At 30.8% G+C, this 66,657-nt stretch overlaps 3 protein-coding genes and 2 long non-coding RNA genes across 12 annotated transcripts in view; 3 read left to right on the top strand and 2 right to left on the bottom strand.

Annotated features, from left to right (window-relative positions):
- Positions 1-29,425: 29,425 nt before the first annotated feature.
- On the top strand, positions 29,426-33,243 carry LOC114170467 (uncharacterized). Of its 6 annotated transcripts, none has more exons than XR_014996665.1 (7): positions 29,426-30,133; positions 30,258-30,480; positions 30,633-30,778; positions 30,871-30,953; positions 31,133-31,235; positions 31,968-32,091; positions 32,840-33,243. It is a non-coding gene; the product is annotated as an uncharacterized LOC114170467 (long non-coding RNA). The 6 variants fall into 6 exon arrangements; XR_014996664.1 differs by having other exon boundaries at positions 30,871-30,958; XR_003601075.2 differs by lacking the exon at positions 30,633-30,778 and having other exon boundaries at positions 29,427-29,874; positions 30,049-30,133; positions 30,871-30,958.
- Positions 33,244-33,458: 215 nt separating this feature from the next.
- On the top strand, positions 33,459-36,889 carry LOC146884927 (uncharacterized). Its single transcript, XR_014996838.1, has 3 exons — positions 33,459-36,195; positions 36,308-36,374; positions 36,457-36,889. It is a non-coding gene; the product is annotated as an uncharacterized LOC146884927 (long non-coding RNA).
- Positions 36,890-37,332: 443 nt separating this feature from the next.
- Positions 37,333-41,222, bottom strand: RAD52-2 (cobalt ion-binding protein). Its single transcript, XM_028081342.2, has 4 exons — positions 40,657-41,222; positions 40,421-40,458; positions 40,194-40,285; positions 37,333-37,645 (listed from the first exon to the last, which is right to left on the bottom strand). Exons 1-4 carry the CDS (start codon positions 41,007-41,009, stop codon positions 37,508-37,510), a joined length of 621 nt encoding a protein of 206 aa, XP_027937143.2. The 5' UTR covers positions 41,010-41,222; the 3' UTR covers positions 37,333-37,507.
- Positions 41,223-54,825: 13,603 nt separating this feature from the next.
- LOC114192816 (integral membrane family protein) lies at positions 54,826-58,577 on the bottom strand. Of its 2 annotated transcripts, none has more exons than XM_028082636.2 (5): positions 58,282-58,577; positions 57,678-58,041; positions 57,510-57,580; positions 55,342-55,440; positions 54,826-55,239 (listed from the first exon to the last, which is right to left on the bottom strand). In XM_028082636.2, the coding sequence occupies exons 1-5, from the start codon at positions 58,522-58,524 to the stop codon at positions 55,138-55,140; spliced, it is 879 nt and encodes a 292-aa protein (XP_027938437.2). In that variant the 5' UTR covers positions 58,525-58,577; the 3' UTR covers positions 54,826-55,137. The 2 variants fall into 2 exon arrangements, with proteins under 2 accessions (XP_027938437.2, XP_085531584.1); XM_085675458.1 differs by having other exon boundaries at positions 58,248-58,505.
- A 4,074-nt stretch (positions 58,578-62,651) lies between these two features.
- Positions 62,652-66,657, top strand: part of LOC114191751 (trihelix transcription factor ASR3-like) — a 4,777-nt gene continuing 771 nt past the window's right edge. Inside the window, exons 1-2 of one of the 2 annotated variants that reach the window (XM_085665096.1) lie at positions 62,652-63,711; positions 63,945-63,986. In XM_085665096.1, the coding sequence (XP_085521222.1) occupies positions 62,946-63,711; positions 63,945-63,986 (808 nt within the window). In that variant the 5' untranslated portion in view covers positions 62,652-62,945. The remainder of the gene's footprint in view (positions 63,712-63,944; positions 63,987-66,657) is intronic. The other variant, XM_028081126.2, reaches the window with a different exon arrangement.

Here is a 66,657-nt window from a genome sequence, read left to right as displayed (position 1 = left end):
AACCCTACACCCTACACCCTACACCCTAAACCCAAACCCCAAACCCCAAATCCCAAAACTCGAAACCCTACACCCTACACCCGAAAACCCAAACCCTACACCCGAAACCCCAATCAGGAAACCCTAAACCTGAAACCCTAAAGCCAAAACCTTAAATCTGATACATGAAACCCTAAACTCGAAACCCTACACATGATACCCCAAACACGAAACCCTAAACCCGAAACCCGATACCTGAAACCCTAAACCCGAAACCCGAAACATAAAACCCTACACCTGAAACCTGAAACCCCAAACCTTAATTCCTAACCTAAACCCCACATCCCAAATCCCAAAACCTGAAACCCTACACCCTACACCTTACACCCGAAACCCTACACATGAAACCCCAAACACGAAACCTTAAACCTGAAACCATAAAGCCGAAACCCTAAACCCGATACAATGAAACCCTAAACCTGAAACCCTACACCATACACCCGAAACCCTAAACCCAAACCCCAAACCCCAAATCCCAAAACCTGAAACCCCAAACCCTACACACGAAACCAAAAACCCTACACCATACACCCGAAACCCGAAACCTTAAACCCAAACCCCAAACCCCAAATCCCAAAACCCGAAACCCTACACCATACACCCTACACATGAAACCCCAAACACGAAACCCAAAACCTGAAACCCTAAACCCGATACCTGAAACCCTAAACCCGATACCTGAAACCCTACACCCTACACCCGAAACCCTCAACCCGAACCCCGAACCCCAAATCCCAAAACCCTAAACCCGAAACCCGAAACCCTAAACCCGAAACCCCAAACACCAAACCTTAAACCCAAACCCCAAACCCCAAACCCCAAATACCAAAACCTGAAACCCTACACCCGAAACCCTACACCAGAAACCCCAAACACGAAACCCTAAACCCGAAACCCTAAAGCTGAAACCTTAAACCTGATACCTACAACCCTAAATGTGAAACCCTACACCTGAAAACCCAAACACGAAACCCTAAACATGAAATCCTAAACCCGATACATGAAACCCTAAACCCGAAACCATACACTCTACACCCAAAACCCTAAACCCAAACCCCAAACCCCAAACCCCAAACCCCAAAACCTGAAACCCCAAACCCTACACACGAAACCCAAAACGCTACACCCGAAACCCGAAACCCTAAACCTGAAACCCGAAACCCTAAAACTTAAACCCAAACTCCAAACCCCAAATCCCGAAACCTGAAACCCTACACCCGAAACCCGAAACCCTACACCCGAAACACCAAACACGAAACCCCAAACCCAAAACACTAAAGCTGAAACCTTAAACCTGATACCTGCAACCCTAAACCCGAAACCCTACACATGAAACCCCAAACATGAAACCCTAAACCAAAAACCCTAAACCTGATACCCGAAACCTTAAACCCGAAACCTGAAACCCGACACCCTACACCCGAAACCCTAAACCCAAACCCCAAACCCCAAATCCCAAAACATGAAACCCCAAACCCTACATACGAAACCCGAAACACTACGCACGAAACCCGAAACCCTAAACCCGAAACCTGAAATCCTAAAACTTAAATCTAAACCCCAAATCCCAAAACCCGAAACCCCAAACCCTACACCCGAAACTCCAAACATGAAACCCTAAACCTGAAACCCTAAAGCCGAAACCTTAAATCTGATACCCACACCCTACATACGAAACCCGAAACCCTACACACGAAACCCGAAACCCTAAACCTGAAACCCGAAACCCTAAAACTTAAACCCAAACCCCAAATCCCAAAACCCGAAACCCCAAACCCTACACCCGAAACCCCCAACATGAAACCCTAAACACGAAACCCTCAAGCCGAAACCTTAAATCTGATACATGAAACCCTAAACTCGAAACCCTACACATGATACCCCAAACACGAAACCCTAAACCCGAAACCCTAAACCCGATACCTAAAACCCTAAACCTGAAACCTGAAACCTGAAACCCTACACCATACACCCGAAACCCTAAACACAAACCCCAAACCCCAAACCCTACACACGAAACCCAAAACCCTACACCCTAAACCCAAAACCCTAAACCCGAGACCCCAAACCCCAAACCTTAAACCCAAACCCAAACCCCAAATCCCAAAACTTGAAACCCTACACCCAAAACCCCAAACACAAAACCATAAACCCAAAACCCAAAACCCGAAACCATAAACCCGATACCTGAAACCTGAAAGCCTACACCCTACAACTTACACCCTAAACCCAAACCCCAAACCCCAAATCCCAAAACCTGAAACCCCCAACCCTACACACCAAACTCGAACCCTGAAACCCTAAACTTGAAACCTGAAACCCTAAACCTTAAACCCAAAGCCCAAACCCCAAATCCCAAAACCTGGAACCCTACACCCTCAACCCTACACCCAAAACCCTACACCCGAAACCCCAAACACGAAACCCTACCTGATACATGAAACCCTAAACTCGAAACCCTACCATGAAACCCTAAACCTGAAACCCTAAACCTGATACCTGAAAACCTAAACCCGAAACCCTAAACCCCAAACCACAAACCTTAAACCTAAACCCCAAACCACAAATCCCAAAACCCGAAACCCTACACCATACACCCTACACATGAAACCCCAAACACGAAACCCTAAACCCGAAACCCTAAACCTGATACCTGAAACCCTGCACCCTACACCCGAAACCCTCAACCCGAACCCCGAACCCCAAATCCCAAAACCTAAAACCCCAAACCCTCCACATGAAACCCAAAACCCAAAACCCGAAACCCTAAACCCCAAACCCCAAACCCTAAACCCGAAACCCCAAACCCCAAACCTTAAACCCAAACCCCAAAACCCAAACCCCAAAACCTGAAACCCTAAACATGAAACCCTAAACATGAAACCCTACACCCGAAACCCCAAACACGAAACCCTAAACCCGAAACCCTAAAGCTGAAACCTTAAACCTGATACCTGCAACCCTACACCCAAAACCCTACAACTGAAAGCCCAAACACGAAACCCTAAACATGAAATCCTAAACCTGATACATGAAACCCTAAAACTGAAACCCTACACTCTACACCCGAAACCCTAACCCCAAATCCTAAAACCCCAAACCCTACACACGAAACCCAAAACCATACACCCGAAACCCAAAACCCTAAACCTGAAACCCGAAACCCTAAAACTTAAACCCAAACTCCAAACCCCAAATCCCGAAACCCGAAACCCTACACCCTACACCCGAAACTTGAAACCCTACACCCGAAACACCAAACACGAAACCCCAAACCCAAAACACTAAAGCTGAAACCTTAAACCTAATACCTGCAACCCTAAACCCGAAACCCTACAAATGAAACCCCAAACACGAAACCATAAACCAGAAACCCTAAACCTGATACCCGAAACCTTAAACCCGAAACCTGAAACCCTACACCCTACACCAGAAACCCTAAACCCAAACCCCAAATCCCAAAACATGAAACCCCAAACCCTACATACGAAACCTGAAACCCTACACACGAAACCCAAAACCCAAAACCTGAAACACTAAACCCTAAACCCTAAACCCTAAACCCAAATCCCAAAACATGAAACCCCAAACCCTAAACACAAAACCCAAAACCCTACACCCGAAACCCAAACCCTACACCCGAAACCCGAAACCCTAAACCTGAAACCCGAAACCTTAAAACCAAACCCCAAACCCCAAATCCCAAAACCCTACACCAGAAACCCCAAACACGAAACCTTAAACCTGAAACCCTAAAATCAAAACCTTAAACCTGATACCTGAAACACTAAACCCGTAACCCTACACCTGAAACCCCAAACCCGAAACCCTAAACCTGATACCTGAACACCTAAACCCGAAACCCGAAACCCTACACCATACACCCGAAACCCTAAACCCAAACCCCAAACCCCAAACCCCAAACCCCAAAACCTGAAACCCCAAACCCTACACACGAAACCCAAAACCCTACATCCGAACGCCGAAACCCTACACTCAAAACACCAAACACGAAACCCCAAACCCAAAACACTAAAGCTGAAACCTTAAACCTGATACCTGCAACCCTAAACCCGAAACCCTACACATGAAACCCCAAACACGAAACCCTAAACCAGAAACCATAAACCTAATACCCGAACCCTTAAACCCTACACCCTACACCCGAAACCCTAAACCCAAACCCCAAACCCCAAATCCCAAAACATGAAACCTCAAAACCTACATACGAAACCCGAAACCCTACACACGAAACCCAAAACCCTAGATCCGAAACCTTAAACCCTAAACCCGAAACCCTAAAACTTAATCCCAAACCCCAAATCCCAAAACCCGAAACCCTACACCCTACACCCCAAACCCCAAACCCTACACCCTACACCCCAAACATGAAACCCTAAACCTGAAACCCTAAAGCCGAAACCTTAAATCTGATACATGAAACCCTAAACTCGAAACCCTACACATGATACCCCAAACACGAAACCCTAAACCCGAAACCTGATACCTGAAACCCTAAACCTGAAACCCGATACCTGAAACCCTACACCTGAAACCCGAAACCCCAAACCTTAATCCCAAATCTAAACCCCACATCCCAAATCCAAAAACCTGAAACCCTACAGCCTAAACCTTACACCCGAAACCCTACACCCGAAACCCCAAACAAGAAACCTTAAACCTGAAACCATAAAGCCGAAACCCTAAACCCGATACATGAAACCCTAAACCCGAAACCCTACACCCTACACCCGAAACCCTAAACCCAAACCCCAAACCCCAAATCCCAAAACCTGAAACCCCAAACCCTACACACGAAACCAAAAACCCTACACCCTACACCCGACACCCGAAACCTTAAACCCAAACCCCAAATCCCAAAACCTGAAACCCTACACCATACACCCTACACATGAAACCCCAAACACGAAACCCTAAACCTGAAACCCTAAACCTGATACCTGAAACCCTAAACCCAAAACCTGAAACCCTACACCCGAAACCCTCAACTCGAACCCCGAACCCCAAATCCCAAAACCCTAAACCCCAAACCCCAAACCCCAAACCCCAAACCTCAAATACCAAAACCTGAAACCCTAAACCCGAAAACCTACACCCGAAACCCCAAACCCGAAACCCTAAACCCGAAACCCTAAAGCTGAAACCATAAACCCGATACCTACAACCCTAAACCCGAAACCCTAAACCCTAAACCCTAAACCCTAAACACACGAAACCCTACACCAGAAACCCCAAACACGAAACCCTAAACCCGAAACCCTAAAGCTGAAACCTTAAACCTGATACCTACAACCCTAAACCTGAAACCCTACACCTGAAAACCCAAACACGAAACCCTAAACATGAAATCCTAAACCCGATACATGAAACCCTAAACCCGAAACCCTACACTCTACACCCTAAACCCTAAACCCAAACCCCAAACCCCAAACCCAAAACCCCAAAACCTGAAACCCCAAACCCTACACACGAAACCCGAAACCCTAAACCTGAAACCCGAAACCCTAAACCTAAAACCCGAAACCCTAAAACTTAAAACCAAACTCCAAACCCCAAATCCCAAAACCTGAAACCCTACACCCTACACCCGAAACACAAAACACGAAACCCCAAACCCAAAACACTAAAGCTGAAACCTTAAACCTGATACCTGCAACCCTAAACCCAAAACCCTACACATGAAACCCCAAACACGAAACCCTAAACCAGAAACCCTAAACTTGATACCCGAAACCTTAAACCCGAAACATGAAACCCTACACCCTACACCCAAAACCCTAAACCCAAACCCCAAACCCCAAATCCAAAACATGAAACCCCAAACCCTACATATGAAACCTGAAACCCTACACACGAAACCCGAAACACTAAACCTGAAACCCGAAACACTAAACCTGAAACCCGAAACCCTAAACCCGAAACCTGAAACCCTAAAACTTAAACCTAAACCCCAAATCCTAAAACCCCAAACCCCAAACCCTACACCAGAAACCCCAAACATGAAACCCTAAACCTGAAACCCTAAAGCCGAAACCTTAAATCTGATACCCAAACCCTACATACGAAACCCGAAACCCTACACACGAAACCCGAAACCCTAAACCTGAAACCCGAAACCCTAAAACTTAAACCCAAACCCCAAATCCCAAAACCCGAAACCCCAAACCCTACAACCGAAACCTCAAACATGAAACCCTAAACATGAAACCCTAAAGCCGAAACCTTAAATCTAATACATGAAACCCTAAACTCGAAACCCTACACATGATACCCCAAACACGAAACCCTAAACCTGATACCTAAAAGCCTAAACCTAAAACCCGAAACCCTACACCATACACCCAAAACCCTAAACACAAACCCCAAACCCCAAACCCCAAACCCTACACCCGAAACCCAAAACCCTACACCCGAAACCCAAAACCCTACACCCTAAACCCGAGACCCCAAACCCCAAACCTTAAACCCAAACCCAAACCCCAAACCCCAAAACTTGAAACCCTACACCCAAAACCCCAAACACAAAACCATAAACCCAAAACCCTAAACCCGAAACCATAAACCCGATACCTGAAACCCGAAACCTTACACCCTACACCCTACACCCTAAACCCAAACCCCAAACCCCAAACCCCAAAACCTAAAACCCCCAACCCTACACACGAAACTCGAACCCTGAAACCCTAAACCTGAAACCTGAAACCCTAAACCTTAAACCCAAAGCACAAACCCCAAATCCCAAAACCTGAAACCCTACACCCTAAACCCTACACCCTAAACCCTACACACGAAACCCCAAACACGAAACCCTAAACCCGAAACCCGATACATGAAACCCTAAAACCTAAACCCCAAACCCCAAACCCCAAACCTTAAACCCAAACCCCAAACCCCAAACCCCAAATACCAAAACCTAAAACCCTAAACATGAAACCCTACACCCGAAACCCCAAACACGAAACCCTAAACATGAAACCCTAAAGCTGAAACCTTAAACCTGATACCTACAACCCTACACCTGAAACCCTACAACTGAAAACCCAAACACGAAACCCTAAACATGAAATCCTAAACCTGATACATGAAACCCTAAACCCGAAACCCTACACTCTACACCCGAAACCCTAACCCCAAATCCTGAAACCCCAAACCCTACACACGAAACCCAAAACCATACACCCGAAACCCAAAACCCTAAACCTGAAACCCGAAACCCTAAAACTTAAACCCAAACTCCAAACTCCAAATCCTACACCCTACACCCGAAACCTGAAACCCTACACCCGAAACACCAAACACGAAACCCCAAACCCAAAACACTAAAGCTGAAACCTTAAACCTGATACCTGAGACCCTAAACCTGAAACCCTACAAATGAAACCCCAAACACGAAACCCTAAACCAGAAACCCTAAACCTGATACCCGGAACCTTAAACCCGAAACCTGAAACCCTAATCCTACACCAGAAACCCTAAACCCAAACCCCAAACCCCAAATCCCAAAACATGAAACCCCAAACCCTACATACGAAACCCGAAACCCTACACACGAAACACAAAACCCTAAACCTGAAACCTGAAACCCTACACCCGAAACCCGAAACCCTAAAACTTAAACCCAAACCCCAACTCCCAAAACCCGAAACCCTACACCCTACACCCGAAACCCCAAATCCTACACCCGAAACCCCAAAGTTGAAACCTTAAAGCTGAAACCCTAAAGTTGAAACCTTAAATCTGATACATGAAACCCTAAACTCGAAACCCTACACATGATACCCCAAACACGAAACCCTAAACCCGAAACCCTAAACCCGATACCTGAAACCCTAAACCCGAAACCCAAAACCTGAAACCCTACACCCAAAACCAGAAACCCCAAACCTTAATCCCAAACCTAAACCCCACATCCCAAATCCCAAAACCTGAAACCCTACACCCTACACCTTACACCCGAAACCCTACACCCGAACCCCCAAACACGAAACCCTAAACTTGAAACCCTAAAGCCAAAACCATAAACCCGATACATGAAACCCTAAACCTGAAACCCTACACCATACACCCGAAACCCTAAACCCAAACCCCAAACCCCAAATTCCAAAACCTGAAACCCAAAACCCTACACACGAAACCCAAAACCCTACACCCTACACCCGAAACCCAAAACCTTAAACCCAAACCCCAAACCCCAAATCCCAAAACCCGAAACCCTACACCATACACCCTACACGTGAAACCCCAAACACGAAACCGTAAACCTAAAACCCTAAACTCGATACCTGAAACCCTAAACCTAAAACCTAAAACCCTACACCCTACACCCGAAACCCTCAACTCGAACCCCGAACCCCAAATCCCAAAACCTGAAACCCCAAAACCCTAAACCCGAAATCCTAAACCCGAAACCTGAAACCCCAAACCTTAAACCCAAACCCCAAACCCCAAACCCCAAAACTTGAAACCCTACACCCGAAACCCAAAACACGAAACCCAAAACCCGAAACCCTAAAGCCGAAACCTTAACCCCGATACATGCAACCCTAAACCCGAAACCCTACACCTGAAAACCCAAACATGAAACCCTAAACATGAAATCCTAAACCCGATACATGAAACCCTAAATCGAAACCCTACACTCTACACGGGTTTTCGGCTTCGGGTTTAGGGTTTGGAATTTCGAATATCGGGTTTTGGGTTTAGGGTTTGGGGGTTTCGAATTTGTGGTTTCGGGTTTCAGGTTTCGGGTTTGATGTTTGGGGTTTCAGGTTTCGGGTTACGGGTTTCAGGTTACGGCTTTGCGGTTTAGGGTTTCGGGTTAAATGTTTCCGGTTTCAGGTTTCAGGATTTGTGTTTCGGGTTTCGGGTTTCGAGTTACGAGTGTCCGATTTCGGGTTTCAGGTTTCGAGTTTCGGGTTACGGGTTTTGGGTTTGGGGTTTGGTGTTTTGAGTTTGGGGTTTCGGGTTATGGGTTTTGGGTTTCGGGTTTTGGGTTTGGAATTTCGGGTATCGGGTTTAGGGTTTGGGGTTTCGAATTTGGGGTTTCGGGTTTCGGATTTTGGGTTTTGGGTTTCGAGTTTTATGTTTGGGGTTTCAAGTTTCGGGTTTCGGGTTATGGGTGTCCAATTTCGGGTTTAGGGTTTTGAGTTTTGGGTTTCGGGTTTCGGATTTCAGGTTTCAAGTTACAGGTTTTGGGTTTGGAATTTCGGGTATCGGGTTTGGGGTTGGGGGTTTGGGGTTTTGAGTTTCGGATTTCGAGTTTTGGGTTACGGGTTTAGGGTTTGGGGTTTCTGATTTCGGGTTACGGGTTACGGGTTTCGAGTTTTGGCTTTGGGGTTACGGGTTACGAGTTTCGGGTTACAGGTTTCCGGTTTAGGGTTTAGGGTTTCGAATTACAAGTTTCCGGTTTCAGGATTTGTGTTTCGGGTTTGGGGTTTGGAGTTTCGGATTTCGGGGTACGAGTTTTGGGTTTCAGGTTTGGGGTTTCGAGTTTGGGGTTTCGAGTTTAGGGTTTTGGGTTTCGGGTTTCGGGTTTCAGGTTTTGGGTTTCCGGTTACGGGTTTCCGGTTACAGGTTTCGAGTTTGTGGTTTGGGGTTTCGTGTTTCGGGTTTTGAGTTTCGGGTTTCGGATTTCGCGTTTCAAGTTTCAGATTTCAGGTTTCAGGTTTCAGGTTTCGGGTTTGGGGCTTCGGGTTATGGGTTTCGGATTACAGTTTTCCAGTTTTGGGTTTCGAGTTTCGAGTTTCGGGTTTCGGGTTTTGGGTTTCGGGTTTCAGTTACAGGTTTTCGGCTTCGGGTTTAGGGTTTGGAATTTCGGGTTTGGGGTTTGGGGTTTGGGGTTTGGGGTTTCAAATTTGGGGTTTCAGGTTTCGGGTTTGATGTTTGATGTTTGGGGTTTCAGGTTTCGGGTTACGGGTTTCGGGTTTTGGCTTTGGGGTTACGGGTTACGGGTTTCGGGTTACAGGTTTCCGGTTTAGGGTTTCGAGTTACAAGTTTCCGGTTTCAGGATTCGTGTTTCGGGTTTGGGGTTTGGAGTTTCGGATTTCGGGGTACGGGTTTTGGGTTTCAGGTTTGGGGTTTCGAGTTTGGGGTTTCGAGTTTAGGGTTTCGGGTTTCGGGTTTCAGATTTTGGATTATGGGTTACGGGTTTCAAATTTCAGCTTTCGGGTTACGGGTTTCGGGTTTCGGATTACATGAGTTTCCAATTATATATGCAGTTAAAACTATAATAGTTTTTTTTATGATTAATCTTTGTAAAAAAATTTAATGTATAAATATTTGTTAAACATGAACATTATATTGTTAAAGTTTATGAATAGAAAAAAAATTTAACAGTATTTATAATATTACTTTTGATTATTCAAATTATTTATAAAATTGAACTTCAATTAAATCTAAATGTATTCAAGATAAATCAAAATACGTAAATAAATAAGAAAAATATTTAGAGAGGGTCTTTAAAGATGTTTAAAAATGTTTTTTTATTATTATTATTGTAACTAACAAGATGTTATTCAACTTAAATATTTTTATATTTTTCTGTGTATACACCATGTTCCCTTAAAATAATGTTACATTTAGATTTTTTTTTCGATGTATGTAAATTATTTACTTTACAGACTTAAATAATTACGGCACATATCATATTTTAGTTTACAAAAATTATATACAATTTAATAGAAAAAAAATTGATGCATGTGTTTGAACTTTTTTTTCATACTTTTAAACTAACATCAATTTGAATCGTAAAAATATGTGAAATAAAAAAAATGTTATAAAAAAACATATTAACGTAATATATTTTATAAAAGTCTTTTTTTTTTACATTTTATTACATTTTTATTGAGTCTATGTCAAGAGTTTACACAAAAATAACTTAACTATTTCTAATTCACTTAAAAAATTTGTCAGTCAAAATTAATACAACGTTCTGAATTTTTGAATTTTAATTGTGATATTATGGGTGTGAGAAAAATATGATTTGCATTCTTTCCTCTAATATTTCCACCACTAAACACAGTAAGGTAGGTTTCGAACCCGAAAAAAAATTATTTAGATTATTTTTCAGTAACTCAAAAACAAAAACTTAGCCCGTCAAAATTGACACAAAGTTCTAAATTTTTTAATTTTAATTGTGATAATATGCGTGTGAGAAAAATATGATTTGTACTCTTTCCTCTAGTATTTAAACCGCTAAACACAATGGGATAGGTTTCGAACTTGAAAAAAATTAGTTAGATTATTTTTAAGTGACTCAAAAAAAACTTAGTCGGTCAAAATTTACACAACGTTCTAATTTTTTGAATTTTAATTGTGATATTATGGGTGTGAGAAAAATATGATTTTCATTTTTTCCTCTAGTATTTCCACCGCTAAACACAGTAAGATAGGTCTCGAACCCGAAAAAATTATTTAGATTATTTTTAAGTAACTAAAAAACAAAAACTTAGCTTGTCAAAATTGACACAACGTTCTACCTTTTTGAATATTAATTGTGATATTATAGGTGTGAGAAAAATATGATTTGTATTCTTTTCTTTAGTATTTAAACCGCTAAACACAATGGGATAGGTTTCGAACTTGAAAAAAATTAGTTAGATTATTTAAGTGACTCAAAAAAAAAACTTAGTCTGTCAAAATTGACACAACGTTCTAACTTTTTGAATTTTAATTGTGATATTATGGGTGTGAGAAAAATATGATTTGCATTCTTTCCACTAGTATTTCCACCGCTAAACACAGCAAGATAGGTTTTAAACCCGAAAAAAATTATTTAGAATATTTTTCAGTAACTCAAAAACAAAAACTTATGAATATATAGACTTAATAACACATACTAGCGAGCTGACCCGCTATTTTATTAAAAAATTTTAATATTTTTATTTTTTTTAGATTACTTTCAAATTTTTATATAAATTTTGTTTATATAATATATATATATATATATATATATATTTATACATATACTAATAAAGATATATTTAGAGCATATTTAATTGTCTAAGTATTTTTTAAGCTTCTAATTTATCAATTAATATCTTTAATTGGATAAATTAAAATAGTTATTAGATTTACATGTTAAATTACTCTATTATTAAATTAATGTTATGCATCTTGCATGTTATCATGTTAATGACATGATTGCATGTTATAAATAAGCCATGCTTAATTGCAAAGCTACTACAATTTTTACTTAGCAATTTTATTTGCACAGCATACACCATAATTGGCAACTCTAAGCGGGCGGCACCATGAAACCACATGTAGCAGAACTTATTGCAAAAATTGAGAAAGTTTGCAATGAAGGGCATCAAACTGAAAGTGTCTCGGTGTGCTCTTGTGCGCATGGTTGAATTACATGGAGTTGAGAGGTATGATATTATCAATAATATCAGTATCAGTTTACCTGTATGTGGAGAACTGACTTTCTAATAACATTGATACCATCATGAAGGTGGCGTGAGGTTAAGCTACGACCTTTCTCGGATGCAGTGCAGACCACAGGACTCATAGAGATCTAAAGGTATGATAGATCTTTGTTTTGTTTTTTCTTACTACAATTTTTATTAATTCTAATTTAATGTAATTCTAATTTGACATGCACAGGATAAATGGAAAACATTAGTGCACACGGAAAGAATCCCCCTGAACGAAGGAGGGGTGAGCCCATACCTCAGGAGCTCTTGGATGGAGTCTTAATTGCTTAGACTCTTGGATAAAGTATATATCGATAGAATCTAGAATACTGCATGGTATGTAGGTATTTTTGTTAAAAACAAAATTATCTTATTCTAACTTTTGAATAATGATAGTGAAGTATATGTCTTAAAAATTGCTTTGCATTTCTAATTAATTATGCAAATTAATTTATAATTAACCATTCCAAATAATATTGAATATTAACCGTAATTACGATCATGACTTAAAATAATATTTAACTTTCTCGAGGATTAAATGAAATCTTAAATTGATCTTCATATTCATACCTTTATATATAGAGTTACTTGAATGTTATAAAATGTAGTTCTTATCAATTATGGAGAACTTTGGACGATTACTTGATTGACCGTCAGCCTGTTCTATCATTATGAATATATAGACTTAATAACACATACTCTTTTATAAATGTTCATTGATGCTAAGGGACTACTGGTGACAAGCAGTTTTTGTATTTCTGTTCTAACCTTTATCTAAATATGATGTATTTTATGAATATGTTTTTGCAGGTATTTAGATGGAGGTGTTATTATGTTTTATATAAGCATTAACTGAGTGATTTAAACTTATGAATATTGTGATGTGTAATCAAAACTTTTGTTATTAATAGAACCTCTAGTTATCAGGGCTATTCTTGCTCTAGGTATCAATCTTATATTTCATAGACAAAATTTGTAAGAATCACATCAATATCTACTGGTGTGCACAGCAAAACTGTAAAGGGTTATGTAATTATGAATTGTAGTATTTAAATTTTTTAACTAATTATGTTTTGATTTTTAAAATTATCTTAGAAATAGAAATAAATAAAAAATGAAAGTTGGAGATGATTGAGATAGATTATTTTAAATCATATATGAAATGTAATTCTAAAAGAGAGAGATTGAGGGAGAAAAATAGCCATAATATTTAATTGAAAATAAAGGGATAGTAAGTAATTTTGTGTAATTTTACTGATGAATTTTATTTCACGATATAATAATACATGAAAAAGATTGAAATTTTCTTAGGGTATGATATTTTCACCAATAAAATTTTAACAATTTTGACAAACTACTTTATTTTTAAAAGGATAAAAAAATTACTATTTTATTATTTTATTTTGATTAAAAAATAAAAAAATTAATCAATTAAATTTTACATATAAAAACTTTGTCAAGTTTGTAAAAAAAATTATCAAAAAATTATTTTTCATTTTATTAAAAGGTGTAAAACAAAATTGAAAGACAATAAAACTTTATTTCATAAGTATATTTATTTTGAATAATGGATATGAAAAAGAAATTATTTTTGTCTCATTGTTACCAAAATCAGATAAGTCATTGGTTTTAGAGACTTAGGAAGAACTAGTGGAATTATGAATAATACAAAGAGAAAAAAATTATGGGTGCCAAAACAGGTTTGTCTATTCTGTTTTGACTGTCCAACCCAATTTAACTCGTTCTATTCTTCAGTTGCCAAAAATTGATTGAACGAAGCTAGTTTGCCAATGGAAAACGTGTTAGAATCGGCTGCTTGCCGCGCCATAGGACGGGTTAGGGCGCTGACCCTCCATTTTATTAAAATTTTTTAATATTTTTATTTTTTTTAGATTACTTTCAATTTTTTATATAAATTTTGTTTATATAATATATATATATATATATATATATATATATATATATATATGCATATACTAATAAATAAATATTTATAGCATATTTAATTGTCTAAGTATTTTTTAAGCTTCTAATTTATCAATTAATATCTTTAATTGGAAAAATTAAAATAATTATTAGATTTACATGTTAAATTACTCTATTATTAAATTAATGCCATGCATCTTGCATGTTATCATGTTAATGACATGATTGCATGTTATAAATAAGTCCTGCTTAAATGCAAAGCTACTACAATTTTTACTTAGCAATTTTATTTCTACAACATACACCATAATTGGCAACTCTAAGCGGGCAGCACCATGAAACCACATGTAGCAGAACTCATTGACAAAATTGAGAAACTCTACAATGAATGGCATTAAACTGAAAGTGTCTCGGTGCGCTCTTGTGCGCAGGGTTGAATTACTTGGAGTTGAGAGGTATGATGCTATCAATAATATCAGTATCATTTTACCTGTATGTGGAGAACTGACTTTCTAATAACATTGATACCATCATGAAGGTGGTGTGAGGTTAAGTTACGACCTTTCTCGGATGCAGTGCAGACCACAAGACTCATAGAGATCTAAAGGTATGATAGATCTTTGTTTTGTTTTTTCTTACTACAATTTTTATTAATTCTAATTTAATGTAATTCTAATTTGACATGCACAGGATAAATGGAACACATTAGTGCACACGGAAAGAATCCCCCTGAACGAAGGAGGGGTGAGCCCATACCTCAGGAGCTCTTGGATGGAGTCTTAATTGCTTAGACTCTTGGATAAAGTGTATATCGATAGAATCTAGAATACTGCATGGTATGTAGGTATTTTTGTTAAAAACAAAATTATCTTATTCTAACTTTTGAATAATGATAGTGAAGTATATGTCTTAAAAATTGCTTTGCATTTCTAATTAATTATGCAAATTAATTTATAATTAACCATTCCAAATAATATTGAATATTAACCGTAATTACGATCATGACTTAAAATAATATTTAACTTTCTCGAGGATTAAATGAAATCTTAAATTGATCTTCATATGCATACCTTTATATATAGAGTTACTTGAATGTTATAAAATGTAGTTCTTATCAATTATGGAGAACTTTGGACGATTACTTGATTGGTCGTTAGCCTGTTCTATCATTACGAATATATAGACTTAATAACACGTACTCTTTTAAAAATGTTCATTGATGTTAAGGGACTAACGGTGACAATCAGTTTTTGTATTTTTGTTTTGACCTTTATCTAAATATGATGTATTTTATGAATATGTTTTTGCAGGTATTTAGATGGAGGTGTTATTATATTTGATATAAGCATTAGCTGAGTGCTTTAAACTTATGAATATTGTGATGTGTAATCAAAACTTTTGTTATTAATAGAACTTTTAGTTATCAGGGCTATTGTGTCTCTAGGTATCAATCTTATATTTCATAAACAAAATTTGTAAGAATCAAATCAATATCTACTGGTGTGCATAGCAAAACTGTCAAGGGTTATGTAATTATGAATTGTAGTATTTAAATTTTTTAACTAATTATGTTTTGATTTTTAAAATTATCTTATAAATAGAAACATAAAAAATGGAAGTTGGAGATGATTGAGATAGATTATTTTAAATCATATATGAAATGATTTCATAATGTAATTCTAAAAGAGAGATGGAGGGAGAGAAATAGTCATAATATTTAATTGAAAATAAAGGGATAGTAAATAATTTTGTGTAATTTTACTCATGAATTTTATTTCATGATAGAATAATACATGAAAAAGATTGAAATTTTCTTAGTGTATGATATTTTCACGAATAAAATTTTAACAATTTTGACAAACTACTTTATTTTTAAAAGGATAAAAAAAAGTACTATTTTATTATTTTATTTTGATTAAAAATAAAAAACTTAATCAACTAAATTTTACATATAAAAACTTTGTCAAGTTTGTAAAAAAAATTGTCAAAAAATTATTTTTCATTTTCTTAAAAGGTGTAAAACTAGATTGAAAGACAATAAAACTTTATTTCATACACATATTTATTTTGAATAATGGATATGAAAAAGAAATTACTTTTGTCTCATTGTTACCAAAATCTGATAAGTCATGGCTTTTAGAGACTTAGGAAGAACTAGTGGAGTTATGAATAATACAAAGAGGAAAAAATTATGGGTGACAAAACGGGTTTGTCTATCCTGTTTTGACCTAAGTATTTTTTAAGCTTCTAATTTATCAATTAATATCTTGAATTGGATAAATTAAAATAATTATTAGATTTACATGTGAAGTTACTCTATTATTAAATTAATGTCATGCATCTTGCATGTTATCATGTTAATGACATGATTGCATGTTATAAATAAGACATGCTTAATTGGAATGCTACTACAATTTTTACTTAGCAATTTTATTTGCACAGCATACACCATAATTGGCAACTCTAAGCGGGCGGCACCATGAAACAACTGTTGGAAATATTTTATTATAATTTAAAAAATAAATAATTAAAATAAAAAAAATTTACTGTTACTCATGTTTTTGTAGACCTTTAATTTATGGATTAATGTGTTTTATGGCTAACGGCTATATTCTTATTACTATTTACTTCTTTGTCTCCCTTTTCTACCTATAAATACCACCTAGGTGCACGTGGAAAGATAGAATAACAAAGAATAACAAATACTAGAGTTTTCTTAAGAGTGTTCTTTTTTTTCTATATTATCTTTAAGACAGTGTTCATAAGGTTCGGAGATCCTTCGCTGCACTCGATCGATCTGACGGGTTGTTGTATCTTGGGAGAGAAACGCATATGATAAGAAACACATATGATTGCGTATTGATATATTTATTTAGCCCTGTGCAGTAGGGATCTTTTCTCTCTAAGGATAGCGCTATGCGTGCCTCAACCCAGGATATTTCTACTTCTTACCTTTTATCTTTTATTTATTATTATTATTATAATTGTTGATCTATGATTAATATTCATTGTTTTATATATTGTCTCAGTATTATTATTGATCTAATAATTATTATTATATCATTTTATATTTTTATTATTATTAATATTATCTGAGTAATCATTTTCTAACATTCTTAGAGAGAAAAATTATCTTGTTATTTCTATTTTTTGATTACTCGTTTGTATTCAATTCTAAAATTAAAAACAATATAAAGTCGAAGACCGCAAAACACATTTTATGAACTAATGTGTTTGTTATGGTTATAATTAAATCTGTATCAACTAAGCCTAAAAATTTATGTGTATAATTGTTTTTATTTCTATTGGTAACAATAAATGAAATTATGGATAAATGAAATTCCTGCTCATTGAATATTTTTTGTGTGATGTCTATAGCTAATATTTTTGTTGTTTTATGCTTTAATATTGTCTATTCTTACCATTGATAAAGATGTTCTATATCATGTATATATTTTAAGTGTTTGTATGAAAATAATTATAAAATAATTTGTCATACTAAAACTACTATTGTGTTATAAAAAATAATTGAACTAAACTTTGCATTCGCAAAGGTAGAAAAAATAGTTTGATATTTATATGAAAAAAAAATGATTGATAATAAATATAACCTTATCAAATTTATGAATTCAAAATTTTTGTTTATGACATAAAATTAAAATGAATTATTTTAATTGATATCATGTTTAAGATCATGTAAATGTTGATATAAAAAATTAAAGGGATGGTCAAGTAAAAATTAAACTTGTCTTCTAGATTTTTTTTAAAATGTTTGTCCTGTTTCTAAATTTAGAAACTTTCTTGTGCTCAACAAAGTTATGAAGTGATTTTCAAGTACAATAAGATTATTATTTCTAGACATTTGTTTGGTTGGTAAATGATATATTTATGATGATTTGTTTGAGTTAAGTACCTTTATCTTGTAATAAAATATTTATAATTTTTCTTTGATTATTACAATATGTTAAGTTGTGATTTATGACATGTTATATATTGAGAAATTTTGGTTAGAGACCATTCAAATTATAAAATTTTGAGGTACAAAATTAATTAAATAGAGAAGTGATGATACATATCTTTATAAATGAGTGTTTTTGTGTGAAACTCATTGTATTATTCATTATGTAACATCTTCATATAGTGTTAATCTAATGGTGCAGCGAAAAAAAATGATTTTGTTTGATATGGTAAATGTTATGCTTCAAGTTCTAGCTTGTTTTTGCCTATAAAATCATATAGGGTGAAACTTTATATTCAGCTTACCATATTTTGAACACAAAAGGTTGTGATAAACATTTTATGAGTTATGAAAGAAAAAAGAACCACATTAAAAATATTTCAAAGTGTGGGGGTGTCTTGTAAAGGTTAATATACCTCTTAATGAGAATAAAAAAAATCTTTGATTATTTATTCTGATAAATGTCTAAAGATGTTTCCTTCCAATGACAAATTATCTAAATTTGTTTGTGATACCTCGGGAACTATTTTTCCATCTAGTGTAATATTATTTGTTTTTCTTCTAGTTATGCCAATATATCAAATTTCTTGAGATTATTGAATGATATATATTAATGTAATTGGATATTGTTTCTGGTGGGACAATATCAACTATTGGTTATGGTTATGTTCTAACCTTCGATGAAGGTGTCCTATAATGGAAATATGTTAAAAAAATGTTGTCATGATGTACTATGAGAGCATAAATTATTCCTTTTTCCAATGCATCCTGACAATTGAATTGTTATATTTAAAGTGTTTAAGTAAAAATGTCAATGAAATTGACATATGAGAATGAGAGACAAATATATATTAGAAACTTAATTACTCATGGTGTTGTCTCTTTTGACTTTGTCAGGTCGGAAAGAAATATTGCAGATCTGCTTATCAAAAGGTTGATGCATCAACAACAAGTATTTGAGTCGTCGAGGGGAATGAGACTAGAGCCCATAAATTAGTTGCAACAATGGACACCCATCTCCACATGAGTGACGATCCCATGGAATGGAGTTCAATGGGTAACAACGAAGTTGTTGTTGACTAAAGTACACCAAATAATTTGATTAAATTTTATGTCTCATTCTTATGATGAGGTGTACTATAAATTGTGACAATAATAAGGTTGAGGTATGTGCATTATTATGCTTATTTTATAAAATACCTCTTAATAAACCCAATGACAATTATTGTAGGGGTGTGAGTCACAAACCACCCCTTGAGGGTTTACCTAGTGAGTGTGATGGTGGGGCCTCCATTGTTAGATATGGGCAAGTCTCTAAATGACACTCATGAAACAAGATACATGCGCAAGGCCGTAACGTGCACCCACTGATTAGAACCTATAATGAACACTGATATTGTATGTGTTATTTACTAAAACCTGGTCACAGAGGATGTAGTTCAAGACAATCAAGTCTCTGCATTTTCTCGGGTGGAAGTTTATGAGCACTAGGTGTAAGGGTCAGACCCGGAAGGTTCCTTACACTGAACTACAATATTTTATTTTAAAAGATAATATATTTTTGCTTTTTTGTTTTTAAATTATGTGGGGGATTGTTGGAAATATTTTATTATAATTTAAAAAATAAATAATTAAAATTAAAAAAAAACTTATTATTACTCATGTTTTTATAGACCTTTAATTTATGGATTAATGTGTTTTATGGCTAACAGCTATATTCTTATTACTATTTACTTCTTTGTCTCCTTTTTCTACCTATAAATACCACCTAGGTGCATGGGGAAAGATAGAATAACAAATACTAGATTTTTCTCAAGAGTGTTCTTTTCTTCTCTATATTATCTTTAAGACAGTGGTGTTCATAAAGTTCGGAGATCCTTCGTTGCACTCGATCGATCTGACGGATTGTTGTATCTTGGGAGAGAAACGCATATGATAAGAAACACATATGATTGTGTATTGATATATTTATTTAGCCCTGTGCAGTAGGGACATTTTCTCTCTAAGGATAGCGCTATGCGTGCCTCAACCCAGGATATTTCTACTCCTTACCTTTTATCTTTTATTTATTATTGTTATTATAATTGTTGATCTGTGATTAATATTCATTATTTTATATATTGTCTCAGTATTATTATTGATCTAATAATTATTATTATATCATTTTATATTTTTATTATTATTAATATTATCTGAGTAATCATTTTCTAACAACAACATGTAGCAGAACTCATTGACTAAATTGAGAAACTCTGCAATGAAGGGCATCAAACTGAAAGTGTCTTGGTGCCTACTCCTTCAATCCAAGAACAATAGGGTCCTACCAGGAGACCATTCTCCGTGGATAAGGTAGAAGCTCTTGTGCGCACGGATGGATTACTTGGAGTTCGGAGGTATGATGTTATCAATAATATCAGTATCAGTTTACCTGTATGTGGATAACTGACTTTCTAATAACATTTATACCATCATGAAGGTCGCGCGAGGTTATGCTACGAGCTTTCTCAGATGCAGACCACAAGACTCCTGAAGATCTAAAGGTATGATAGATCTTTCTTTTGTTTTTTCTTACTATAATTTTTATTAATTCTAATTTAATATAATTATAATTTGCTATCCACAGGATAAATGGAACACATTAGTGCACACGGCAAGAATTCTCCTGGAACGAAGGAGGGGTGAGTTCATACCTCAGGAGCTCTTGGATAGAGTCTTAATTGCTCATTTATATTTGTTAAAATAAAAACAATTGATCTTATTCTAACTTTTGAATAATGATAATGAAGTATCTGCCTTAAAAATTGTTTTGCATTTATAATTAATTATGCAAAATAATTTATAATTAACCATGCAAAATAATATTGAATACTAACTGTAATTATGATCACACTTAAAATAATATTTTACTTTCTCGAGGATTAAATGAAATATTAAATTGATCTTCATATCCATACCTTTATATATAGAGTAAATTGAATGTGATAAAATGTAGTTCTTATCAATTATGGAGAACTTTGGATGATTACTTGATTGGTTGTCCGTTCTATCATTGTCGATATATAGACTTAATAATACATACTATTTTATAATTTTTTGGGCTGACCCGCAATTTTTTAAAAAAATTTTAAAATTTTTATTTTTTTAGATTACTTTCAAATTTTTTTATAAATTATATATATATATATATATGTTAAATATATTATTTATTTTAATTTTTATATATGTTAAATATATTTTTTAAAATTATATTTATATATTATTATTTTATTTATATGAAATTTAGTAAAAATGTTATTGTATTATCTATTTTATTTATATATTAAAATTTATATGTATTTATTATTTAAAAAATAAAATAAAAATTAACTTGATAGACATTGGTTAATAAAAGATAGTAGGGTTCTATCACTAATTATAAGATTATTTTATCATAAATGATTAAAAAAGAATGAGAGTAAAAAAAAGGTAAAGAAAAAATTAGGAAACAAAATATTTTAAAACACACAATATGTGGTTAGTATCTTATTGTGATTTATGATTATTCTATTATAATATTTTTCTCAAATTAAACTTTTCCCGAATTAGTATGTCTAATTATGAAGGGATTCTTTTATAAATTTGACACGAACCCTAATTATGTATTTCCCGAAATTGGTATAACCTAAATTGTGAAATTTAAAAATTTAGTGTTTTTCACTGTCTATGGTCAAATTTGTAAAATTTTATAGATATATCTTGGACTGCATTACGAATTCTTCTCCACATAATGGTTTTACACCCATTTTACACCTCAATTTTTTTTAAACCCATTTGACATCTAAAATATTTTTACATCCATTTGACAACTAAATTTTTTTTACACTCATTTGACACCTAAAATATTTTTAGGCCCATTTGACATCTATAATATTTTTACACCCATTTGACACCTAAATTTGTTTTTACACCCATTTGACACCTAAAATATTTTTAGCCCCATTTGACATCTATAATATTTTTACATTCATTTGACACCATAAATTTTTTTACAACTATTTGACACCTAAAATATTTTTCGACCCATTTAACATCTTACACCGATTTGACACCTAAAATATTTTTATACCCATTTGACAACTATAATATTTTTACACCCATTTGACACTTAATTTTATTTTACACCCATTTGACACCTAAAATATTTTTACATCCATTTGACACCCATAAATTTTTTTCACCCATTTGACACCTAAAATATTTTTACATCCATTTGACACCTATAATTTTTTTAAACCCACTTGACACCTAAAATATTTTTACACCCATGTGACCCTTAAAATACTTTTACATCCATTTGCGCCTAAAATATTTTTACACCCCTTTGACACCTAATATACTTATACATCCATTTGACCCCTAAAATTTTTTAGACCCATTTGACACCTAAAATATTTTTACACCCAATTGACAACTAAAATATTTTTACACCCATTTGACACCTAAAATATTTTTACACCCATTTAACACCTAAATAATTTTGACACCCATTTGACAATTAAAATATTTTTACACTCATTTGACACCTAATTTTTTTTTACCCCCATTTGACACCATAAATATTTTTACAACCATTTGACACCTAAATTTTTTTGCACTCATTTGACACCTAAAATATTTTTACATCCATTTGACACCCAAAATTCTTTTACACTCATTTGACATAATAAATATTTTTACACACATTTGACATCTATAATATTTTTACACCCAATTGACACCTAAAATATTTTTACAACCATTTGACACCTAAATTTTTTTTACACCTAGTTGACACCTGAAATATTTTTACACCCATTTGAAACCAAAAATATTTTTACACCTATTTCACACCATAAATATTTTTACTCCCATTTGACACCTAAAATTTGTTTACATCCATTTAACCCCTCAAATATTTTTACATCCATTTGACATCGAAAAGCTTTTTACACCCATTTGACACCTAAAATATTTGTACACCCATTTGACATCGTAAATATCTTTACACCCATTTGACACCTAAATTTTTTTTACACCCATCTGACACCTGGAATATTTTTACATCCATTTGACACCTAAAATTTTTCTACACCTAGTTGATAACTAAAATATTTTTACACTCGTTTTAAGGATGACTCTAGTGTTTGTTGTCTCTGTTGTTGTGTGTTTCCCCATGCACCTAGGTGGTATTTATAGGTAGAAAATGGAGACAGAGAAGTAAATAGTAATAAGAATATAGTCGTTAACCATTAAAAGCATTAACTCATAAATTAAAGGTCTATAAAAACATGAGTAACAGTAATTTCTATTTTAATTGTTTTATTTTTTAAATTATATTAAAATATTTCTAACACATTGATGTTAAGGGACTAACGGTGACAATCAATTTTTGTATTTTTATTCTGACTTTATCTGAATATTATGTATTTTATGAATATGTTTTTGCATTAGTTAAATGGAGACGTTATTATATTTTATATAAGCATTAGCTGAGTGCTTTAAACTTATGAATATTGTGATGCGTAATCAAAACTTTTTGTCATTAATAGAACCTTTAGTTATCATGGCTATTGTGGGTTTGGGTATCAATCTTATATTTCATAAACAAAATTTGTAAGAATCAGATCAATATCTACTGGTGTGCATAGAAAACCTGTCAAGGGTTATGTAATTATGAATTATAGTATTTAAATTTTTTAACTAATTATGTTTTGATTTTTAAAATTATCTTATAAATAGAAATAAAAATAATGGAAGTTGGAGATGATTGAGATAGATTATTTTAAATCATATATGAAATGATTTCATAATGTAATTCTAAAAGAGAGAGATGGAGGGGGAGAAATAGCCAAAATATTTAATTGAATATAAAGGGATAGTAAGTAATTTTGTGTAATTTTACTCATGAATTTTATTTCACGATATAATAATACATGAAAAAGATTGAAATTTTCTTAGGGTATGATATTTTGACCAATAAAATTTTAACAATTTTGACAAACTACTTTATTTTTAAAAGGATAAAAAAAGTACTATTTTATTATTTTATTTTGATTAAAACTAAAAAAATTAATCAATTAAATTTTACATATAAATACTTTGTCAAGTTTGTAAAAAAAAATTGTCACAAAATTATTTTTCATTTTTTAAAAGGTGTAAAACAAAATTGAAAGACAATAAAACTTTATTTCATACACATATTTATTTTGAATAATGGATATGAAAAAGAAATTATTTTTGTCTCATTGTTACCAAAATCAGATAAATCATGGCTTTTAGAGACTTAGGAAGAACTAGTGGAGTTATGAATAATACAAAGAGGAAAAAATTATGGGTGACAAAGTCTATCCTGTTTTGACTGTCCAACCCAATTTAACTCGTTCTATTCTTCAGTTGCCAACAATTAATTGTACCAAGCTAGTTTGCCAATGGAAAACGGGTTAGAATCTGTAGCTTGCCGCGCCATAGGACGGGCTAACGAACTAACCCGCCATTTTTTAAAAAAAAAATTAATATTTTTATTTTTATATATTACTTTCAAATTTTTATATAAATTTTGTTTATAATATATATATATATATATGTATGTATATATATATATACATACATACATATATATATATATATATGTTTTGATACATATACTTATAAATAAATATTTAGAGCATATTTAATTGTCTAAGTATTCTTTAAGCTTCTAATTTATCAATTAATATCTTTAATTGGATAAATTAAAATAATTATTAGATTTACATGTGAAATTACTCTATTATTAAATTAATGTCATGCATTTTGCATGTTATCATGTTAATGACATGATTGCATGTTATAAATAAGTCATGCTTAATTGCAAAGCTACTACAATTTTTACTTAGCAATTTTATTTGCACAACATACACCATAATTGGCAACTCTAACCGGGCGACACCATGAAATCACATGTAGCAGAATTCATTGACAAAATTGAGAAACTCTGCAATGAAGGGCATCAAACTGAAAGGTGTCTCGGTGCGCTCTTGTGCGCACGGTTGAATTGGAATTGAGATGTATGATGTTATCAATAATATCAGTATCAGTTTACCTGTATGTGGAGAACTCACTTTCTAATAACATTTATACCATCATGAAGGTGGTGTGAGGTTTAGTTACGATCTTTCTCGGATGCAGACCACAGGACTCCTGGAGATCTAAAGGTATGATAGATCATTGTTTTGTTTTTTCCTAGTACAATTTTTATTAATTCTAATTTAATGTAATTCTAATTTGATATGCATAGGATAAATGGAACACATTAGGGCACACGACAAGAATGAATTCCCCTTGAACGAAGGAGGGGTGAGCCCATACCTCAGGAGATCTTGGATAGAGTCTTAATTGCTCATACTCTTGGATAAAGTCTATATGGATAGAATCTAGAAGACTGTCTGGTATGTAGGTATTTTTGTTAAAATAAAAAATATTTATCTTATTCTAACTTTTGAATAATGATAGTAAAGTATTTGTCTTAAAAATTGCTTTGCATTTATAATTAATTATGCAAAATAATTTATAGTTAACCACGCAAAATAATATTGAATACTAACTGTAATTATGATCACGAGTTAAAATAATATTTAACTCTCTTGAGGATTAAATGAAATCTTAAATTGATCTTCATATCCATACCTTTATATATAGAGTTACTTGAATGTGATAAAATATAGTTCTTATCAATTATGGAGAACTTTGGACGATTACTTGATTGGCCGTTAGCCTGTTCTATCATTGTGAATATATAGACTTAATAATACATACTCTTTTATAAATGTTCATTGATGTTAAGAGACTAACGGTGACAATCAATTTTTGTATTTTTGTTCTGACCTTTATCTGAATATGATGTATTTTATGAATATGTTTTTGCAGGTATTTAGATGGAGGTGTTATTATATTTGATATAAGCATTAACTGAGTGTTTTAAACTTATGAATATTGTGATGTGTAATAAAAACTTTTGTTATTAATAGAACCTTTAGTTATTAGGGCTATTGTGGGTCTGGGTATAATCTTATATTTCATAAACAAAATTTGTAAGAATCAAATCAATATCTACTGGTGTGCATAGCAAAACTGTCAAGGGTTATGTAATTATAAATTGTAGTATTTAAATTTTTTAACTAATTATGTTTTGATATTTAAAATTATCTTATAAATAGAAATAAAAAAAATGAAAGTTGGAGATGATTGAGATAGATTATTTTAAATCATATATGAAATGATTTCATAATGTGATTCTAAAAGAGAGATGGAGGGAGAGAAATAGCCATAATATTTAATTGAAAATAAAGGGATAGTAAATAATTTTGTGTAATTTTACTCATGAATTTTATTTCACGATATAATAATACATGAAAAAGATTGAAATTTTCTTAGGGTACGATATTTTCACTAATAAAATTTTAACAATTTTGACAAACTACTTTATTTTTAAAAGGATAAAAAAAAGTACTATTTTATTATTTTATTTTGATTAAAAATAAAAAAATTTAATCAATTAAATTTTACATATAAAAACTTTGTAAAAAAAATTGTCAAAAAATTACTTTTCATTTTCTTAAAAGGTGTAAAACAAAATTGAAAGACAATAAAACTTTATTTCGTACACATATTTATTTTGAATAATGGATATGAAAAAGAAATTATTTTTGTCTCATTGTTACCAAAATCAGATAAGTCATGGCTTTTAGAGACTTAGGAAGAACTAGTGGAGTTATGAATAATACAAAGCAGAAAAAATTATTCTTTATCTCAAAATTTGGACCCTAACAGTGAAGGTCGAGGTGTGTTACAATTCAAGATCGGTATATATGTTATTACTTTTCATTTCCCATGCAACCACATGGGAATATTTTCTGAACTTCAACATCTATTCATCTGGGTTTTTGTTACAGCTGAAGCAGGTTATGGACTCAGATTCTGCTTTGACAGAGGATCTGATTGCGTACAACATCATCCCCTTAGACACATCTTCTTCAACAAATGCTATTGTTTCTTTACCTGAGGTGAGTTACTTTGTTTGGGATTCCAAATTTTTTACTATTCAGGTCTACTCATTTTTACCTGAAAAAAATGATTGTTCGGTGCAAGCAGCAATGTCAGCTTTGAAGTATTTCAGTGGCTTGCCAGAGTTGCCCAGGGGCTACTTCATTCCTTCATCGAGGAACACTAATGTGTCCGATTTTTTGCAGTGTATTTTTGGTTTTCAGGTCTGTATACTATGATTTCCATGTTGTTTATCGTCAAGATTAGTGTGATTCTTTCAATTGTAGAAAATATTTATATATTTATTTATTTATTGGGTTCTCAAAATTTGCAATATTTTTTAGAATATATCAATGATTGTGGGCTAACCTTGGGGTATTTACTGCAGTTTTAAAGTTCTTTTATTGTACCCATATTCCATTTCTTTCTCTTATCTTTTAAAATAAGTGATTAATTTACAGTATCAATATGAGATTTTTTTTTAACACTCTCATAATTAATGAGGTGATCGATGCTTCCATTTGCTTTAGCAAAGAAAATAACAATATCAAGATGAGTAGCATCCATATGGCCATAATCAGAATCACCATCTTCATAAGCAAAGTGTGTTTCTATGTTATTCTCATTATTTGTAAGATGCTTTGATGTACAATAAGTACAACTCAAATGGCCTTTACCACTGTAATGATAATATATACTTTCATCTTTTTGTCAATATTTTCACATTTTCCTTTTCCTTTCTTTTTCACATTATTGTGCTACTTCTGGTGACAAAATGTGTTTTTGAAAATTTCTTTATAACCATGTCCATAATCAAGATCACGATCACGATCATGAAAATATAAATAAAATGTTGCTGCATTCACTTCTAGGAATGGAGCAGAACCAATTTGGACAGGTTTCATGATTTTCTATCAAAAGCTCATTACTTTTTTCAGCCATACAAAGACATGAAATAAATTCATAATATTGATTGCTGCATTCACTTCTGGGAATGGAGCAGATTAGGCGGATCTCATGATTTTTCATCAAAAGCTTTATTGCTTTGTCCAGCCAGCCATACATAGGCATGAAATAAATTCATAATATTTGTGAATCCTTTTTCACAATATTTTTGTCGCATGAGCAAGTTAGTTACTTAGATGCTTTATTTCTTTATTTAATGGTATCCAATTATCCATTGCATGTAAATGTATTTCAACATTTAAAATCCAATAAAAGGAATTCTTCCTTACAATATCAAGGGTCACAAATCCAAATTTTGCAACTTTTCGCGTGTCTATAACTAACACATAAAATAATAATATTAATAATAATCATCATCATCATCAAAATAATAATATTAATAATAATCATCGCCATAATAAAAATAAATAATAAGACAGATGAAAAATTGATAAGGTCAAACAATTCTTATCACAAGAGGGAGAGTATAAGGTAAAATTATAAATTGAGAAAAGATTAGAAAGAGCCTGGATTGAGACACGCAGAGCATTATCCTTGGAGAGAAAAAACTTCCACTAGTCCTCAATTGGAGCATGGTGCTGATAACGTGTTATGAAATAAAGCGAATAACAGAGAGGAAGAAAGAATAATAGATAAGAGAGAAGAGAAAGAAACAATAGAGAATAGAGAATAGGGAGCAACTCATCTGTGTATTATTATTGATAGGAAGAGTCCTATTTATAGATACAATATGTAATTCATAAAGGAAACAAATCAACTTAGTTAATACTAATATTTATTTATCATAAAGAGTAATGAATCATATCAGCAAATGTATCAAATCAATGGACAATCATTAATTCATAACAACAAGTTTGTTACGAGGAGTTATAACAAGTTATTGAAGATTAACTGCCACTACAAAAAAATATATATTTAATAGAGGTTATTTTGGAGAGGTTACGAAAATCTCCATAAATAAACATAACTTAAGATAGTTTTGATAGGTTCTGTAAAAATTTAACAATAACAAATAATAGCAGGGATTTTAATGTTTTTCTTCAGAGGTTTATGACCTCCTCCATTGCTTATACTACATCTTTCACGTTTCACTCTTTCCCTCAATTTTTTCAACTTTCCCTCCCAGACTTTTACTGTTTCTTCTCTTTGAATTTCAAGTTCTTCTTCTTCTCGACAATCAGAACACAACACCTAAATAAAATGTGTAGATGTTTTTCTACTCCGCACAACGAATGCGTCAACTTCCTCCTTTACCCCTCACTGCGCTCAAACGCCGCCAGGATTCCGGCGAGGCTTGTCCACCATCAACGTTGACAGAACCGCCATGCATTAGTTGTTGGCCATTCCTCCACCGCACGCCACCTCCTTGTGCGCCTCACCTAGGGTTCGAACTACAATGTGCTTGCCCCTGCTCGGATTCATTCTCGTGCTTCTCCACTCTTCGTTGCTAGATTTCGCTCTTCGCCACTACTCGGCTCTCGCATCAAATTAGGAATTGCAGTGAAGTTGGTACTTGAACTTAACCTATCTTCGATAATTTGAAAAATCACATGTGTTTCATTTTGGTTCCTATAGAAGATATGTATTTGGTTTGCTCTATTTCCCTTCATTTAGCCTGTGCGAAGGTTTTCTAGTACTGTGTTTGTATTTGATTGAGGCAGTGTAATTGTTCTGTTCTAGTAGATTCTTGAACAAATTGATATATTATCTGCTTGTAATGGCTGAAGGGAATATATCGAAGTGCAAAAGGTGGCTCAATGACTAGGAGGTATATAATTCTAATAACTTCTTTCTATGAATTTTAGTTACGTAAGTTAGTAATTGGTTTTAGTACTGAAATGGAGAATGCCTTTCTAAAACCAAATGTAAATATTATAATTTAATCATTGCAGAGCCATTTTAAATCAGCTAAGAGATGAGAGGGGATCGTGTGTGGTGGTCTGCAAGTCGTTTGGTTGTGATTTCCTAGGTGAGGCAGTAATAGGGGGAGAAAAACAGCAGAAGAAGAACGAAGTAGTGGATGGAAAGATTCGCAAGGCAGGCATTGGGTGATATTGAGAATTTGGCCAATGTAAGAGGAGTTGTTAAAGTCAAGCCTCATGGTCCCATCACTAGGTTCCCTCTCACTTTCTCTTTATCTCTTTCTTTCTTTTACAATCACTTTTTCATTTGGTTGTTTAGAAAAAGTTGTTGAGGTTAATATTGATGTGATATTACTATGATTCTTAGTCAGTAAAATGTTAAAGACACTTCTACTGTTAATGCAGAATAAAATGCTTCTTTGAGAGATTGTGGTTACCACCTAGATGTCTTGGTAAATGAGAGTGATAGTATGAGAATTGAAGTTTACATAGTTAAGCCAAGTTCTGAAATCATTTGAATGAGCATTTGAGATAACATAATGACAAGAAAGGTGTATTACTTTTTCAATTCTATCTTAAAATATTTGTATTTATAAGATATTTTAAGAAAAGTGCTTAAATTTTATCTACTTATTTTTATAAGGTATGATCGAGTCATCTGTATTTATCAGAAGTAATAAATGAGATGCACTTCTGAAGTAATCAATCAACGATGTACCTGCAGCGGTGAGGTGACATTCCTTTGTGATGTTTTATTTTTAATTTGGCAAGAGTTCTACTTTTATCTCTTCCTTTACTTCTTAGGTGTACTTTATTTGTTTGTTCCACTAAATATTGGCTTAAGAAATTGAATGATATCAATAAATCTGTTTTTTAATTGCTGGTTTCGTACATTCAACCATTAGATGGAGTACATAAGAGCTCAATGCCAGTCAAGGGATGGAAAATTGCTTGCAATTGGTCACTCAATGGGTGGTATCTTGTTGTATGCAAGGCTTTCACGTTCCTGTAAGTCCCACAGATCTGCTGCTGATTTATTTCTTCTGCAAAAGTTACTTTTTATTCATGATTTATTTGATAGACAAATGAACATATTGCTTGTTTTGTGGTGCAAGTTTATTCACAGAAAATTTATCATAATTGCTTTGTGTATTTCACTTTCTATTTTAATTTGATATTATATAAAACCTTTAGCAATAAAAGTCTGCAGAAAGGTAGTAACAACCTTAATTTTACTTCAACAACATCACTGCAAGAAATAATCACTCGATTCTAGAATTCAGTGGTCAAATGAAGAAGAACTCTTCTTTAATCTATAGATTAAATAATCCTTTTGCAATGGTAGTGGCATCAATAGTCAAGTGCTGCAATTACAGCATTTAATTCAGTGTGCATCATTTGAAGGAAAATATAAACCATTTTGATCTTGGGCATCTTTTACTTTATCCATTCCTTTTTTATTGAGTGTGACATATTTGTAACTTAATTATTGTACACATCACTATTTATTAACAAACAAACAAAAAAATTTAGTTGTTTTACCACAACCAATGTGGAAGGTATTTTATAAATATCTATAGCTATGCACTTTCCCTCTTTTACTTGTGATAAATTTTATGGACAGGTTGAGATCTTGTGTGGAAGGAACATTATTGTGAATTATGATCTGTGAAGGAAACTGTTTGCAAATTATTTCTGTGAATCAATGTGTTGATCAATATTTCTGTGAACATGTTGCAGCAACAGACTGCTGTTGGAAACAGATTAAAGAACCTGTGATGAAACTTTATACTGAAACAACTGATGGATCCACCATTAAAGACAAGGAGACTACACTTGTTTAGTGCATTATGAAACAACTCTGGTAAGGAAGCTACTACCAATGTTAATCACATAAAAAATGTCTATTTTCATATTAGTGTGAAGTGGGGAATTGCTTATTTCTCTTGCATTCCATATCATGCCTATGTTACATAGGAAGCCATTTGATCTTTTACTTGAAAGTTACAATTTAGCAAATTTGTGAAGAAGAAAAATTTTTTGTTAGCCAGTTGATACACTATCTTCTTTATAAGTTCTGTAAAATTTATTGCTTAGTTTAAAGTAAATTAGATGGTAATGAGTTTGCTTACATGTTTCAACTATGCGAGGTTAAGGTGCACTTGAATCTCAAAGAAATGGTCATTGAAAAGTTATTATTACATGGTGATGAAGGTTAGATTGCAATAAATGAGTGTTATTAGTCATCTGTGTGTTTTCTGTTCTGTCTTTGATAATGAAGTTAAAGCCAAATTTAAAAGATTGGAGTCCAATGGACATTTTAAATCAAGATTCAGTCCCAGATTTGCAATAAGATGATTGACACAACACAAAATTTGACCACCATTCTTAATTAGACATTGATACTTTTTCAAGTTTTCCTTATTTGCTTAGTCCGTTCAGTTTTTATTTTTATATTTTTAATTTGGTTTCGTTGAATCTTCTTGTTACAAAATACTTGTTTGATCTGTTGTAAATGAAGCATATTAATGTTGTTGATGCAACTATAATGACTTTTCTGAATTGTTTGATGATGTTGGATTTCATGCTAATTCTAATGTTGATCATAGCAGGGTGCAAATATGACTACATGCAGTTTGATCAAGAATCCATGTGGAACAATTGCAGGCAGATTTGATTGCTCCCAATTGAAGACTTACTTGAAACCTGCTGAATCAACACACATGCAACTTGTTGTTACCAAGTTAAAGAGAAAGAAACACTTTAATTTCAAGTTGGATTGGAGCTGAATAAAAGAGTTTGAAGGGTCAATTTACCTACTAATTGAGTTACCATTAGGATTAATTAGTTAGTAGTTAAGTTGAACCATGTGTAATCATTTAGTTTTTAGTTTTCTCATATTGTTTCCATGATTCTATGCACGTTTCAAGTCTTCTATGGGCTAGCTCCCAAATTCTCAAAACTTTGTAATGTTGTTTTCATATTTCGTTAATACAAGTTGGATGTTTCTTTCCAATTCTTCTTTCTTTCTTTGTTCATGAATTGTTCTAGTCATTTTAATATTTGATTTGTTGTTTTCTTCCAATTTTGTTTTCATTAAAAATAGTTGGAAATAAAGGAGGTTTCAAACCTCCACAAAATAATAGTCAACAATAGAAGAGGTTAAAACCCTCCACAAAACAACCTCCGCAATATAACTCGGATACCAGGGGTCGTTCAAAACCTCCACAAATAGTTTGTGGCAACTCTAACTATGGAGGTTTAGAAAACCTCTGCAAATTAATTTGTAGAGGGTGAAAACCTCCGCAAATTGAAAAAAAAACCTCCACTAATTATTAGTTTTTTTGTAGTGTGCTATATCTGTTGAATGAAGCAAGTGCAACTTCTATTTTAGTTCTCAGTATCCCTGAAGTGTATGCTAAATTGGTTGTCTCTGATTAAGTATTCCCTTTAGGTCAATTCCATTTTTGAATGAAAATTTATGCAGAATAGAGAGGTAGTAATACAACCAACAATCTAGAAAGGAATGTTTTTCACGTTATGATTTGGAGTGATAGCATTAAGCTCTCATGAATGATAGGTATCCTAAGTTTGTTTTTTCTCTAAATAGATATTATCTTTTGTGCAGGTTAGAAGTTTGAGAAATAACATTAAGTTGATACGCGAATCATTGAGAGCTTCCACTGTCGTCGAAGTGCAGGTGAGTTCTGATTTTATTGTGGGGTTTGTGGGGTCCAAGGTCCAGGGTCCAGGGTCCGTACATAAACCTACCTTCATCTTTCACATTCTTTCTTCTTTAAATTTCTTTCCACTTATGTTAATTTCTGGAGTCTTACTTTTGTGCGGTTGTACTTATGATTATATCTTTGAATGCGTTTTTTGTGATTTTGATACTGTTACAAATTGTTCAAAGGAGTTTAATTATGACTTGAGAAAGAGCCAGGGATAGTGGGTTGAGTAGATGGACAGTGAGGGCAAGGAATTAGATGGGTAGCTTTTGAATTTTATTTTATTTTTTAGCCTAAAAATGTCGTTGTCTTTATTTAAATTTAGGGGTTTCAGTTTCTTCTCTTCATGTGTGGTTGGATTCTATTAAAAAAGGTTGGATTCCAGTTATTTGAAAATTAGTTTATTTGTTTGGGATTGAGCTCATTCTTTAAAGTTTGGTGTTGCATTCCATCTCTGAATTGCACCCTCGCCAATTTGTTTGCATGATTATTGTACTTGATCATATTTTTGTTAACAAAATTTTTTAGTGATAGGAAAAGGTAATCAGATTTAATATGAACTTGGAGATTTAGTTGGAATCTTTGTGGGCTAGTAAAGGAATTAAAGTATTAGGAAAAGGTTTGTAGCTAAATTATCTTAACCATGACTTTTACACAGGGATCTTTGCTATGTTGAGGCATTAAATTTAATCTAGCCTTGTTGAGACATATGCTTATTGTTTGTGCTGATTTCTCCACAGCTTTGTGGTTTTGGTTTGTGAATTTTGAATTCAATTTTTGGGTGTATTTGGAGTTACACGTTGATGTATTATAAAAGTTTAAGCTGAAACAGGGGCGGTGTGACTTTGTGATTAAATTTGTTACTCATTTATTATTATTATTATTATTATTATTATTATTATTATTATTATTATTATTATATTTTAATTGATGTTGCGTAGAGAAATGAAATTAACTGCTGAGGTGGTTTTGTTATGAGTTTGATACCTTTTTTTTTTCCTGCTGGTGGTGAATATGTAGTTGTCTTGGGGCTGGTTCGTGTGGCAGAACTCCTCCACTGTTCTATCTTTTTTATCTGGTTCATGTTTGTCAATGTTTGAAAAGATGAGAAAATCTATACTCATTGTGACCTCTTTAATGCTCATAAATAAGAAATAATGTTCATCTTCTAAATTATGGTGTTTATTTATCATGATCCGTTTGATGACATTTTCATGACATTTTCAAGGTTGAGGATGCAAACCCTGTTGGTAAAAAGTATGACAAGGGTATGTGCTCTTATTTCTTTGTGTTGTTACTTCTTTTTAAAATAAAATCAGTCTGCATTGAAGTATCAGTGCTTTGGATATATGCAAAACTATCTTATCGAGTTGATAATATGATTGAAGCAGCACCTTATTTTTTTCTACTAGAATGTTGCTGCAATATAAATCATTGATTATAGTCTCTTGTATATTTTAAGCACTTAGTTTTACACTGCTTTTCTATGCATCTAAATATAAATGGTTTCGATTACACATATCCACGTAAGCATATGTTAACGGCATTTCTCCAATTTAAACGAAATGAACTTAATTGATACAACATTTTAAAATTAGGAACCTGAATGAGACTTTTAAAAATTAAAGGGCCAAATTGATATTTCATTATGAAAATTGGGATCAAATAAATAATTTAACCATTTATAAAAGATACAATTTCGCCTTCTTAAATATACGTTTCGGAATGGGGAATTTGGGATGCATGCACCCACTTTTAATCTATTCTTCGGTTAGAACTATGGTGCTTGGAACACGCTACAACTTATATTTTTTTGTCCCTTAATTTCTGTTCTTGAGAAATTCAGTTTTTTCTAATTTTAGTTGATACTTTCTAGTTAGTTTGACCATTTCATTCCATTAAGTTGAGTAGTTTTTCATGAAAAACCAGTTTGAAAACAAATTTTAACATGTGAGATTTTAGCTTGTCATTGATTTGGGTCTTGAGAAGGCAGGTTGAGGATAGCATTGCTTCTAGTAGATGGTTTAGTTGTTGTGTGTGTGTGTGTGTGTTTTTTTTTTTTTTAATTTTAACATTACTTACATGTTTTGGTTATCATTTTCCGTTAAAATGTATGTATTGAATATTTTACAGACTTCATTGAACGGGATAATTAAGTTTGAGATATCTTTTTTGTTTGAGGTTCTGTTGCTTGCCATTGTCCGTGGACAGATCATCATCACAAAGCATTTAGACTGAGGGTGATTAATTCCAAATTCTTATTATTTTGTAATTGGTTTTTTATAATACTTTCTTGCAACTTTCTTTATGTGCATCAGTTTAAGTTATTAACTAAGAGTGTTTGTCTGAAAGGTTGTTTGCTTGAGCACCCGTCATTCTTTCCTAAATGATTTGTGGAGTTTTGCTAATATATGAGAAGGTATGCTTGGGTGTAGGGAACTTCATTGTAGTTATAGAAGTGTAATTCTTCCCTAATGATATGTGGAGCTTTGCTGATATAGGAGAAGGCTTGCTTGGGTGCAGGGACTACATTGTCGTTAGAGTAGTACACTAAGGTATGATTTGTTTTTGACTCGCTGCCATGTGGTAATTAATGTGGCGAGGAATTTTCATTGCTGCAAATTTCGTTTATGTTGGATCTATGTTGGACTTTCTCATGTAACCCTATAATTGTATATTTCATTGTATTGTTTCATTGGTTTTTAATTACATTAGAAAATTTGAGGATTGAAGCAAATATATCCGATCAAGTGTATAAAACTACTTGACTAAGTGACCTTGTAAATACCAAAAGCATTTAGTTCCCCTATAATTGTATATTTTCATTGTATTGTTGCATTGGTTTTTAATTACATTGGAAAATTTGAGGATTGAAGCAAATATATCCGATCAAGTGTATAAAACTACTTGACTAAGTGACCTTGTACATACCAAAAGCATTTATTTACACTTTTGTCATTGCTCATTAACTTTCTACGTGAACACTATTAGTCTACTCCAAAACCCCCAATCTTGAAACAATAATTATTGCAAAAGGTACTTGATGTTAATCATTAAAAAAGTGTTAATTTCATTTACTGAGAATATTAGTAAATTTGTGTAATGATCTTAATTATCTTGAAACAATTACTAAAATTGGTAATCAAGTTAACAATATTAAATAAAAGCAGAATTGCTAAATTTTATTTATATCATCAGTTCCCTAGATGATTGTTTTTCTTATATTTAAGTCAAGAAAGATTACCTGATAATAGTTCATTTGTTAATTGAACTTAATAATAGGAGCAAAAAATAATAATAATAATAATAGTTCATTTGTTAATTGAACGCTTTAGGCCACCATAACTTACAAAACTTAAAGCCATAATAAATGTACCTTAACAATAAAAGAAACTTGATTTCCCATAAGCATTTGTATCCCCATACCAACAAAGATATGGCTTCGAGTTTTTTCCACCTATAGTCGTCTACTTGTATTCACATTAATGAGAAGATACCAATACAACAAAATATCCAACCAAAACAAAAATTTGGAAGCTTAGAATTTGTCGTTTAATCTTCATGATATAAATACAAGCCAAGACCAAACCGGGCACAAGCTTTGCAGAAAGCAATTTCCTCAGCAGCTGAAACTGGATCGCCTATGGAGCCATGACTGGGTGAAATCGTCCCAGTTGATTCACGATATGCCTGTCATCATGGAGAAAATACAGTGTTTAGAGACTTCTGGTGTTACTTAATTGTTCAGTTAATGAAATAGGGAAACTCTCCCTTTGACCTCCTGGAAGCAAGACGGCCCTCGTCAAAGAAGTCTAAGCTTACCAATAAATTACCTCAATTTGCCTTTTTATTTCAGGGGTGATTATAATATTTCAAATTTCAAAATTTAGGATTAGGAGGCTAGAGTAATATATATGGCTTGGGTATGGTGCTAAATAAGGTAGAGCCACTCGGCACCTGAATTTAGAATTAAATGAGCAATGATCCTTACATTTTTTTAGTGGACAGATGTGGGTAAAAAGAAGCTGGTCCAGAAGTGCCTCATTAGGTTTCGCAGTTAGAATATTAGTACTTCGATAGTTTAATCTTTGGAGGTGGTGGACAATATATGATTGAAAGAAAGATTAGCATCAGGTGTCTTCAAGAAACTGATAGATTGAAAAGAGAAAAGTATAGGGAAAAACAATTGTGGTGGCTATAAAAAGGAACGAGGACATGATTTTACCTTCATAACTAATTAATGATTGACTTAAGATCAATAAGAGAGAAAATAGATTTTCAAGGGCTTGTAAAACCCCTCTTATGATTCTCATATTTATAATGGCAGAAATATGATACAATGAGAAGATAAAGATCAAAAGACTAAACTAGAAACCTAATTTAGGTAAAACTCCTAGTAATTTCCAATACCTGCTTTCTACCCAGATTCAATACTTATTCTAACAGATTGCATAAGAGACTTTCAATAATATCTATATCTATACATTACAAATAGGACACAATTTCGAAAGAAAAGTTTTAGAGAGATTAAGAGGGATTGATATAGAGTTCTCCACAAGAAAAAAATATTCTCATACGTAAAATCTAAATAGACATAAGCTAGTAGTTTATAGGAGATCATGGTAGTTCTGGTTTTCGAGGGCTAAATACGAATAAAAATTTCTCAATTGTATATGATTTCAAGATTAAAACACTTATTTTAAAGAATAGAAGGAACCTCTGATCACTTGTAGGATGCAAATTTCTTTCTGGAAAAGAAGCTCAGTTAAAAGAACTTGAAAGGATTTGAGTCTATGAGAAAGTCTTGCTACATAGGATAGGGTATTGATCCTTAATGTTCTTTTCAAGCATCATAAAGTGATAACCAAAAATTATAAAAAAATTCAAGAATCAACTGGTGGCAGTTCAAGGATGATAAACATTTTTTACAATTAAAGATTATTAGAATAAAGTGACAGGGAATCACAAGTACTGCTTACCCCCTTTGGAGAGGTTACTTACTACAAGGGAATGATAAAACTTGTGATGTGAACCATGCTATGAAATTATGGGAAAAAAGTGATTCAGCATTGTTAAAAATTTAGTAGGTTTTATGTCTAGAAGGACTACAATAGAAGCTATCTATCTTCTATAGAAATTTATGGAAAAGTGAAAAAGCAAAGAGACTAACATGGATTTAACTGTAAAAGGCTGTGGAAAAGTTGATGTTCAGGTGGCTTACACAGAAGCTCTACAAGACTTGAGAGCGTGATAACTCCTACAGGAAAGACTATAATAACTTTACTATAAGGAAAAGTTGACATTGGAGCGTATCCATGATTTTTGTAGTGTCCAGGAACAAACAAAAGATTATCTGTAAGTGCATACTATTTGCAGATGATACAATTCTAATTAATGAATTAGGGGAAGACGTTAACTGATAACTTGAGCTTTGGAAAGAGACTCTGAAATCAAAGGGTTTTACTTAAGTAAGAGTAAAACAAAGTATGGTCATACCTCACAAGTTACCGAGTTTACAAATGGAAGATGTCATATCACTGGTTTCTAAGTTTTGTATCTAAAATCTTCTGTATTACAAGATGATTGAAAATTAATGAGTATGATACACACAAGATACAAGATGAGTGGTTAAAATGGAGAAAGGCATTGGATTATTTGGGACCACAAAATACTTACTAAGCTCAAAATAAAGTTTTACCCTGCTGCTACACTCTGATGGTGAATCATGGACTTTAAAAGTGCATGAGAAAAAAGTGGAAGCAGCGAAATTCAGAAGGTTAAGACAATGCTTCATAATGCAAGAGGATAAGGAATGAATGTACAAGGAAATATTAGTAACATATATTGAAGAAAAGATATTAAAAAAAATCAGTTAAGATGGTTTAGTGTGTGCAAAGAAGGCCACTCAAAGCACCAATGCAAGACTAACATACTCGAGTTTACCTGCCAGGGGTGATGATAAAAATTATGTCTTTATGGAAGGATACGAAAATTTGTGATGAAAGGAGTAGCAACAAAGACAGGAGAGATGGAAAAGAGAAAGCAACAAAGACATGTATGTTATTTATTTATTCATGTTACAATAACAAAATTGACCTCTCCCCAACCCCCTCCAATACCTAGTAAGATTCTCATTCTAGATAATTTGCAGACAAACAAATAATGAGAAAGAACAATAAAATGCACCAAAGTAAAAGGGAGAAAAGAGTCGTATTAGAAACAGATGTTAAAGACTTGCCTCTCCATCAGATCCACGTACAGTAAGACGATATACCACGGTTACACTTCCATTGTCAGAGAAAATGACATCACGTATCTCGCCACACCATCCTGCAAAAATAGTTTTGAAATTTGAAAGATGTATAGATCCATTGGAGTCTAATTTACATTTAGAGTGATGGAAGATGTTAAGACAACAGAGACACTAATACGAATAGTAATCAATGGATAACTCCAAGGACGCACCTGGGGCGTAGAAGCTCAGCATCCTGTTGGCATGATACCTACCAAAGAACAGCAAAAGACAGTATAACTTAATTAGATGGCCATAAATTCAGGAAAAGAACTCTGCAGTGTGTCTCTTTATCTTTTTGTTTTCTCCTTGGCGCTCATGGAATCCAGAGACAGTGTTACGAATAGAGAGAACATTGGATAGCAAGGAAAAAAAAATATTAACTAAATATCATAACGCAGCAAAGTACCAGGGAATGAAGGTGGAAGCAGAGGGATCGCCAGGGACATGACCTTTGACGATAGTATCGGGGATTCTTTTATTGAGGTCTCGGAGTATCTCTGCCAAAGGACGAGTTATGCAGGATGAGTTGGAGAAAGGAGAGGAATTGTCCAGCGGCACCACGTAATTCGAATTAGATACGCCTCCTTTCTTTCCATCGCTGCCGTTGCTGCTTCGCTCGATAGCACACTTGATGGTCAGGATACCATGGCGATCCGTTACCCCAAAATCCCTTCTCCCAAACCCTGCTCCAAAATCCTCTTTCCTTGCTCGGTTAAGAAGTGAGAGCGAAATTATCTTAGGCGCAACCGCAAAAGCCATCGCCAAAACTCACCAACCTGTCAGATCCCCAGTTGCATTAGGGCATTCCAACACCAAGTGTTTGTGTTTATATCAAATCTTCGCAAAATCCCACCGCAACAGTTTCAGCCGTGGGAAAGTAGGGATATTTAGGTTGGCTCACCTACTCCGCATTACGATTGGAACAAACAACTAAACTTTTTTTCTTTTTTCTTTTGCTTCCCTTTCTTTTTCAAACCACTGTTTTTCTAACTATGAACTAGTATTAATTAGACCCGTGCCGTTGTGTTTTTTTATTTATTTTTATTTTGTAATGAAAAATTAATTAATTATTATTATATTTAAAAATAAATATTTATATAAATACATTTAAGTATTATAATTATATATAGTTATAAATATAATATTTAAATACAGAGTTACGTAAATTAAAAATTTAAGTAATTAGATATAAGTATATCTTTTATAATAAATTAGTTAAAAATAATAAGGTTAAATTATATTTTTAGTCCCCATTTTCGTAGCAAAATTGGAATTTGGTCCCTCAATTATTTTTTATCTCAATCTGGTTCCTATTTTGGGAAATTTGACCCAGTCAAGTTCTTTCCGTTAGTGGTGGAGTAACGGTGTTAAATGGGGTGCCACGTGTCAGTTTCTGGATTTTTTGAATTTTTTTTTTTTTAAAAAAATAAAATTTTGTCACGTGTCAAGCAGACATCGTGCCACGTGGCAGTGACAGTGTCACGTGTCACTATTTGGGAGTTGTCATTTTCTCATCCTCAATTTGGTCCCTGTATTTTATTTTTTGTCTCAATTTAGTCCTAATTTTTGTAAAAATTGTGCAATTTTGTCCTTCTCTAAATTGAAACCAAATTTAATTTCTATATAAATATGCACAAATAGTTCTATCAAAATTGATATTTCAAGTAAATATTTTTAACAAGATTAAGTTTATTTTAATTTATATTTTACGTTAAACTTTATTTAAAATTGTTTTAAAGTTGTTAATAGAAAATAATGTTAATAAAAAAATTCCTAAATTATATTGATATTTTATTACATTATACTTTAATATTGTTTTTTATTTGAATTTATATTTTAAATAATTGCATATTTTTAAAATGTGTAAAATTCAATAATTTCTATACAAATATTTTAGTTAGTATAAAAATAACAATTATATAATTTAAGAAAAATTAATTAGTTTATCTAACAATAAAAAACAAATAAATTTAAAATTTGAAAACAATTTTAAGTAAAATTTAATGTGAAACAAATTTAAAGAAACTTGGTTTTATTGAAAATATATAATAAAAATATCAATTTGAATAAAAAAATCAAATTTAATAAAAATATTTGTATAACATTTTATAATTTTTGTTTCAATTTGGAGGGAGACGAAATTGCATAATTTTTACAAAAATTTGGACTAAATTGAGACAAAAGATAAAATACAGGGACCAAATTGAGAATGAGAAAATGACACCTCCCAAATAGTGACACGTGGCACTGTCATTGCCACGTGGCACCATGTCAGCTTGACACGTGGCAAAAAATTAATTTTTTAAAATTTTTTTAAAAAATAATAAAATAAAATAAAAAATTCAAAAAATTCAAAAAATCCAGAAGCTTACACGTGGCACCCATTTAACACCGTTACTTCACCACTAACGAAAAGGACTTGATTGAGTCAAATTTTCCAAAATAGGGACCAGACTGAAATAAAAATTAATTGAGGGACCAAATTCAAATTTTGTTACGAAAATGGGGACTAAAAATATAATTTAATCAAAATAATAAACATCATTTTAGTGTTGATTTCTTTAAACTAATGTAATTAATGTAATCTACTATATCTATGAGAAAATTAAGTATTATTGAAATTTCTAAATCACTTCTATTTTAAAATTTGACACCTGTACACTTTTTTTGTTAATGGGTAATTTTACATTGACCTATTACCCGATTTACGAATTTGTCCTTACTACTTCTTTCGATAATTGCCACTGAATTACTATCCTATTATATTTCCTTATTCACGAAAATGTAACTTATATTATTTACGAACATACCACTCATATAATAATAATAATAATAATATTATTATTATTAAATTTATTATTAATAATATTATTATTATTTTTATTATGAATATTACTATTAATATTATTATTTTTATTATTTTTACTACAATGTAATTGTTATTATTATTAACATTATTATAATTAATATTTTCATTATTATTAATTTTATTTTTTTAATGCAATTATTCCATTAATAATATTATTATTATCATTAAATAAAATCTATATTAATTATATTTCTGTTTTGTTTATTGTAATATTTTATATTATTATTAATATTATAAAATATTAATAATAATATAAAATATTACAATAAACAAAACAGAAATATAATTAATATAAATTTTATACCTCAAATCATTATAATTAATATTAATATTATTATTACTTTTATTATAATATTATCATAAATATTGTTATTATTATAATGTTTTTTGTAATAATATTATTTTTTATATTATTATTATTAACATTATTATTACAATTAATTTTATTTTTAATTATTAGAATTGTTAATACTAATATTAATTTTATAATTATAATTGTTATGATTATAATATTTTTATTTTATTTTTCATATTAACTTTTATTATTACTAATATTATTATTGTGAATATTATTATATTTATTATATTAATTATAAATATTATTTTATTCATAATAGGATTTTTTATTGTAATTTATATCATTATTATTGATATTGTAATAATTATTATGATAGTATTATTATATTAATTATTATTATTATTATTATTATTGAAATTATTATTGTTTTTATTTTATTTTTTATCAATATTATTAAAATTATTATACTATTATTATTATACTTTTTATTATTATTGATATTATGACATTTACAATTTACATTATTGTTATTATTTTTATTGTTGTTATAATTATAGGAATAAAAATAAATTGTTATTATTATTATTATTATATTATTATTATTAAAACTTTTATTATTAGTATTATCATATTATTATTACTTCTATATCTAAGTAATTTTTTAAATTTAAATAAGTAATTACAAAATTAATAAAATAATAAAATTGATAAAATAATTTTTTATCGTCAATAATTATTTAAATTTAAAAAATAATAATTAAGAGGATAAAATCCTAAAATCATAGAACATTAATATTTGTATCTTTTTATATACATGTAGCTTTTGTATTATCATTATAATCTTTTTTATCACGGGATAATAATAATTATAATAATAATAATAATAATATTATTATTATTATTATTATTATTATTATTATTATTATTATTATTATTGATAGACATACATTTTATTTTTATTTATTTTGACATCATAACCCTTTTATTTGTATAGTGGTTGGTTTATTTTTAAATATTTCACCTCAATTAAATAGTTACTAAAATTAGTAAATTAATATAACTGAAAAAATATTTTTATTATGATAATCATACTGTATTTGTATTGGTTATTATTATTATATTTCTATAAACATATTACTATATAATAATTATTATTTGTATTATTATTATTACTTTTATCAAAACCAAATATTATTTTTATAGTGGTATTATTATTGTAATTACACACATATTTAATTTTTATTTACTACTAATCTTATCTCTTACAATTTTTTATTTATTGGTTGTTTATTTATCAATCCAATCGAGTATTATTTGAATTCAATAAATAGTTAAAAATAATAAAATTTAAAATTTTTTTTAATGAAAAATTATATAAATTTAAAAATTAATAAGAGGATGAAAATTTTAAAAACAAAATAGCACATTAAAATGTGTATCTCTTTACATGTATGTAATAGTTGTATTATTATTATTATTATTATTTTATCACGGGATATTATTATAGTAATATTATTATTATTATTATTATTAGTAGTAGTAGTAGTAGTAGTACAATGAGATACATATCTTACTTCTATTTAATATGAGATCATATTTCAATTACTTATATATTTGTTTTGTTAATTTATCTTTAAATCTTTGAACTCAACACGTAGTTACTAAAATAAATAAATTAATAGAACTGAAAAATAATTCTTTTATAATGATAACTATATTTCATTTATAATAATTATTATTATATTACTATAGTGGTATTATTATTACTAGCGAAAACACAAGTTGTAGTGCCTTTGTGTTCGCATTTTTTAATTTTCATAGAAACTTAGTTAGTCCCGCTTTTGTGTTTGCATTTTTTAATGTTCATAGAAATCTTAGTTAAGATCAATAAAAAATATATAATTAATTTTAAAATAGTTGTTAAATAAAAAATTAGAAAAATAAAATATGTACACAAAAGAAGTTTTTAAAATAACTTTAAAGACGACAAATGTTTTTAAAATAACGGTTAAAGATAAACTATTTATAAAATAATTTATCTTTAAATAATAATTAAGGGTAAAATTGGAATAACAAAATATAAAAATAAAAGAGGAAATCCTCTTTACATATTGTTATAGATTATCACTACGAGATATTACTATAGTGATATTATTTATATTAATACTGTTATTAGTTTTTTTATCACTACGTTATATTATTATAGTGTTATTCTTCTTCTTATTATTATTATTATAGTTAGACACACATCTTATTATTTTTGTTTACAACGGGAGCAATTATTTGCATCTTTAATTTGTTTTATCTCAATCTGGTCCCTATTTTGGGAAATTTGACCCAATCAAGTTCTTTCCGTTAGTGGTGGAGTAACGGTGTTAAATGGGGTGCCACGTGTCAGTTTCTGGATTTTTTGAATTTTTTTTTTTTTTTTGAATTTTTTTTTTTTTAAAAAAATAAAATTTTGTCACGTGTGAAGCAAACATCGTGCCACGTGGCAGTGACAGTGTCACGTGTCACTATTTGGGAGTTGTCATTTTCTCATCCTCAATTTGGTCCCTGTATTTTATTTTTTGTCTCAATTTAGTCCTAAATTTTGTAAAAATTGTGCAATTTTGTCCTTCTCTAAATTGAAACCAAATTTAATTTCTATATAAATATGCACAAATATTTCTATCAAAATTGATATTTCAAGTAAATATTTTTAACAAGATTAAGTTTATTTTAATTTATATTTTACGTTAAACTTTATTTAAAATTGTTTTAAAGTTGTTAATAGAAAATAATGTTAATAAAAAAAATTCCTAAATTATATTGATATTTTATTACATTATACTTTAATATTGTTTTTTATTTGAATTTATATTTTAAATAATTGCATATTTTTAAAATGTGTAAAATTCAATAATTTCTATACAAATATTTTAGTTAGTATAAAAATAACAATTATATAATTTAAGAAAAATTAATTAGTTTATCTAACAATAAAAAACAAATAAATTTAAAATTTGAAAACAATTTTAAGTAAAATTTAATGTGAAACAAATTTAAAGAAACTTGGTTTTATTGAAAATATATAATAAAAATATCAATTTGAATAAAAAAATCAAATTTAATAAAAATATTTGTATAACATTTTATAATTTTTGTTTCAATTTGGAGGGGGACGAAATTGCATAATTTTTACAAAAATTTGGACTAAATTGAGACAAAAGATAAAATACAGGGACCAAATTGAGAATGAGAAAATGACACCTCCCAAATAGTGACACGTGGCACTGTCATTGCCACGTGGCACCATGTCAGCTTGACACGTGGCAAAAAAATTAATTTTTTAAAATTTTTTTAAAAAATAATAAAATAAAATAAAAAATTCAAAAAATTCAAAAAATCCAGAAGCTTACACGTGGCACCCATTTAACACCGTTACTTCACCACTAACGAAAAGGACTTGATTGAGTCAAATTTTCCAAAATAGGGACCAGACTGAAATAAAAATTAATTGAGGGACCAAATTCAAATTTTGCTATGAAAATGGGGACTAAAAATATAATTTAATCAAAATAATAAACATCATTTTAGTGTTGATTTCTTTAAACTAATGTAATTAATGTAATCTACTATATCTATGAGAAAATTAAGTATTATTGAAATTTCTAAATCACTTCTATTTTAAAATTTGACACCTGTACATTTTTTTTGTTAATGGGTAATTTTACATTGACCTATTACCCGATTTACGAATTTGTCCTTACTACTTCTTTCGATAATTGCCACTGAATTACTATCCTATTATATTTCCTTATTCACGAAAATGTAACTTATATTATTTACGAACATACCACTCATATAATAATAATAATAATATTATTATTATTATTAAATTTATTATTAATAATATTATTATTATTTTTATTATGAATATTACTATTAATATTATTATTTTTATTATTTTTACTACAATGTAATTGTTATTATTATTAACATTATTATAATTAATATTTTCATTATTATTAATTTTATTTTTTTAATGCAATTATTCCATTAATAATATTATTATTATCATTAAATAAAATCTATATTAATTATATTTCTGTTTTGTTTATTGTAATATTTTATATTATTATTAATATTATAAAATATTAATAATAATATAAAATATTACAATAAACAAAACAGAAATATAATTAATATAAATTTTATACCTCAAATCATTATAATTAATATTAATATTATTATTACTTTTATTATAATATTATCATAAATATTGTTATTATTATAATGTTTTTTGTAATAATATTATTTTTTATATTATTATTATTAACATTATTATTACAATTAATTTTATTTTTAATTATTAGAATTGTTAATACTAATATTAATTTTATAATTATAATTGTTATGATTATAATATTTTTATTTTATTTTTCATATTAACTTTTATTATTACTAATATTATTATTGTGAATATTATTATATTTATTATATTAATTATAAATATTATTTTATTCATAATAGGATTTTTTATTGTAATTTATATCATTATTATTGATATTGTAATAATTATTATGATAGTATTATTATATTAATTATTATTATTATTATTATTATTGAAATTATTATTGTTTTTATTTTATTTTTTATCAATATTATTAAAATTATTATACTATTATTATTATACTTTTTATTATTATTGATATTATGACATTTACAATTTACATTATTGTTATTATTTTTATTGTTGTTATAATTATAGGAATAAAAATAAATTGTTATTATTATTATTATTATATTATTATTATTAAAACTTTTATTATTAGTATTATCATATTATTATTACTTCTATATCTAAGTAATTTTTTAAATTTAAATAAGTAATTACAAAATTAATAAAATAATAAAATTGATAAAATAATTTTTATCGTCAATAATTATTTAAATTTAAAAAATAATAATTAAGAGGATAAAATCCTAAAATCATAGAACATTAATATTTGTATCTTTTTATATACATGTAGCTTTTGTATTATCATTATAATCTTTTTTATCACGGGATAATAATAATTATAATAATAATAATAATATTATTATTATTATTATTATTGATAGACATACATTTTATTTTTATTTATTTTGACATCATAACCCTTTTATTTGTATAGTGGTTGGTTTATTTTTAAATCTTTCACCTCAATCAAATAGTTACTAAAATTAGTAAATTAATATAACTGAAAAAATATTTTTATTATGATAATCATACTGTATTTGTATTGGTTATTATTATTATATTTCTATAAACATATTACTATATAATAATTATTATTTGTATTATTATTATTACTTTTATCAAAACCAAATATTATTTTTATAGTGGTATTATTATTGTAATTACACACATATTTTAGTTTTATTTACTACTAATCTTATCTCTTACAATTTTTTATTTATTGGTTGTTTATTTATCAATCCAATCGAGTATTATTTGAATTCAATAAATAGTTAAAAATAATAAAATTTAAAATTTTTTTTAATGAAAAATTATATAAATTTAAAAATTAATAAGAGGATGAAAATTTTAAAAACAAAATAGCACATTAAAATGTGTATCTCTTTACATGTATGTAATAGTTGTATTATTATTATTATTATTATTTTATCACGGGATATTATTATAGTAATATTATTATTATTATTATTATTATTATTAGTAGTAGTAGTAGTAGTACAATGAGATACATATGTTACTTCTATTTAATATGAGATCATATTTCAATTACTTATATATTTGTTTTGTTAATTTATCTTTAAATCTTTGAACTCAACACGTAGTTACTAAAATAAATAAATTAATAGAACTGAAAAATAATTCTTTTATAATGATAACTATATTTCATTTATAATAATTATTATTATATTACTATAGTGGTATTATTATTACTAGCGAAAACACAAGTTGTGGTGCCTTTGTGTTCGCATTTTTTAATTTTCATAGAAACTTAGTTAGTCCCGCTTTTGTGTTTGCATTTTTTAATGTTCATAGAAATCTTAGTTAAGATCAATAAAAAATATATAATTAATTTTAAAATAGTTGTTAAATAAAAAATTAGAAAAATAAAATATGTACACAAAAGAAGTTTTTAAAATAACTTTAAAGACGACAAATGTTTTTAAAATAACGGTTAAAGATAAACTATTTATAAAATAATTTATCTTTAAATAATAATTAAGGGTAAAATTGGAATAACAAAATATAAAAATAAAAGAGGAAATCCTCTTTACATATTGTTATAGATTATCACTACGAGATATTACTATAGTGATATTATTTATATTAATACTGTTATTAGTTTTTTTATCACTACGTTATATTATTATAGTGTTATTCTTCTTCTTCTTATTATTATTATAGTTAGACACACATCTTATTATTTTTGTTTACAACGGGAGCAATTATTTGCATCTTTAATTTGTTTTGTTGTTGATTTATCTCAACATCAAAATAATTATTTGAATTTAAAAATTAATTACTAAAATAAGTAAATTGATCAAATTGAAAAATAATTTTTTTATCTGAATAATTATTTCAATAAAAAATAATAGTTAAAAGGATGAATTTATAAAAATAAAAGAGGACATTAAAAATATATTTTTTTGATATATAGTTACAAATTATTGTAGTTAATAAAATTAGTATTAACATTTATATAAATATTTTTAGCATAAACATTTTTTTTATTTTTATTGTTATTGTTATAAATATTTTTTTAATTATAAAAATTATTATTGTACTAAATAATTTTATTAAATTAATTTTTAATTTTTAAAATTATAATTTATAATTATTAATAATATTTTTAATGATTAAATATGTAATTTATTTAAATTTATTTATATAAATATAATAATTATTATATTATTATTCTATAGAAAACAAAAGGAAAAAAACTGCACAGGTCACACACTAGTGGTCACAAAAAGAAAGTATACCTAATAATATTAGCATTTATAATAATAATAATATTTTTTATTAATAATATCACTACTAATAATAATAATAATACCGGTAATAATAATAAGATATAAAAAATAATATTTCGATATAATTTTATTTGTTTTAAATTATATAATTGATACAATAATTGATCATAGATGTGTATTAATTTTTTAAATCATGTATTATATTAAAGTAAAATATGTGTATAGAAATCATTTTTAAAGAAAAATGTAAATATAATGTGTAATATTTCGTATAGAATGAATACAATATTAAAAAATAATAACTATATATCTTTGGTGATGCGTGTGTTTTTTTAACTTGTAACTTGGATCAAGAAAATTAATATAATCATTATCATATATAACTATATATATTCAATTATAATCATTATTATATATAATTGAGGTTTAACCATGTTTTTTGTCTCTATTTTAGAGTCAAAATATGTAAGGTGTCAGTATTATACCATGTGTCATTTTCTTAGTCTCAATTTGGTCATGTATTCTAATTTTTGTCTCAATTTAGTTTCTATTTTTGTAAAAATAATTCAATTTCGTCCCTCTCCAAATTAAAACAAAAATTAATTTTTATATAAATTTTATACAAATATTTTTATTCAAATTGATATTTTTAACATAACTAAGTTTATTTAAAATTGTGTTTCACATTCAACTTTACTTAAAATTGTTTTCAAATTTTAAATTTATATGTTTTTTATTGTTATATGAACTAGTTAATTTATGAATTTTTTTCTATTAACATTATTTTCTATTAACAACTTTAAAACAATTTTAAATAAAGTTTAATGTAAAATATTAATTAAATGAACTTAATTTGGTTAAAAATATTTACTTGAAATATCATTTTTAATAGAAATATTTTTGTACATTTATATAGAAATTAAATTTGATTTCAATTTGGAGAGGGACAAAATTGTTAATTTTTACAAAAATTGGGACTAAATTGAGACAAAAATTAAAATAAAGTGACCAAATTGAGAAATTAGAAATGACATAAGTGACACGTGTCATTGTCACTGCCACATCACTCTGTCACTGTCACGTGGTACGATGACAACTTGACACGTAGCAATTTTTTTTTAAATCCAAAATAAGTCAAAAAATCGAGGAGCTGGCATGTGGCACTCCCTCTAACGACGTCAATCCAAACTTAATAGAAATGGCAAACTTGATACGTTTTAACAAAAAATAGACCAATTTGAGACTTTTAAAAATTAGGATACCAAGTTAAAATCTTGACTCCAAAATTGGGGGACCAAAGACATGATTAAACCTATAATTAAATATTTATATTTAAGTGTAATAATTATATATAACTAGAAATGTAATATTTAAATAAGAGAGATTGATAATATTAAAAAAATTAAATAATTAATTATGGATATTTTTTTATAACAAATTAATTAAAAAAAACTATTACTGACCTTTTTAAGCTAAAGTAATAGATTATAGAAAGTACAACTAATAATAATAATACAAATAATAGTGATATATTACACTAATAATACTATTACTAATAATAATAATAATAATAATAATTAATACATATCACACATATATGAATATGATATGTGTATCGAATACGACACTTATTAATATGTGTTGGTTCTCAAGTGGGTATTCACCAAAGTCCCACATCGAGTAATATGAAGAAGAGAGTAGCAGAAAAATACTATAAAAGTAAAGAGTTGGTTACTCAATAGGTCTCTTGGGTGTATGAGGGGCTTGGGTAGTTGTGTGTGATTGGAAGGTTTGCAATTTTTGCCAAAAAAATTGCACTATGAAGGGTTTACAATTTTGGTCCACAAAAATTGTACTATGAAGGGTTTGCAGTTTTGGTCCATAAAAAATTGTATGAAGGTTTGCAATTTTTGCCAAAAAAATTGCACTTGGGTGATAATATACTTCTTGTTGAGTGGTTGTGGATGTAGGCCTTGAGGTGCCGAACCACGTTAAATTTCCTGTGTGCTTTTATTTATTTTTCTAGCCGAACCACGTTAAATTTCCTGTGTGCTTTTATTTATTTTTCTACTCTTATTTGTGGGTGTGCTTCCGCTTGAAGAGATTATTATTTTTAGTGCGTGATTTTCCAACAATATGATACATTAATACATGATAGATACATGGTAAATATATAAGTATTATTGTGTAAATCTAAATTAAAATCATATATATTAAACACTATCAAAATAAAAAACTATAAAATTTTGGTAGCATAAAAATAATACTTTTTATAAATTAGATATTTCATAAATAATTATTGGTAAAATATTCTTAAGTATCAAGCACAAATATGTAAGCTAGATTAAAATATAGTTACATTATAGATCAATACTAAAAATAATAAATAATAATAAGATTATAGATTAATATTTGAAAATGAGTTTGTTTGTTTTAAATTATAAATTTGACACAATAATTGATTAGTGTTGTATAATAAAATAATATTGTTATACGATTAAAATTTAAAATTAAACATTTCAGCTGTATATTATGTTAAAATTAATCGTGTATACACCGATATAGTTAAAATAAGATGTAAACACAATGTAAACTCATATAAAATAATTAGAAAAGAAAAGTTAATAGTCAAATTTTTAAGTTAATTTACATATATAAATATAGATAGTTGAAATATTGAAAACATATTGACATATGAAATCGAAGAAAAAAAAAGTTAAACTTAAAAGATTTTTAACAAAATAACATGTAGATATGAATAAAATGCAAACCCATAAATTTGACACATCTTCTTGCTCAAGCCTTATTATTATTATTTTTTTTGTAATTTTTATTTTGGAAAAATAATATTATTGTTATTATATTTGTATAAATACATTCAATAGAGTTGTTATAATTGTTTTCGAAATTTGTAATTAGTTTTTATATTTCAATTTTTTTTCTAACAAAATAGTTATAGCAACTTAAATTTTTAAGTTGAAGCAGTTTTAAAAGTAGAGACGTTTCTTAAAAACAGCCTCCGAAAAAACATTCCACTAGATAAAACTTAAACATATTTTGATCCTACAAAATAAATAAATAACATGACAGAACATTTTACACATAGAGACGATGTCCTGACCAAATCTGACGCTGCAGTAGATACCACAAGATCATACTTTAGCTCATATGTAGACAGACCTAACTCTTTAACACAAGATTCCGACATAGGAATGTGTCACTGCAGAGTCATACAAAACACACAAACTCTTGCCGGCTATCAAACAACATCCAATTATAAGGTTACTTGAACCAACTCTCTCGACTCCAATTATAACATAAACTCTTCCTTATGCTTGCTTGAGGTCTGCCACCATATGTTCCATATTATGTAATCCTAAATGCATTTTTTATTTTGTATATTATAAAATACAAAATTGAGAATATAAATGTATTCCGAAATACGATCTATATTAAAAACTCCAAAAATACAAATTTAGTATTTTGGAATGTAAATTTTTGTATTTCAGGTTGTGCAACTCATAATGCATTTTTATTTTGTATATTGGAATGCCCAATTCATAATACAAAATTTGTATTTCGGGTACATTTTGGAATACAACATGTACATTTCAAAATATATAATCAAGAATACAAATTTTACATTTCAAATTGTATATTTCCGAAAGTTTACAAATTGTGTATTTGGGATCTCAAAATAAAAAGAAGGTAAAACTTGAGTTTTTTGATATATAAATGTGTATGAAGAAGAAATGATGTAGGTGCATACAAAAGTCTCTAAATAAAAAATTGTGCATTATAATTTGAAGAGCCCAATTACCCTTACCTTGAGTTTGGATGAAAAATTTCAACAATTTCAAGAAATTGAAATATATAGTATTTGAATTACTTGCAGTTGAATTCTCTTCATTTCTTTAATAGTTTGTTTGCATGGAGTTATTGAAATATGTTAGAATTCATTTTTTTTGTTTGGATAAAACAAATTAATTTCTACTTTAAGACAAACTCAACTCCACTTTCAACTCCACTTTTGGGCTCGAGTTGAGTTAGGTCAACTTTCACTCGAGAACGACTCGTCTTGACTTCGACCCGAACAATCTCAACCAAACCTTTGGCACAGGCTGACTCAGTTTGACCTGTGACAGGGCGACTTGGCTCAACCTTTGACCCATACCATCTCGGTTCAAAGTCATCTCGTCTCAACCTTCGACCATGGTCATCTCGGCCCGATATTCGACCAAGTCATCTCGACTCAACTTTTTACCTGAGTCGACTCAGCTTGTCCTAAGCAATGAACAATTCTACAACATAGAAAATTTCAATTTCATACTTTTTGAAGTGAATTTCAAATTTTACTATTTTAGTTATTTGAAATACCTTTTTAAAATTCCTTAATTTCAATTGTCTTTTAATTTCTTCATCAAAACATGTCGTGTTCTCTAAAAAAACTTCAAATTTTCTAAATAAATGAGTTACTCTCTTAAAAGTAATTCGTCTAAACACACCATTACTACACACCATTAATAGATTCGGCAAAATACAATGTAACTTTTGCAAAGATAAAGGAAGAAGACGAGGGAAAGTGATGTTTTTTTGGTGATCTGGTGGAAGGGCCGGAACAATTTCCTTTTAAATGAGATAATTTGTGTCCGTCATGAGAGAGCTTGGCGTGTCACTGTCCTCGAAAAGATTTTTCCAAATCAATTTAAAGCAATCCATCTCAAGGTGAATTGCAGCAGTTGCATTTAATTCTGGGTTCTTTGCTGTTCTAATTTCTCAAGCAAGGTTTTCCTTTCGTTATCACGAAGGGAATTGAACTTGAAAACGGACTTGTCCCCGATGTCATCCTTCAAGTAAAACCGGAGTTCAAGATCAGGAAATTTTTGTACATGAACAGAATATATAAGCTTCTATGAACACAAATCCTCAAAAGTAAAAGTAGTGTCTACCTTGATGGGTTGGGTGAATTTCCTTGCAGCAAATATCACGAAAAGAGTCATCCATGAAGCAAGTAAAGTAAGCTTGACTCCGTCATCCATCAAACCAGTCTGCAAATATTGTAGTCCGTATAAAAGAAATTGCATGCAATGATATCGATGATGAGAATAATAATAAAGTCAGCGTCTTTAGAAATGTCATAAGCAAAATATGCGATTTTCCCCCCTAAATTACCAGTATTTTTTTATAAAAATTATATACCTGGGCAAATCTTACAACTTTAGCCTTTTCTTTAAGTTTTATATTTGTGAATTTTATACTATTTTTTTTTTCGACCACGAAGTAAAATAAAATATTAAGAGATTTTATATCCTAAATAATATAAAAAGACTTACCAAATAGTAGTTCAAATCTCAAAATAACAGGTTACACTAAAATGTTAATAGTATTTCTGTCCAGCATGACCTTTTAATAAAAATTTAAAGAAAAACTAAACTTTTACTTGACAGTAAGATTTTTTTCCAATTTATTTGTAAATACTGCTTGCCCAAAATACAAAATTTCTTAATAGATTTGCTTTAGTAAACTAAATTAAAAGAAAAACTAATTCAAGTAAGAATGTTTTTTAATTTGTATTTATAAATACTACTTATCGAAATACATTATTTCTTAAAAGAATTAATTTAGAAAAAAAAAAACTACACCTATTATGTATTTTTTTTCTCTTAGGGTTTAGGCTATAAGCTTAAGGTAATGTTTCCTTGTAATGTTGGTGGAAAGTTATATTATTAGGGATATTGAGATAGTGCATATTGTGAAATAATAAGGAATAAAATTAGGGTTTTTTTTCTCTAACATTAGCATAACTTGTGTCTGCCAATTATTTTAGTTAATTCATACTAAAGGTACCTAAAATTTCATGTTAATAATGCAAAAAGATGGCGAATAATATATCAAATACTACTTAGAATTGCTTTAGTAAACTAAATTAAAAGAAAAACTAATTCAAGTAAGTTTTTTTTTTTTTAATTTTATTATAAGTACTACTTATCCAAATATATATTTCTTAAAAGAATGACTTAAATACCTTTTTAGTCTTAATTTTCGTAGTGTTTGTTGCAGATGATCCTTATTTTTATTGAATGTTTAAAATGGTTATCATTTTTATTGAATGTTTAAAATGATCCTCATTTTCGCAATTCGTGTTTAATTTGGTCTTGTATAGTTGACACTGTTTGTGTTACGTGTACGGTATAGGTAATAACTAATTAAAGTTAAATTCTCAATTTGGGGGAAATTTTGTAATTAGGTATTTTGAATTGTGCAATTAGGGCTTGACTTCGTTGGAGGTGATTTCTTCATCGTTGAAAGCGATTTCTTCATCTTCGACTTTCTTGAGCATATATTGAGCTTTTTAATTGTTAACATCACTCTTTTCCAAGCTGCTGGGGGTTACGAAAACCTTAACATCACAATAACTCCACAAACCCTAAAACAACAACCAAACCACTTACCTTGTTGATGATGATTGACTGGAAAATTAAAATCAACTGAACAAATTGCAAGTATTAACTGCTTCCTCTTCAAATCCGAACTCAAGAAAGTCGAAGATAAGAAATCGCCTCCACCAATGAAGAAATCGCCTCCAACAAAGTTAAGCCCTAATTGCACAATTTGAAATACCTAATTACAAAATTTTCCCCAAATGATAAAATTAACGTTAATTACTTACCTGTACAGTACAAGTAACACACCCCAATACAACGTAATACAAACAATGTCACCTGTACAGTGTTCCGTTATTGATTTAAACGGCGTAAAAGAAAAGAACCAAATTAAACATGAATTACAAAATTGAGGACCATTTTAAAAATTTGATAAAAATGATGACCATCCACAATAAACATTACGAAAATGAAGACGTAAAGGGTATTTAAGCCTAAAAGAATTAATTTAGAAAAAAAAACACGCCTATTTGGTACTTTTTTCCCATTGATCCTAAGAAATAATAGCATTGAAAAAAAAAAGGTTGGAAGACAGAAAAAAAAAATGGAGAGTTTAAATCTGAGTAATCAATGTCATAGTTAGTCGAATTCAAAGGAACCGTGGCCACAGGTATGCAAAATGATGGGTAATCTGCTTAATAGATGCCATTAGAGTAGGAAGAAAAGAATAATACCAAATGCCCCAGAAGAACTGTAGGAATAACAAACGTAAGAAGTCCAGCTTCAAGCTTGCCATAGCAGAGTCCTGTTTAAAGAACACAGGATAACTTTCAAGAATCAAGAGAATGCTTCTTTTTCAATTTGATTTGTAATGGGGAAAGATAAGTTAGATGAAGCATTACCTTCCTTGAAGACAAGTCCTGTAAGGGCAGCAAAAAGAGGACCGACAAACCAGATAGCGGATGGGTTGTCGACGACATATAGTATTAGATTTTTATTAGCTGGTTGAGCAAGGGTGAAGTAGGCTGTAGCCGATCCAAGAACACCGACCACCCACAGTGCTTGTATGAAGCGCTTGATCTCAGAAACATAGATATGAATCAGGAGTAACGATAAACCCAACCCACTGGATCCAAGGACATAAAATAGATCAAGATTCTGCTTCAGAATGCTACTTAAGGAGGAGTTATCTGGTAAAAAGGCAGCAGAAGCAGCGACCACAAATGATGTAGCAGTTGTTACCAATCCCGATCTATACAGAATCACCTGCCACGGCGTAATAATAATAACAATAAAAATGATAATTGCTTACAACCTCACTACGCGTTCTGGTTCAGAAGTCCAATCAAATTATGCTAATTATATCTGGATCTAACAAATTGATGAATCCACACCAAACTCAACCAGTAAGAACATCGGAACTCGAATCGAAGTAAAATGAAATTATAAAAAAGGGAAGCTTAGGTATCTACTCTGTATGAAAAAGAATGAGGACAGGATGAACACCTCTCGAACATCGGAGTCGTCGATGGTCCACGGGCCATATATACCGTCATAAACGATGGTTTCGCCCACGGAACCTTGTTGCTTTTCTCCAACAGCTTCACACCGTACAGAGAATCTGCGGCCGGAAGAAGGAAACCGAGCACCACAAGATAACCTTGGAGTGTCGTTGTGAACTCTGCATCGTGGACCTGGAAGGCATACTGACGCAGTCACCGCCACCGTACTCAATCCTCGCAATGCCATGTTCTAATTTATCAGATTATATACGATATTTCAGTTTTTTAAATAGTAATAACTTTATTTTTCTTAAGGTGACAAATTAATCAAATTAGAGTAGTCGTAAGTAATGCATTACTTTTTTGAAGTATCCAGTATTCCGTCTGCGTCATTTGTTTATTTGTTTTGTTTGGATGTGGATAAAATATCAATAAAAAATATAAAAATAAGTAGGAAAATATATTATTTGAATTTGATAGAAATTAAGGAAGGGAGACAATGTTTATTTAAATTTGTAAAAACACATAGTCTAAGTGGAAAGAAATGCCCTGTATGTAAGTAGCAAAAAAAAAATCATTACTATACTATTGAAATAAAAAATATTATTAACTTTATATAATAATTTAAGGTTTAAATACCTTGTTGACTCTCATTTTCGTAGTATTTGTTGCGGATGGTCCTCATTTTGACAGAATGTTTAAAGTGATCCTCATTTTCACAATTCGTATTTTATTTGGTCCTTTTCTGTAACGTCGTTTAAATAATTAACGGAGCATTGTACATGTGGCAGAGTTTGTATTAGGGTGTGTTACGTGTACTGTACATATGGTTGGAGATAAGTACACAATGAATGTGGATGCTCAACATTGCAGCGGTAGGAGATGGCTTCTGATTGCTATCCCTTGCTGCCATGCTATTGCAACAATGAATTTCATCTATGTCAATGTTGAGGACTTTATACCAATCTGCTTCAGGAGATCCATCTACGAAGAAATATATCAATCCACCATCTTTCCAGTCAATGGTGAAGTCTTATGGGAAAAACTCCCTACCCGACGTCCATCCACCACATAAGAGGATCTTACCAGGAAGACCCAAGAAAAAAAAAAAAAGGTTGGAAGGGTAGGAGTTGAGAAAGGATAACACACAAATCAGCAAAGGAGGTCATAGAAAAAAATGTAGCATATGCCGTCAGATTGGACATAACAGGAACAATTGCCCAGATAAGCCTATGGATGAGTAGACTGCAGCATCTGCTGACTCTGCACCAGATGCCTAAATGGCTGAGAATGCACCAACTGCTGAAACTCAAACAACTCAACCACCAAGGAATGAAGTGGAGAGTCAAGCAACACCACTACCAACACCAGAAGAACCATCTCAGCAGTTTAGGATGAAATTACAGATTAGGAGGAGGCCATGATAGCAGCTACAAACGTCTTACTTATTTTTTGGAATTTCTGATGTAGAATTCATTATTGATATACTGCATCTTAACTTTCCTTAAACTTCGTTCAATTTCACTTTTGCCAAACATTGATGTAGTGCATTTTGATGAGGATAAATTAATGTTATGAATTTAACTTTTTCCAGACTTAGATCAATTTAATTTTTCCCAAGCTTAGATCAATATCACTTACTTCAATGCTCAGATTAAGATGTCATTTTGAACATGTTGGGACTAATATCAACATAATCAAACTAATTCATTTCTTCATTCAACAATAGTACAAAATAAATTGGACTTTAAAAGATTACACACAATAACAGTACGAATAATACAATAACAACACAAGTGAACCCTATTACTAATTGCAGCCTCTTCTCAACAACATTCAATGACTTCTCCAAATCATTAATCTGCCTCATTTGTGTCATTATGATGACATCCTTTTCATCAACACCACCATTTGAAAAAAGTTGCAGCCCACATTATTGAAACCACTACTCTGTGAATCAATAAATCAAAAATTAAAACCAATTTATTATTAACACAAAAATAAAAACATATTGTACCCAAAAATTTCTACCAATATTCTTTGGAGTTCTTGTCATCCTCAAAGTTTCCATCTCTTCGCAGCTACAAATCGGGGTTAATCCATTTCTCGTTGAACCACCAACAGTACACGAAGTGATACAACACGGTTGTCTCCAACGATTACAAATCAGAGGTAAAGAAAGAAGATTGGGACCGTAACATACCAATATAATGGGATTGCAGGAAGAAGAAGATTGCAACAACACCAATTGGGAATGGAGGAACAAGATTGCCAAAACTCACCAACTGCCCAAACATTCCTTACCAAAACCCTAGCTCACTTATTTATCCACAAATATCTAATTAGCCATATGTACAATACACGTAACATACCCTAATACAAACCGTGCCACATGTACAATGCTCCATTAATGATTTAAACAACGTTACAAAAAATGATCAAATAAAACACAAATTGCGAAAATGAGAACCATTTTAAACATTCGGTAAAAATGAAGATCATTTTAAACATTCTGTCAAAATGAGGACTATCTGCAACAAACAATACAAAAATGAGGACCAAAAAGGTATTTAAGCCATAATTTAATTATTTTATTGTGTACATAGTTTATTTCATTATAAGTACTATTCTGGCAAAAAAAAAAATTTGAGCCAAAGGCAACAGATATCATAACCTCTCTTAACTCAAACTTTATGACTATCTATAGACTAAAATTAGTTCTAGAATTAACATTTTATTTTATTTGTATGTTTATCCTCTAAAAAATAAGATAATATTTGAGTTATAAAGAACAACAATCCAAGTAAAGATTACAAAAATAACCATCTATTGGATCTTTTATCTAATTATATTTATTACAAAACCATATTTATTACAAAGAATAATAACTAAAACAAAGGTTACAAAAATAATAACTAAATATCCTATCTCTTATACTATAATATATGTTAAATCTATTAGTAAAATTTAAATATGTTATTAGACACAATTAGGCCCAATTTTGATCCAATTATGCATGTTAGTTTTAATGCACTTATCAGGTTGTCTCGGCCGAACAACCTCTGTTTTCACCTTTTGGGTTAGATTTTGTCTTAGATTCTTTGTCAAGTCAAGATTAAGATAGATACATTGAGGTCGGTTATATCCTAAACGGTACACAACTCTCAAGTTTGAGGCTTCAGGTTTTGAGATGAAAAGATTGTCATAATCCGTTCACTATATTCTAGTATCAGGTCGGGTCCTAAACGACCTAGACAGTACTAGTTAAATGACTTTAAAAAAATTACTTAAAGAGTAAAATTAAAAAAGAAATACACCAAAAGATATAATCTTTTAATAATTATTATAAATAATTAAAAATGTCATTTCACTAAGTTATTGTTTATTTTGAATTTCAGAGTTCCATCATAGTTTTTTTGCGTCATAAAAGATTAAGAGATGGAGAATATTTAAATTGTTCTGTGTCATAACTCTTAGGTAATGCGAAACCATTGATCGTAGTGTAACGAGCCTCTAATTGAGGTTTAAGGAAACAAATGCTCATTTTTTTCATTTTCCATAACAAACCTTTTAGTTGAAGTCTCATAGAAACAAATGTTCATATTTTAGAATAATTTTTCATTCGCTTAGCTGAAGGTTAAGGGAACTAGGTTTTCAATTTTTGAAAAACAAAGATCTCAAATCGAAGAATAAAAAAGTGGTTTTAAAAAATAATTATTATTCCTCTTTGACCTTGAGATTATTCCACTTAAATCAATCACCTTATATGAAATAATATATTTTCTCCTCTTGAATTCTCATTAAAGAAAAAACTTTTGTAAGTGTGCACGTTTGCTAGATAAAGGCGTGTAAATTCTACATTTTTTTTTTCCAAAAGCATATTGTTTCTTATAAATTTCTCAATCTTAATAACGTAGGTCATCTTCTCATATACTAAACTAGATGATTTCACGAATGTTGGAAAAAAAAAACACTTAACGAAAATACATTCTAAACATATGATTTACATTCTTTTTAAGTCTTCTAATGTATAGTTTTTTTTTTTCCTAAAATTGTTCATTTTCTTTGAATTGAAATGTTAAAAAATATACGCACATGTGGATCTTACTTGACAACTAATTTACTACTTAATAGAGAATTCATCGTTTAATGAATGTATAAGGACAAAAGATAAGTGTATCCATTACCATGAATACAAAGAAATTATGTAGGGAGTGAGAAAAGTACTAAACGGGATTTGAATTGAAATTGGTGTGACATTTGTACAACCGGAGGTAGCACGAAGAAGAAAAAGAAAAAGAAAAAGAAAAAAAGAAAAGTAGAGATTAAATTGAATACATAAGAGGCAATTGCAATAAATAATAATAATATAAACCCCTTTAAAATGGTTAGGGTCAATAAGCTTTTATTTGGTAGTTAAGGGTGAATAAGCTGTTTGTTTAGTGTAGTATAGAGGCACATAAAGATTGAAAACCCAGTTACAAACAACAAACAAATACTCCTGCAGTCTGAAAAGCCGCAAAATCAACACGCCTCTCTCCTCCATTTCTGTGACTCTTGGTGCTTAGTTACGGAGAGAGATGAGGTGACCCACTCTCCAAACGGCGTAACGGACATCCGAAAAGGAGTCACGTGCCGAAGAAAAAGAAAAAAGGGTAGGCCCAGTTGATGGCTTTAGAGCAGGAATTGTCGCTGGGTCAGAATACGAATACGAGTAGGAATCCGAACCCAGTTGACGGCGTGGATGTTCGGGGGGAAGGTGGAGACGAGGGAGGGAAAGCGCCGAGACTGCCTCGGTGGACGAGGCAAGAAATTCTGGTTCTGATACAGGGAAAGAGAGACGCTGAGAACAAGTTCAGGAGGGGCCGCACGGCCGGATTGCCATTAGGGTCGGGTCAGGTGGAGCCCAAATGGGCATCGGTTTCTTCTTACTGCAGAAAGCATGGAGTCAACAGAGGTCCGGTTCAGTGCCGGAAAAGGTGGAGCAATTTGGCCGGAGACTACAAGAAGATCAAAGAATGGGAATCTCAGATAAGAGAGGAGTCGGATTCCTTTTGGGTCATGAGAAACGATTTAAGGAGAGACCGGAAATTGCCCGGATTTTTTGACAAGGAGGTCTATGATATTCTCGATTCAGGCTCCCAAGCTCCGGCGTTGGCTCTCGCTCTTTCATCGCCTCCTTCAATGACAGTAACTGTTTGCAAGGACATGCGCATGGACATGGACACCAAAAGAGGGTATACACCTGCCCCTTCCTCAGCCTCTGTCCCTGCTGAGCCTGAGGAGCCTCACCTCTACGATAGTAATCGGATCGCGCCTGTTGAGGATGGTTTGTTTTCAGATTTCGAACAAGATGAAGTCTCTGCCAGTCCTGATAAGAAGGACATTTTTCCGCCCTCCAACAGGGTCTTCCCTGCTCCCATTCCTATATCAGGTTCAAATTTTATTCCATTCCATGTTTTCTAATTTCTCGTACGTGATTTTATTCCTTTTGCACTCCACTTATACTCTACTATCTTGCTTTTGCCACTTTGTCATCTATCTTCTATACTTGCTTGCTCGCTTCTTGTCTTGTCTTTTTCTTATAAACATGGAAAAACTATAAGCACGTCACAATGTTTGATTGCTGTCTGGACCATTGCCTGCATCTTTTCTTCTCCTTTACATAAAAGCAATATCAACCACTCCTCCGTGGATGCCAAGGGGAAGGTAATATCAATATAATGCCACACAGCTTTCACAACTGCTTTATCACATTTGTATTATTGCTTGTGATTTCCTAAAGGCTTAAATATACTTTTGGTTTAGTATAGGAATCATTTTTTCTCTCCCTAGTTTTCAATCAGCTTATTTTTCACGCAGACAACTTAAATAGTGAAATCTAAGCTTATTTTAGAATAGCTGACTTTTAGACTTGTTTGATTGATATCCTCCATAAGCATTTGGAAGATAATAAAATAAGAATGTAAAATGAACTGAGTTTCTTTCGTAAGTTCAAATCAATTGATGCACTGGAGAAGCTAAATGAGATAGCTAAGTTCATTAGTTGTAGTTGTGTTGGAAGTCCCACATCAACTAGAGGATCAATTCATAATATATAAGTGTGCACAATCCTCACCTTACAAGTCGATTTTGTGGGGTTGAGTTAGGTTTAAAACTTATCGACTAGAGATAAGGTCAATTCACAATATATAAGTGTGTGTAATCCTCACTGGGGTTGAGTTAGACTTAAAATCCACTTCTAACATGATAGATAGTCTACAAATTTTAGATGAATTCTAGTCATGAACATGATAGATAGTCTACCATTCACCAAAATTTGTAGCCCTTAGATTAATCTCATCCTACAAACCGCTCCTTAATGTCAAAGCACCAGCTTGGTGGTTTGCGGTTAGCATTGTCAGCATTGCTACTGACAAGATCTCCGACATGGTAAAAAGCGCAACAAGAACCTTGACAAGGAAAAGGACATTGAGATGCTTTTGAGCCCCATCCATAACTATATTTTTGACCAATTTGCATCCATGGGGAAGTTAAATACCAATCTGTTTCAGACCAACTTGTATCAATTGGGAAGTTAACTGACAATTTCCAGGACATGTTCTGAAGTGGTGGAATTTGATGCTTGATGGTGAAGATGGACTCAATGTTGTTTTTCTTAGATCGCAATGTTAGTAGAGAGAGTTGAACCTACAACCTCTCTCACGTCTCTTACAACTTTACCACTAAGTTAACCTTAGAACTCCCACGATGTTGTTGGTGTTTTTGAGAGAAGTGATTTGGATATCTGAAATATGTAGGAAAGGAGATGAAAACAGGGGAATCAAAACATTGCCACTGGAAATAAATGCCATGCATTTCGGTTAATTATTGAATAGAAATTTTGAAGAGAGACTTAGCCTAAAAACAATGATGACTAAATGTGAGCAATTAAAATAAATAGAGAACCAAAGTCACACATAGATTCAAGTATGAGACTAACACTGAAATTAAGTCATTTTCAAATGAGAATATCCATTCGCAAACTTGCAGAGTTCATAATGTACGTCATAATTGATTGAAAATCACATGTATCTTCTTAATATTTAAGACTCAAATGATATTGTTTGTATTAGCATTTAGTTGTGGAATTATGTTTAGTTAAATTACAACTGTGTTTGGAGAATTTTTTTAATAAATTATTTATAGAAGAAAATGAAAACCTTAAATGTTTCCAACTTTTCCACAAGTCATCTTTAATTCATTTTAACTTCTTTAGAAGTTTCCTCATCTAGTTTTTTTTTTCTTTTTTCAAAACTGATGTATAAGTTGATTTTAACTTGTAGAAGTTTATAATTCATCTTGCTATCTATTTTTCTTCTTCTTTGAAGTACTTAATGTTTTTTTTTAAGACAGTCTTAATATTTGATTTGTTAGGCTTGTATCTGTAGTTCTTAGGACAACTTTCTCACTTAACCAATTTTGACGTGGGGGCTCTAATTCTAATGACTAATGCATGTTTAAGTAAGTTATACCGCACTTAATGACAAACCCAACAACATGGAAGTTACTTCAATGAACTTTACTTTGTCTCCAAAATATAATGAACATGGGGCTTTTAGTTAGACCTTGAATCAATCATCTAAAATTCATGCGCCGTAGCTTGCTACCGTTGGATTGAGTGTTTATGACTAAGTCAACAATTATACTTGATAGTTAAGGTTCAATTCTTTCTATTTAAGGACGTAACAATCGAGTGCCTCGATTCGATTCCACTTTACCCAAATGACTTATGTCACAGGACAATTGATATATCTTGCAACAATCTCTCAGCAATTTAACTATGATACCAATCGTTAGATTGAAAACTCACTACTAGTCTTAGCTGATAGTCAGAGCACAAGCCTTTCTACTAAAAAACATAACAGTTCAAATGCCATGATTCAACAGCCTTATAATAGAGTTGATTTGTTGCTTATCAGCTTCCTATTTCTGAATTTGGAATTTCAATAATTCAATACAGACGAGTATGCAAGGTTTTGATACATAACACTTCTATCACAATAATGTCAATATTTAATTATTGCTTGTGCTAAGTATCATTTACTCGTGTTCACTTTTTTGGGGATAATCATCCAACGTGTGATTGCTTACTCAAAATGGTTGAGAATTTGTTTTTGGGAAAGCTGGAATATAAATCATGCATATGTACAGTATGAATTAAATCAAGGTTTGTCACGCATAGGTAAATGATGTCAACTTGTATAATCACACAAGTAACACTACTTTATAACTCCTTCGCACCTCCACAAGTCATTGGATATTAAATTCTGCCGAACAATTTTTTGAAAGGTTCAAATTTTTTACATGCCTCATATGATACAAGTAACTCTTGAACTGT

Source organism: Vigna unguiculata, chromosome 7 (assembly GCF_037176805.1).
Source record: "Vigna unguiculata cultivar grain cowpea cultivar isolate G323 ecotype 2 chromosome 7, ASM3717680v1, whole genome shotgun sequence".
NCBI lineage: Eukaryota > Viridiplantae > Streptophyta > Magnoliopsida > Fabales > Fabaceae > Vigna > Vigna unguiculata.
The sequence above is the reverse complement of the archived record's forward strand: the minus strand, read 5'-3'. Positions and strand labels throughout refer to the sequence as shown.

Coding starts and splice junctions, on each gene's coding strand:
- RAD52-2 (XM_028081342.2), bottom strand. CDS start 41,009: ATGGCTTTTGCGGTTGCGCCTAAGATAATTTCGCTCTCACTTCTTAAC. Junction 40,459..40,656: donor GCTTCCACCTTCATTCCCTG/GTACTTTGCTGC, acceptor GTTCTTTGGTAG/GTATCATGCCAACAGGATGC. Junction 40,286..40,420: donor GCTGAGCTTCTACGCCCCAG/GTGCGTCCTTGG, acceptor CTATTTTTGCAG/GATGGTGTGGCGAGATACGT.
- LOC114192816 (XM_028082636.2), bottom strand. CDS start 58,524: ATGGCATTGCGAGGATTGAGTACGGTGGCGGTGACTGCGTCAGTATGC. Junction 58,042..58,281: donor ACGACTCCGATGTTCGAGAG/GTGTTCATCCTG, acceptor ACGCCGTGGCAG/GTGATTCTGTATAGATCGGG. Junction 55,240..55,341: donor AATTCACCCAACCCATCAAG/GTAGACACTACT, acceptor TTTTACTTGAAG/GATGACATCGGGGACAAGTC.